Source organism: Zeus faber, assembly GCF_960531495.2.
Source record: "Zeus faber genome assembly, chromosome: 5".
Classification (NCBI taxonomy): domain Eukaryota; kingdom Metazoa; phylum Chordata; class Actinopteri; order Zeiformes; family Zeidae; genus Zeus; species Zeus faber.
In genome coordinates, this window is record NC_137192.1 from 10,558,436 (window position 1) to 10,619,023 (window position 60,588).

Sequence of the window (60,588 nt, forward strand, 5' to 3'; positions counted from 1 at the left end):
ATGCCTGATTAGATCAAAGAGGGGAACGAGGAACAGAGGAGAAAAAGAAGTGACAGTACCTCGACGGGGGAGACGACCAGGGCCCCGCGGCCCAGGCCAAGGAGCCAGAGGCCGACGCAGCCCCACAGCAGAGCACCACCCCACGCTGCAGACATGACCCAACGTTCACCAAACACTGACTGACTTCAGTGCTCACAAAACAGCCAAAGTCGCCTTCCCCGGAGGGAGGGACGAAAAAACTTCTGGGGGAAAAAAAAAAAAAAAAAAGAAATCGGCCAACAGTCGTATCCCCTACCCACTCAGTTTAAACTATGAACTGCAGATAGCGACAATATTTACATGGAGATAACGCGCGCCGATTTGATTTAACGAAAATACAACAACCAGAATAGCTCAGCGGTGCTCAGCCACTGCGACAAGCATGACCAGATTGCGGCACACCAGAGCTTCTAGTGAAGAAAAAGCCTCAACATACTAACGCTGTTTTTGTTTGTGTGCAAAGTAGAAGAAAAAAAGGTCGAAGAAAATCATATGCATTTTGATACAACGCAGGCTCTTTAGAACATTGAAATTGACTTTTTTTTTTTATGGTTAAAGCGCGCTTGTATCTTGTTTAATTTAATGTGGGAAAAAGCTTAATACACTGGGAATCCTTGTCCCCATTTCCTGGTATTTTGTTGCAGTGCAGTGTTTGCCGTCAGCCCCCTCGCCCTCATCGTGTTTTAGTTTTGGCACCGGGAGGGAACGGGTCCAGCCAACCCTGCATCATGATGACCGTCTAACACGACACGACTTTCATGTAATTTCATTACATTCTCGTTCACGCCCTCACCCCCTGACTAAACAGCTTGCGTAATTACATTTGCTGTGATGTGTTTATGCCATTTCTTTTTTTTTTTACATTTATTTTTTTTACCAGTCTAGCTGTGAACAGCGGAACACATTGTGTGAAATCAGTCGTCTATATTGAATTAACTGCTGTGAGCTGATTGCAAAATCCATCCAAAGTGCTGAGTGGATGGGGGCTTGTGTGTGTACTGGATAGACAATCCCTTCTCCTCAGGTTGAACCTGGTATGGTTGGCAGAGCCAGGGATTGTGTGTTTACTTAAAAAAGTACTCTTTTATTTTTTTTTTTGAGTTGCCTGAAAGGATTCTTTGATATCACAAGGGTTCAACTTAGAGCACGGCTGGTTCCAGTCAACCCCTGGACGCTGCTCTCCTCGTGAATTAGGCAGCCATATATTATAAAAACAAAGGTATCATCGGCAGAAGAAGGTCGTTTTCAGTAATCATTGCTTTTATATTGTAGATGTTTTGATGTTTTAATGTCTGGATGATATTGTTTTGTTTGTTTTTTGTCCGCTGCTTTTCTTGACCAGGGCCCTCTTGAAAAAGACCATTGTCAATGGGGCTTCCCAGGTTAGATAAATGTTAAATAAAATAGAGTGAAAATAAAATAAATACAACAGATACAATAATTATTAAAAAAAAATATATATATAATAATAATAATAAATATAGCATTTCACAGGGTACAGGTAAGTCGCGAATTATGATTTTTCCGAGTTCTCGTGAAACGCAGCATCACTGCCTATCGAGCCGAACGACAATTTTCCGAGTTCCAATGGAACGCAGCGTCAATTAAAACGAATTTTCCGAGTTCCAAGGACAGAACCAATGGGGACGTATTTATTTAGTGGACTTTCATGTAAAATAATGTATAATAAGGTTCCTATTTTGGCACTGTATGGTAGATCATTTTGGCCAACGTACGGGGAACGAACCTTTTTATTGATCACGACGATAGTGACTAATTGAAAATGATTTTGGACCGAGCAAAATACAAAGTACAAGGACTTGCACAACAACAGCGTCAACATTACACAACCGCATTTATTTTCTCCCAAATTCCACTTTCTTTAGAAGGGCGTTCGGGCGGCAAGGACATCGGTATGGCTTCTATAGCTTATATACAATTTGCGCAACATCGCTGGCGTATTGGTTCCATGGCATCTCATTTTCCGAACACACTGCCTCCAGGGCGTTGGGCCACGGGCTTCTCCAGGACGGTCTCTGAGCCGGACCTGACGCCGCTGAACACGGAGGGAGCCACCTTCCCCATGCGCTCTGAAAGGAGGGAGGGAAGGTGTTTGACTTTCTATACAGAACAATTGCTCTACGTCTGACGTGTCCCTGGTGGTCTAGTGGTTAGGATTCGGCGCTCTCACCGCCGCGGCCCGGGTTCGATTCCCGGTCAGGGAACTCTGCTTTTCTTACTTTACTTTTTTACTTCATTTAAAATAACACAAAAATCACTATCTTTATTTAAGACACTTATACTCACAGACATTTAATTAACACTTTATTAATTCGTCCGGGGACTCAAACACCATGGCACACGAGTTAACTAGAACAGCGCATGTGAAAAATAGAAATACATTTAAAATATAACATAAAGTAGTATCGTGCTAGGTCAACTAGCAAGCCCAGTATGGACAGGTCGCGGCTGCACCAAAGTAAAGTTTAGAATCAAATCGTATGACGATAACACCAGTTAATTGTGCTGGAAAAGTAAATACATTTATGGCCACATTGTGTAAATATATATATTTCCATTCTTGTGACATAGCAGCACCTGCCGCCTGGTCCAGGGTCCAGACCAACATTCAACTGAGGCTGGAAACTCTAGACACAACCACATCTTAACACAAGGATCCACACACCCGAGCGTCCCCGAGCGTCCCCAGCGCTCATCATGTGAGTCATGACGCTAGACATAGGATGAACGAGCCCTGAGTGTCCGGAAAGCTCTGTATAAAATACATGTTCTATCATTCATGTGTAACTCCACAACGTTCACATTTAACGTCAACATATGACTACAATTGGCTTTCCAGTCAGGCCGGTTGCCATTTCGCCTCAAACCCCAGGTATACAAATCCTTTAAATGGTGTATTCATAACATTTTTGGGGGTGGGGTCTTAAAATATGACATTGATATCAACTTCCAGACGGAATCTGGACGCAGACGTTACGCCATGAGGAAATGCGCCTTCAGTCTCGGGGCGGGGGGAGGGAAGTCAATAAAAAGTCAACGGAACTCACCGCATTCCGCCATGACCTCATAGGTTTTGCTCTTGACCTCGCCCTTCAGGCCCAGCTTACCGCGGGCTCCCTTCAGGTCCTCCTCCTTCATCGCGGGACGTTTCTTCTTCTTCACCTCGCCGGGCTGAGGGGGGAGGCGGGGAGCACGGTCAGACGTGAGCAGGCGGCCGGGGCAAGCGGCCCGGGCCGCGGATGGCCCGCTCGTGGCTTCCCGACGAGGATCGGTCAGCGTGGCCGGGCGGAGGGTGGACTCACCTGCGACATGGCGCGTCGGGCGTGGTCGGCGGTGTCCTTCGGGGTGCGGTTGGCGTCGCGGCCTCTTGTCGCCCTGTTCTGCGTCTCGCTGTCCCAAAGAGCCGTTATATAACCTTGGACCGGAGAGTCACATATATTTCCTCCCTGAATCAGCCAGTGAGTGGGACCCCCAGCCCCCCTGTCTGTTGTCAGGGTGTATTATTAGACGTGACGTGAGGCCTGGTGCATCTGGAACGGGCCTTCCCTTCACCAAAACAGCTGATAATGCGGGGTCAAGCGGCCGGATAATTCCCTTCCCGTCCTCCTGCGGCCTCGTTGTGGGCGCTGAGCGCAGTGGGGATGCACCCGGTGACAACAATGTCTTAAGGAGTGGCATGGCGTCATAGCGTGGTCGAGAAATTGCGCCGCTTATCCCGTAATACTTGGTGTTGTTGTCGTACAGAGCAAATATTTCTCTTATCCATCATAGACACTCACCACCTGTATGTGGTATAACAAGACTGCAATCAGAATCAGTCCATTTGAACAGTCTCAATCGCTCGGGTTTTCCCAGCGGATATCCTCGGTTTCTCACCTCCACGTGAGCGGGTCGTTATGAGAAAATTAATTTGCTTCTGGAAATTGGAGATGCATAAATCCTAGCTCCCAAACCCATTAGGCAATGACATGTTTCGGTTAATTTCCTGTGTACCGCCACTGACTCCAAAGTGGGGCATGTAATCATTATTCCAGATGGGCAAACACTAGGAATTGATTTATTTATAGCTGGGTCACAGCATCCTTTCTTGGATCCCTATTGTAATCAAAGGACTCCCTCTAGAGGCTGTGGACCTGTGTACGGGGACGTTGTTTAGTGGATCAACAGCAACATTGTACCGATGATCGATTCCTGGTGGAGGAATACAAGCGTATAAAAAGAGGGTCCTGCAGATGAATACAAAGGTTTTACATACTTTATTGCAAAAGCATATATAATGATAATTTGTATTTATAATTTGTCAGTGAATTAAAATGTATAGTATTCCTGTTTTGCAAAAAACAAAGAGCCCTCTTTGTCCTCCTCGAGCGACGATAACCATTGATGATGCTCAACCTTTGAAAACCCAGTGATTTTACTCCTCCTTAGCCTGCCAAGAACATCACAATCTGTTCATTATTAGCGTCATTAGTCATCACAGTCACAGTTTATGTCACCCTCCTTTAACTTTTTAAGAGGACTGGCAAGGACATCAGATACACACACACACACACGCACACACACACACACGCACACACTTTGTTCAAATGCCTGGTCCTTGGTCGCCAACAGTTTAGAGGTCTGTGCTTCTGTAACATTCTCAACATCAGTGCCTTGAAGATCGGGGCTTCTGGTTCAATCATCCAATCAGGCACGTTGCTGGATCCAAGGAAATGTCAAATACATAATAGTACACACCTTACACGCAAATACAAAAGGGAAAAAAAAAAATAATGCAACAACGTAGGTGTGATAAATGGGAAAATGTGCAAGGAATGTGGGCTCCCATATCAACTTTTTCCCTTTTGGAGGGCGGGGGAACGGAAAACACAACACTGAAAAATAACGCTTTTGAAGTGTGTTTGTGTGTGTGTGTGTGTGTGTGTGTGTGTGTGTGTGTGGGGGGGGGGGGGGGGGGGTCATTTTGGCCCAAAAATAACAGTAATCACTTCAATACAGAAAAGAGAACAAACAAAACGAAGAATCACCACAGTCAGTGAAACAGTCGTAAAGACACGCAAACACAAAAGGTAGAAATTGTTTGCAGACAAGACCAAACATAAGCTACGTCTGAAGGGTCTTGCCCGTTGTTTTCACACAACACTACCGGAAGGAAGGGGAAGATTCTACAGTAACAGGCGTCAGTAAGCACTAAGGCCCTCCCAAGGCGTACAGCAGGGATGGACACGATAGCCGTTGGATACGAGATATATGCCGTGGAACAGGCAGTCAGAAGGGTTAGAGGAACATAAATGCAGTTACTTTAACATTCGGATTATCTGCTCCTTAAATATTGAGAGTGGCCTTGTGCCACTCACACAATTGTACAAATTCTCAAATTCTCTCACACACACACACACACACACACACACACACACACACACACACACACACACACACACACACACACACACACACACACACACACACACACACACACACACACACACACACACACACACACACACACACACACACCAGCAGCCATGGTAGTAAGCCATAATAAGGAAACATGATACACAGTTGGTGTTTCTTAGTGAGGCATACAATCACTTTTGACTGGCATTTCAGACTATTCAAATGCATCATACCATTCCTATGACAAATAAGGCTGACGTGATGTTTCACACCCCTTTTGCATTTGTCACACTGACGTGAGCCCGGGGCGGCGCGCCGCACAAAACATACTAAAGCTTTGCCGCTGTAACACCCACGTAATCGGCCTCCTCGCTCACGTAGAGGTTCGACGATGAAATGTCTGTGCAAGACGGGGGTTATGAGCTCCCAAACAGTGTTGATCGACAGTAAACCAATGGCAGAGGTCGGGGAAAATGGCCGAGATCCACCGTGTGTGGCTGACCGCAGCCCCGACGTTTTCAAGTCATCCGGGTTAAGACAAAGTTCATGCAGAGGTCCTTAAAGCAGGGGAAGACGTACTCGAGGGGCTCGCTCCCCCCACACACATCCTCCGAACTGCTTCCACAAACGCTGCCCTCACGACCATGGGGAACCGGGATCATCCTGGGGTGTCAGAACAAGGGGTTTCCTCCCGTGGCTCACGCAGAGCTGGTGGAGTGTGCGAGGCGTGTGTGAGGAGTGTTGCGCGGTGGGGGACGTCCGGCGCACCGCCGGGGGGCCGGTTTGGCCGGACGCGCGTCAAACGGGGATCCCCATTCGATGCTTCTTCTTCTTCACGGTCTTCAGGCCGGTGAGGCGGCGCACGTCGTCCTCGTCGGAGTCGTCCATCTCGTCGTCCGCCGAGAAAAGGATCTGGCGGCAAAAGGGGGAGAGAAAGACGGATGTGTCAGGCGGGGAGATGTCAACCCCGGCAACCGCCGCTGAGAAAACTGAAGATTTGCTTGTTTTTCTCCCCCGACGGGACGGAGACGGAAAGCTCCGCCGGCGTTGAACCGCTGGCGACAAATGCCGGATTTTAGCGGGTTCTTACCGGGTTTTTGATGCCGTGGGAAAGGGGAGTTGGAAAGAACATGTAATTCGTGTTTTGTGCCCACAGTCCATTTTATCTTTCCTTAGGGACAACGGTATTTATAAAAAAATAATTAATAATAATAATAATAATAATAATAATAATAATAATAATAATAAAAAAAATAAAAATAAATAAAAAAAGGTACGAGCCAGCCAGGAGTCGAACCTAGAATCTTCTGATCCGTAGTCAGACGCGTTATCCATTGCGCCACTGGCCCGCTGCTTGTGCACCGCTGCCGGGAGGTGCTGTAATCTGTCAGCCACGAGGCTCGACCCCGATAAAGCAGCACAACGGAGCAGCGCTCACATGCAGAACGCGGACGCAGGAGTTGAGGCTACAATGTTAAATGGAGGAACAACAGCATTTAAAAAAAGGTACGAGCCAGCCAGGAGTCGAACCTAGAATCTTCTGATCCGTAGTCAGACGCGTTATCCATTGCGCCACTGGCCCGCTGTACCCCCCTCACCGCAGTTAGAGCTTGTAACCTGTGCGTTAGCTACAACACCATAGCGCGTAATCCCAAAATGTAGCTGTCGCGTGCTCCTGTACATTTTTCACCTTGAGGCGGTGATCAAAATGGATGCTTTGGCCAGCATCAGGCACACTGAAAATTTAAGAAGCCATTGGTTCATCATCCACAGGCAAAGTCCCGGCGGGACATCGTCAAACGAAAAAGGAAGGTTCGGAGAAAGCGCTGAATATTTATCATTAGGGATTTTTTTTTTTGGACAGGCAGGGAAGACTAGCCGCTACCGCTGTGCGTGCGCTGTTCCGAGAATTTATCAAATCTTTTTTTACATCATTCGGTATCGGCTCCAATACCGCTGCCGAAAATCCCAATCTGTGAGGATTGGACAAACAGTCAACCAATTATGGCCGATGTTGTGTTGGACCACACCCATGGCAATTCAATGGTTTCATGGTTAATAGCGTCCAAACTGCTTATCTGGTACCTTGGTGAAGCTCGTTGCCTTTATGTCCTGTACCAAATTTGGTGTCAATCAATCCAATGCTGACAAAGCCTTTGCGGGGAAAAAAAGTTCTCCAAAAAATTCTAAATGGCAAATGGCAAAACTCGAAATCCAGTAAGGCGGAGCTTGGATTGGATTCAACTCTTCATTTGCGAGACAACGAAATGCAGTTCAGCATCTTCCGCGTCTTTCCTCAAATTTAAAGCGGTGGTCAAATATAAACCGGGGGCCTCCAATAAATGGCGGGGGCGTGGTCGACCCGAAGAAATAAAAGCCTGCCTCAAATACAGAGTGGGAGAAAAACTGACTAGAGCTGCGGAGCTGTAGGTATTGAATTGACTCTGTTTTCCTGCTGCTGTGGGGAAAATATATATAATAACATAAATAATAAATATGGGGCAAATATATTCTGTATATCGCTACACTGGCGTTCGCCATGGTCACGCCCCCTTGCCATGAAATGACACTGGTCCTCGCTTATCGACCTGGTCCTTCGAACGGAACTGGGTTGTTGAGTGAGGAGTACCTGCATTTAAAAAAAGGTACGAGCCAGCCAGGAGTCGAACCTAGAATCTTCTGATCCGTAGTCAGACGCGTTATCCATTGCGCCACTGGCCCGCTGTGTCTCAATGCCCTGCAGGGGGACCTTGTAAAGAGTGAGTCACAAAGGACCAGCCCCCGCGTCATGGCTCATACCCAAAACGTGGCCGCTGCCTGCTCTACTAGGTCCACATAACCCCCAACGCTTTACAACACAGCAGCCCTACCGCTCGGTTTGTGTTTTATAAATCAAATCAAAGGATGTACCAACAGATGCTCCTTAGACAAAGAGAGGATTAGCGTCAGTGATCAAAACTTATGATAAAATGTTAAACCTGAAGCTTCCAAACCAGCTGCATTTAGACGCATTTACACAATTATCAGTTTGGCAAAATACTGTTTAAGAGATAAGAAAAATAAAAAAATAAATAAATGTGCAGAGGTGTAGAATCATTACAAATATGTAGCTCACAGTTGAAATATGAGTGAAAAACGTACTGACTTAAAAGAATACAAGCTTTGACGATTGTAAGGCAACCTGGGCAGCACCGTCCCTGTAATTTTGGGCTGTGTTGACTTAAAAATGAACCCCACGTCTAAAAACACACCCACTGTGCACCGCTTTTCATCTCCTATTTGAGTTGTGGCCAGTGAGGTAAAGCATAGACTGGCTTGAATGTGAGCGAGCCCTGTGAACCAAATTAAATTTACCAAAAAGTCGATTCAACTGTTAATCACAATGATTTGTCTGACAATTGTCATACCCAAATTTCATGACAATGACAACCCTGCTGGAGGTGGCGCTTGACTAGATATGTCTAACATTCATCGTAAAGACTTTCAGGACAGAGGAAGGCTTTTCACTGATGAATAAGGATTGCTTTTGGAGCCCTCCCTGGCGCTTTTGCAGGGTTTGCAAAAAATATAATGGTGCAGCTGTTAGAAGACTGTGCAGAGCAGTTTGTGCCCCTCCAACTATTTGGGTGGCGCAGCGTTTTAGGAATATGTTTATTTTTTTTTTATTTATTTTTTTTTTTTATCTTGGGTGGACAATGATTTATCGTTTGCAAAATAGTGTTTAACATCACAGTGATGACGGGGTAACGCTTCAGTGTATACGAGACACATTTCCTCAGAGGGAATTTCTTTTTAATTGACCTCTTTCCTGCACATTAACACATTGTCTGGGTGTCAGCGGTACAAGAGCACACCCGCACAGGGTGTGCAGGGTGTGCTCTTGTACCGCTGACGCCCAGACAATGAACTCTCTGGGACTGGTTTGTACACCTCCGGGTCATGCATGGGGGTTGTTCCGTGGGGCTTCCAGCTTCTTTGTCGGTTGGGGGGTCTTCTGTGGCTGCGGTGCATTGTGCTTGGAGCTTTCTTGAAGTTGTGGGGGTGTCAGTGTCTTTTCGGCTGCAGGACTCGCGGGTGGCTGAGAGGCCTTTTCCGCTGCTTGTAGGCGATATACGATATAGTTCTGACCCCAAATATCATAACTAATTGGGACAAGTCCCATGCATCCACCGATGGAAACACCCCACACACACACACACACACACACACACACACACACACACACACACACACACACACACACACACACACACACACACACACACACACACACACACACACACACACACACACACACACACACACACACACACACGAACAGCCGCCTCCTCTCCTTTACCACTATAGCTATCAGAGGAAGAGGCCACGTGCCATAATTACTGTTCCAATTTCTCGACATCTGATGTTTCTATATTAATGTTTTGTCAAGTACATATTGTTGTGTGGGGAATTGGTTGTGGTCTTGTATAGCAAAAAAGCTGTGCTCTTGTCATCCCACAGGTCGTCCACAGGGCAGAGTTATTGCAGCAGTTCTTCATGATTAATAAAGAGTGGCATTGCAGGTTGAGACTGAACTCCACTTGCAGATTAACTCTGTCCCAGATGCAATGGCACCAATACTCTGTTGTATGCCAAGCCTGCTGACATCCCAGTTTAAAAAAAGAAAGAAAACAAAATAGTACTTATAACCTACAGTACGTTTATAATCACCCAAATGCAGAATACACCGATCGGACACAACATCAAAACCACCACTAATAACCACTAATATTGTGTAGCCCCCCCTTGTGTCGCCAAAACAGCTCTGACCCGTGGAGGCATGGACTTCCACAAGACCTCTAAAGGTGTCCTGTGGTATCTGGCACCAAGACGTTAGCAGCAGATCCTTTAAGTCCTGTAAGTTGTGAGGTGGGATCCCATGGGTCAGGCTTGTTGTTCCAGCACATCCTACAGATGCTCCATCGGACCCTAACCCTGGACATCCACATGATGTCGAAGAAAATGTGATTCATCAGACCAGGCCACCTTCTTCCATTGCTCATTGGTCCAGTTCTGACACTCACATGCCCATTGTAGGCACTTCCAGTGGTGGACAGGAGCAGCATGAAGTTTTTCAGAAATTTGTGCTACAGTAGCTCTTCTGTGGGATCGGACCAGACGGGTTAGACTTTGCTCCCCACACGCATCAACGAGCCTATGGGTGCCCATGACCCTGTTGGTGGTTCATTGGTCGTCCTTCCTTGGACCACTTGTGGTAGGTACTAACCAATGCATACCGGGATCACCCCACAAGACCTTTTTGGAGATGCTCTGACCCAGTCGACTAGCCATCACAATTTGACACTTGTCAAAGCTGCTCAGATCCTTACGCTTGCCCACTTTCCTGCTTCCAACACATCAACTTCAAGAACTGACTGTTCACTTTCTGCCTAATATATGCACCACCCCTTGACAGGTGCCAGTGGAACGAGATGGGCATTGTTATTCACTTCACCTGTTAATGTTGTGGCTGATCGGTGTAGATCGTGATAGAACACCATAGAGCACACTCCTACACCGTGTGACCCTTTAATAGTTATTTCATTTAAAGATAAGATAAGATGTTATTAATGCGTGGAGGGAGGGGTTCAGCATGCAACTTGGTTATCTCACAAAAGGGTTACTTGTTTAAAAGGGGGGATTTCAAAGTTGCCATCAAAATCCTAGATTTAGTGCTCCTGTGTAAAAACAAAAAGGTATACTCTAATCGCCTACTTTTCTGTGACCTTCCCCTGCAGCATGGGAGGTGTACCAAAGCACCTGGCTGGTCTCGTGGTAACAGTGTGGTGCTCTCGTCGCCCCAGGTAGAATACACTTCTGAACAGGGTAAATCTTTTGGATTTATCTAAATTAGAACAACATCAGTTTGGCTAGAACACAGAAGGTGAAGGACTAACTCGAAAAAATAAAAGCTCAAATAATTTGCAGAACAAGAAGCATAAAAGCATTTTATGAAATGCAAATCTTTTTATCCTCCTTTGAAAAGGTGTAAAAATTAGAAATACGAACCAATACAAACTTTGCTCCACAAAATACTTAGCCAAGAAAATCTTTGGCGACTTGCAGCAGAGAATGACTTCATGTGGTCGTTGGGAAGTGGCGTGGTTGTCTGTGTGGAGCCAAGCAATGCATTGGGCTCAACAGCTTTATGGCCTATAAAGTGCCAGGCAGTGGGAAATACTGAGGGTGATTAACAGCTACCGGACAATGAACCCCTCTGTATGTCTGTGTATGTGTTTGTGCGTCAGCTGAGGCAGGGAAAAAAATGCAATAAGCAAGTGTACTAATGCCAGGTGTTAGCCAATATCACCACTGGAGAACAGGGAAAGCACACAGTCCAGTGTGTGTCATGGAGTCAACAAGCATAGATTCAAGAGCTTACAGGAAGGCTTTTGGTGTGAAACAAGGGGGGAAGCAAGGGAGGCTACGAAGGGCTGCTGCTGCTCTACAAAATACAGCTTTTCTGCTTTATTTCCCACAATTCCTTTACAACAACAACAACAACTCAATTCAGTAGCCCAAGATTGTAATGCGATCCCACTTAGCAACAATACTGTCACCACACCCTGATTGGAAACACGTCTAAAAGGCATAACCAAGTGCTCCATATGAAAAAAAACTCCTCTATCTTTCAATTTCTTCGCAAATTAGGGGAAAGGAAGAAAAGGCCCTTTACAAGCTTCTTAAATTGAAACTATTAAGAACCATTGAAGCCATTTTAGAAATGAATAAAATTGCTGCATTTTTGCTGTTATACTACTACTGTTACCATGCACATACTACTAGCCACACCAAGATGTCCTCCATGCGTCTCACCTCTGACTCTGAGTCGTCGTGGGACAGTGCTCGTCTGTAGCGCACCTTGCTGTTCCCCCGGGAGTCCTCCTCCCGCTCCTCCTGCTTGGCTTTCGTCCTGTGCTTCTTCATGAGGAAATTATCTACGACCCAGAACATCAGGGCCTGAGGAGGACACAGTATTATTATTATTGTTGTTGTTGTTGTTATAATTATTATTATTATGATTCTGTCACGTGCAATTTAGAGAAGGCATTTGAGACGTTTTTCCACATAGACAAGTTAGGACTGATCATTGCCAGGGCCTTCAAACCTCTGAGTGCTTAAGTTCAAATCATGATGGGGTTTCACTGAGGGATCAATAAAAAGTGCATTAACCACTAGAGTGCAAGTGTTGCATAGTCACATCACAAAGGAGAGAAGGAAAATAGAACAGCGGCCTTACATTGATGAAGAACGGGACAATAAGCATGACTATGGCCAACTCCAGGTTAGGATTCTTTATGGGGTTGAGGAGCGCCAGCTGTGTCGCACACACCAACACACACATAGAACACGGATCAATTTACAATTTCAATGGACTCCTCCAACAGCAGCAACGCGCTCAACATGGTTTAAGGTCAGAGTACGCTCTGATTCTGACCTTCTTCCACTGAGGAATGAGGAGGACCAGCATGATGAGGACCTTCTCGAACATCATGATGAGGATGTACAGAGCACACTGGCCCACCCAGGCTGAGCACTGCACTGGCTCTCCTGAACACACACGCGCACACACACGCACACGCACACACACACACACACACACACACACACACACACACACACACACACACACACACACACACACATTATTCACAGACTAAGTACTCAGAGACTTGCTGTGCAATAAAGTAAAGCCCACTCATCGTAACGCACAAACACAGGCAGTGCAAGTGCACAGACCATGTGGCACTGCAGCACTGCCCTCCGTTGGACATTGTGGGTACCATCAAAGCCTTTGAGCCTCACCGTACTCTCCAAAACGCAGAGATTCCCACTGCCTCCACTCCACGATGGCGCTGACAATTTTCACCCCTGCATAGATCAGCAGCATGCCAAAGGACGCGTCCAACAGGAAGTTAATGAGGTATCTACAAGAAAAAGAGACACGGAGACGGATGGAGGCACAGACGAGTGGATATCGAGTTAAAAATCGTCTGAGGACTGTATAGGTGTCGGAGTGGCTCTAACTTTTAGACTTGCAATTACAATTTAGTATTACCACTACAGTGCAGATCAGATTGCCAGACAGGGATTAGGCTTCTTCAACGATGACTCAACAAGTGCAACCTTCAAGTGCAAAAGGTGAACTAAATTGCTAATGTAGCCATGGGTAGATTGGTTTAACAGTTATTAAACCGCTGTAGAAAGAAGCGGATGCTCGCTACATATGGGTGTACGGTCACAAAAACAGAAGCGCTATATCGTTAGGAAGTACTCACAGAGAGCAGGGGTCCTCTTCTGTGAGGTCAGACAAGTAGACATTGGCAAAATGAATGAACAGCATCCCTATCGCCTGCTTCGAGGTGTCGAGGAACCTGTCGAGAGACGGGACATTTGTTGGGTTTACAACCGAAATCCGCTAGGAGTAATTTCATGCACTTATGGCATGACGATTTAGGACTAAGCAGCCTCACCAGATCCTCCAGGGTCGCCTCTCATGCTTGGGCTCCCTGAAGCGTTTCACTGTGGAACAGACAGCATGTCTTATTATCAGCGGGGAATTACTGCTCTGCACGCAGCGCACACATCAGCACACACTGATCAAACGGAATCCTTCTGCTTTTTATTCAACAAGGCTAAATCACAACCCCACTAGTGAGATGTCAAAAACCCTGTCGGCATTTGAATAGTGTTTTGTAATTGCTCGTTTCTATGAAATAGGCAGTGGTTGAATTAAACTGTGACGCTGTCCAATTATAACTGCTTGTGTTGAATTACCATAACATATTTGTGATCCAAAATGTCTGACTCCTCCTCTTTTAAGATGGTAAGCTGCTGCTCAAATGATATCTCCTATCCTGCCTTAAAAAATAAAACTCATGCAATACTGTGTATCAGGTCCGTTGACAACGCAATGAGGACATTAAAAACTTGATACACTGACTAGTATCATCTCATACATTTTCATATTAAGAACCCACCACAAAAAAGGCATAAAAAAAAAATCTATATTTTTGCCACACAAGGCAATGGAGGAAGAAAGAACGTCTAAATTCTGTGTTTGGAAAATCAGTGCTTATATTCTAGTTTACCATGCACCATTTAAAGTAGACAATCTGACGCATATATAATGACGCCATACTAAATGGTCTCTTGGTTTAAGCACATGAGCTTGAAACACATAGTAAAAGTAAAAAGTAGACATTAATGGTGTTGCTTGTGCCAACTGTTTGCAAAACTACTGAAATGCCCCGATAGGAAAAGGTTGAAACTATCTATCAACGCTACCCTGCGGTGTACGAGTTATGGGCTTTGAAGAAGTCTTCAATTTAATTAATCCCTTTGTGCATGACAGTCTATGCTGTGTGATGCAAGCGGGCTCTCCTTTCTGAAAGCACTGTAATGGCTACTACAAATTAATCTCCTGCTTTTCCCGACAATAACAGCTTGTCTTAGATGACCTCATCCCCCTGCCTCTCACACACAAACACACCAATGACTGCAGCCCCCGCGGAGAGCAAGTTTTTGCTTCATGTCTGTGACGGGGTTTGGTGGAGGTGCTTAACTTTAACGTTTTCTATATGGACACAGTGGCCAGACATTAACCCTCACATTCTGCTGGTCAGAAGTAATAGCGCCTCTCAATTATCTCATTACGTTTGTTTACTTTGCGTTCTGTCTGCAAGACACTGCGCTATTTGTCGTAAAATGGCAGCTGGTTGCCCCAATGACAGATTTTTATCCAAATTAAACTGAGGGACTTTTGAGTTTGCTCTACAACCTCTGTTTCAGTTGAGTGTGACTTCAGCCTAGACACACCCTGTGCACGGCTGGTTGTAATGCAGGCCCAGGCCAAAGCCTCAACCCACTCTTCTGTTGGGATGGCTGCCTCAGGCATCCCAGCTCTAATGTGCAATGCATTCCTCACTCCTGCTAGTCTGGCTCCACTTCCCCCAACAGTCAGCTTGATAAGATGAATCGTCTGCACCAGTGTCCTTGTTTTGGCACATGGACATTGATTTATACTGATTACCTTCTATCTAATGGCGATTGCCAATTATCTTTTACAGAATTACTACTGTTAGAGGGACAATGGACCCATTACATTTTGACTTGTATATGAATATTCTATAAATCCTATATCCTCAAACTGTGATTGACAATCCATTTAAGGACTCAAGTAATTCAGACATGTCACAGCAGGGATTACCCCTTGGCATACTTACACATCAATATGCTGAAGGCCACGACGGCTAGAAGTCCTTGCAGAAAGATCCCGAAGGAGTCCATCAAGGCACCATTCTCGCACCCCTGGTTGTCTGAGGCAGGCGTGAGACTAGCTGATGTATTGGTGGGGGAGGACATCGCTAACAGACCAGCGACTCCCGGCCCAACCAATGCCACGTCTCCAACCTGGGGGAGTAGGTGTACTGCACTGGCAGCCATGGGACCAACTGGATCTAGGAAAAAAACTAACTAGTAAAGTGCAACCAGGGCAGTTTGTGTTCTTCCTCCCAGTGTCTTTGGGCTACTACAGAGCTGGTAGGTCAGCTGGTGATGGATATGTCAAGCAGGACAGTCTTCTGCAACAAACCGCATCCTCTGTGGTGCAGGTGAGGAGTCATTATCTCAGGTGTTCAGACAAACCCAGGTCCATAATTTACTGCAATCATTATAAGATACTATAATTATTACAGATGGGTCATTCTTATATAGATCTATAATAATGTAAAGATGCGCCGGGGGGCTTCCACTCAAAATAGAGGGCCGAAGCAAGGTTTTAAAAATCGAAATAGGCCATTCAAATATTCAGAATGGAGAGTGGATTTCACCAGATGACACATTGACCCGAGAATGTCTGGACGTGGACCGGGAGACAGCCGCTAGCTAGCGTGCAGCTCGGTGTGGATATTAAGAGCACACCTTTAAAGCCCACCATTCTGCACTAACTGGGATATTTAACAGAGTTGGGTTGGCTCCTCGTGTCGAAGTCGATTCGGAGGACCGACCGCGGTGGTGATGGAGTCGAACGGAGGCGTCGGGTGCTGCTAACGTTCCACACGGAGGTCCAGTTAGCTTGCGAGCTCGCAGGGGGGGAAAAAAAAAAAAAGAATGGAAAAAAAAATGCCTGCTAGCCCTTTGTGAAGGTACATCCGAAAACGAAAAATATCTTTAAACTTCACAAAAATCGGACTTTTTTCCGGTTTGCGCGGCCGCCTTCGACGGCGCGACAGTGAGGTTTTTAATATTATAACGTTATATTTCGCAGGTCGCCTCTCGATCCGGTACCGAGCTGTGCCCACTCATGTTGACATACGTCATGTCACGTGGTGGGCGTGAGACTGGTGCATTGTGGGAAATGTAGGAAGAAAAAAAAAAGTGTCTCATGGGCTTTCCACAGTCAAGACTCTTTAAAGAAAAAATAAATCAACAACTATATGATATATATAATATATATATTAAAATATTATAATATTTTTAAAAAATAAAGGAGGTTTTTATTCTTAAATACATTTGCTCAGTACTACAAATACAAATACTTAAAGTGTTTATAAGTACTTGCTCTAAAACATACTTGAAATACTCGAATTAAGAATACTAATTGCAATATCCAGGTCCCAGTTTCATAGATCCAGCCCCTGTTCTTTTTTTTTGGGTGTGATTGTGTTAAAAAAGTATATATATTTACTTTGAAATGTAGCAGAGTAAAAGTACCAAATGTGTGAACAAAACCCCTTCACATCTATTTTTAATTGTGCTGTAACTTCTAAATTGTAGGGAAATTATGGCCTCCCCCAAACCCCACATACTTTAATCCTCAAGAATAGTATTTATAGTGGCACATTTCTGATGGTACAAAAACTTTCTTTTTTTTTTCATATTAAGAGCATATTTTAATCAAATCTCCAAATTCCTTACATTTCACTGGAAGTTTTTCCTTTATTAGTTTAAAATTATTTTTCATTTGATATATTTTGTTTCCTTTTTCGAATGTTCCTCTGCAAGCTCAATAATTCACAAGTGTATATTTAAATGTATGTAATATATTCTCCCTACATGGTGTTTACAACATACTGCAAAAACCCCTATGTGTGCTATTGATATGCTGCATACTGTAATCCATCTGTATGTATGTACTTAATAAAGACATTTCTATGACCCGTTAACTGTTTTATTGCAGTATTTTCTTAAATAACATTTAGAAGTAAAAACAAGTTCAACTGTTTTGTGTACAGCCGAAACTACTCAACAGGCAAATTATAACACAGCCATTTGCTGACACAAATGAAACACCACAAACTACGTAATAAATAGGCAAAAGAAAATCAATACAAAAGAATGTTTTTAAAGTCATTGAGGTTGCTTTGATTTCTTTCTGCTCATTTATCATTGACTGCTATTTTTTTTTTTTTACTATTAAATGATCATATACGATCAAAACAGCACTTCCCTTTGGAGTTATGCTATTGTAAAGTGTGATACAGCAGATCTTTTCTTTTATCCCGTAAACCCATCCTATTCCCCAGCCTAAGTGATGCTTGGTTGGTCTACATCCAAATGAAAACATTGAGAGCTATGCTGTGCAAATATATGCCTTGGGCTTTCACACAACGCTTTGATAGTTGGTCAATATAAAAAAAAAAAAAAAAAAAATCTAATCACCCTGTCGCGCGAGAAGAATTTTGAGATTATGTACAGTATTTACAAATAAGCAGGTCATTATATACACTTTGCATAACAACGTGTAGTACAGGGCTTTTTGATACAGGAGCCTCGCATTTTCCTCATTCAGGCGAGAAGACCTTCAGACTGTCACGCCAGGCGTTGACATTACACTGGATTACATTTACACCAGGCTCCAACATGTCGTTACTGCCCAAACTGGAACCAAACCCCACTCGTATATGTCATTTCACATTACAACACTGAGGTCGTCTCAGACCACAGGGATCGCACTAGGAAACAGCTATTTTGCTGCTTTTCTAATTAACGGAAAGAAAATGGGAATATCACAACTGGATACTGCCTATTTTGCCAGTCAACAATTATTATTGCTCATATACACTTTTCGGGTAAATTGTTGAGCCACTGTTTTGCGTAAGACACCCATATTTATCACGGTTTGGGAAGTAATCGTGTTGATTTTTGTTGCGATTAATATGACCTACACAATTCCTAGTAGTCGTCTGCCATTTGAATATCGAGCGCACATTGGGTGGATTTTGATAGGTGACCCAATCAAGAAAATGCAAGATGGTCCATATTAATATCTCATATCTCTCATGCCTGACAATTAAAATACAATGTTAAATCAATGATCAGCCTCAGAGTTGTTCACTTAGCAATGGATGCAAAGGCAATATTGTGGAAGAAAAGACAACAATTTTGTTGGAAATGTTTCAACACAAAAAGATAAAAATAAAGAAATGTTTCTGACCAAATATGTACCCTTAATGAATCCGATCAGAGCGCGCGGGCACACGCACGCACACACCCTAACAGCAGCAAAACAACTAAAATACAGACGGTCAAAAGACTGGACCGCTGGAGTTTAAGCGCCAGTGACTTGGTTGCTCCAGCCCAAAGTCTGTAGAGTCGCTCCACCCACCATACAATAAGGAAGTCCAGTGGTAGGACAGTGAAAAAGATAAAAGGCAATTTCTTTTTTTTTTTCCCCCACAGGATTAATACACAAAGGAGCAGGGGTCTCTGATGATTGTCCATTGGCTACGTTGCAAACTGCTGATAGAACGCCAGTTTGACCCTCTCGATGTGATGGCAGAGCTTGATGGCAGGTCCCAGCTTCAGGTCCATGCACTCCTGCACCGTGGGAAGGTTCAGTAGGAGCAAGGCCTGACCATCAATCTCCTAAAAAAGGAAGAAAAATAAATATTATTCACATACATATAATATTTAACTCCAAGGACTCCTTCCTGCAACTCATGAAAGATAAGAGACAAATGTTTTCAAAGATCCAAAATTCATCCAAATCCACAAGTCACTGAACAGGTTACCACAACAAGAAGCCGAGTGGATGACACAGGGAAGAGCATTTCATATAAACGAGGGGTGGGACTCGGCAGGGATCTCACAATCACGATACTTGGGTTCCGATATGATAGTATCGTGATCCTTTATGTTTTGCAACAGAGCAAGTATTGCGATATGACACGAGTTTAAAACACAGTGCTTTCACCGTTTTGGTCTTTTTGAAAATGCTGATGTCATCACGTAAACTTGCACACGAGTCAGTGGTCGGTACACAGGCGTCACATCCAACACGTGTTATGTTTGACACCCAATGTGCCATTGTTAAAATACTCACTTCGTATGAGACAAGCTAGAACAGCATTATTCTTGAGTTATTTGATTATTCCAGTACCAAAAACTGTAATTTGTATTTGCAATTTATATAATTACATATCATTACTCTGCGTCCGTGTATCGATATGATATCGCAAACTATGCTGTATCGATTTTTCCCCCTCCCCCGTCATAAAAAGTACCATCTTTCAGATTAAAAGTTGGGATATTTATGGAGCGAAATAGAGATTTTGTTCTTGGTAGGGCTGGACGACAAAACAAGCTTGATCATTACCATAATAAAATCTTCAACCATAACGATGACACATTTCTGAGATTTATTTTCGACAGTTTTTTGAGTCCATTTTCCTCTATTTACAAAGACGCGACACGAACGGCCAATCGTACAACAGAGAAACAACCATGTGACACGAACAGCCAATGCCTGGTGTCCAGGTGCGCCGGGGCTCCCTCCGCGCTCTCCCCGGCTGCGGCGCTCTCCGGCCAGGCAGCATGCATGATCTGCCCAGAGCTGACGCGGCGGGTCTTCCTCGAACACCATCTTGAACTCAAACTCGCCCTCCTCCCAACCTGAGCCCGGCGCTGCCCTCATCCCCGCAAAAGGAGAAATATTAAAGAAAGAATCGATATGGAGCGAAAATCGAGCGATTTTCAGTGACGTCTGATCTGACACTGTCGGAGAGAGCGTCCTTCAGTCCGCTCCAAACGTCCCCGCAACTAATCGCAGATCCCGGAACTTTTTGGACTGTTCTCGCCGACAATGCTGATTATACACCGATCAGCCACAACATTAAAACCACCACTGATATTGTGTAGATCCCCCTTGTGCCGCCAAAACAGCTCTGTCCGGTAGAGGCATGGACTCCACAAGACCTCTGAAGGTGTCCTGTGGAATCTGGCACCAGGACGTTTGCAGCAGATCCTTTAAGTCCTGTAAGTTGTGAGGTGGGGCCTCCATGGATCAGGCTTGTTGTTCCAGCACATCCCACAGATGCTCCATCGGACACTAACCCCGGACATCCACATGATGTAGAAGAAATCGTGATTCATCAGACCAGGCCACCTTCTTCCATTGTTCCATGGTCCAGTTCTAATGCTCATGTGCAAATTGTAGGAGCTTTCAGGGGTGGACAGGGCCCAGCATGGGCACTCTGACCGATTTGCGGCTACGCAGCCTGATATGCAGCAAGCTGCGATGCACTGTGTGTTCTATAGGGCTAAACGATAAATCAAATTCAAACCTACATCGCAATGTAATAGAATGCTATTTTCAAATCGCAAAAGCTGCGATAAAAAATAGACAGACAGACAGATAACCTTTTTTTAAATGTAATTAGCATAAAGCTGTCCCTGAGCGCACGGAGCAGTGAACAGACAAAGCTCTTTCACTTGCGTGCACAAAGAGGATTTATGTGGACGTATGCGTGCAACATATTTATAAAAAAAAAAAACCATTTCTGCTGAAACACTGCATATTTTTCGAATGTTAATTTTCAGATTGGAACAATCTGGAACAATTACAAAGTTAAATCAGTTGAATTGATTTAATTTATTGAATTGTAAAAAGAAAACCTTCTTTTTACAATTCAATAGTTAAAGACATGTAATTCATATCAATTCATGCATCATAAAAGATAAGGAACTTAAAAAAATATATATATATAAAAACTCCATACTAAATCCCCATATTAGTCAAAAAGACAACAAAAAAAACAACACAATTATAATCTAATTGGGTTTTTGTCTTTTACTAATATTGCAAATTAGTATGCAATTTATTTTTTAAGTTCCTTATCTTCTTTATTATTCACTAAACACAAGCAATAAATTATTCTACAGTATGACCAACACAACATTTGATACAGTCAACATATAAACTGCTCTTTCCTGTAGGCCAGGCCCACGTGTTATGATGAAATTAGATGAATTGATGCATGAATTTACATGAATAACATATCTTTATGTAATAGTTTATTTTTTATTTTTTATCACAGTAGAAAATTGACTGACTGATTTAACTTCAAGCTTTGTAGTTGTTACATCTGGAAATTAACATTCAAAAAATATGCAGCGTTTCAGCAGAAATTTAATATTTTTTATAAAAATGTTGCACGCATACATCCACATAAATCCTCTTTGTGCACGAAGTGAAGGAACTTTGTGTGTTCATCGCTCTGTGCCCTCAGGGACAGCTTTATGCTAATTACATTTAAAAAAAAAGGTAAAAGTAAAAAATTAATTTCCCAAATCGTCCAACCCCAGTGACACCTTTCTATTATAACCAGCATTAACCTTTTCAGCAATTTATGCTACAGTAGCTCCTCTGTGGTATCGGACCAGACGGGCTAGACTTTGCTCCCCACATGTATCAATGAGCCTTTGGCGCCCATGACCCTGTCGCCGGTTCATCGGTTGTCCTTCTTTGGACCACTTTTAGTATGTACTAACCACTGCATCACCTCAATCACCCCACAAGACCTGCCATTTTGGAGATGCTCTGACCCAGTCGTCTAGCCATCACAATGTGGTCCTTGTCAAAGTGGCTCAGATCCTTACGCTCGCCTATTTTTCCTGCTTCCAACACATCAACTTCAAGAACTGACTGTTCACTTGCTGCCTAATATATCCCACCCCTTGACAGATGCCATTGGAACAAGATGATCAACGTTATTCACTTCACCTGTCAGTGGTTTTAATGTTGTGGCTGATTGGTGCATTTTTATATATATATATATATATATATATATATATATATATATATATATATATATATATAGAAAAAAAATGTATTTCATTAATTACATTTACATATTTATTATTTTATTTATTCAGTGTTTAATGTAAAGCCATTAGAATACACTTAAAACGGGAAATTGAACATTATTAGTATTGTGAATTATATATTGTGATAATTATCAACCATCGATCAATATAAAAAAAACATATTGTGATACCATTTTCAGCCCAAGTTCTTAGTTATATTACTTTTCTTGGCAAGATTTCCTTCACATGGAATATATTTTGGCAGCAGAAAGACTACGTACATTAATAATTATGTTATCTGGCAAAAATCCTTCTTTCTTTCTCAGACTTTATGCTTCTCAGTGTTGTGACACATGCAGTCGAGCACCTTCATCAGCGCCTCTGCTGTTCTAGTGGGAATAGGTCATAGAGAGTCAGCTGCTCAACTCACTTTGTTTGTGCATTGTTGAAATTTGCTGTTAGTCGTTTGTAAATACGAATTCGATTGGGGTCATGAGAAAATTCATTGACATAGAAAAATCCTTGAAATATAATAAATTTTTGGCCCTTAGAGAATCTAAGACATGTCAAAAAAGCACAACATTTGCTCACTTTTATTTAATATCAGATAGGTTTAATGTGGCCTTGCCATTGCATTTTAATAGTGGGGATATTCCTGTTCCGGTTCCTGGTTCCCTATTCTAGAAATGAGCGCACAGTCCCCACTCAGTCAATGCAATGTCCCCATAACTCATTGTTTACTTGACTATGTTAAGGGGGCGTGGTTAGGGCGTGGTTAAGCTGCGGCTGCAGACGGACCAAATCGGCCGAATCAGCGCCCGAGTGGTGCTGGTTGGTCCGATCCGGGGCAGGAAGTTTTAAAGTTTGTCCGTCTTGCAGAGGGGATCAGCGTACAGGGCTTGTCAGCCGACCAGGAGCCAGCGAAGCCATACCTTCCTCCTCCGTCGCGCCATACTGTTCTCATTTTTGTTTATCGTTTTGGCCGGCAAGCTTTTCTGTTTCATATAATTTAATAAAAGGTCACACCATGTCGGTGCTCTGGTGCCAGAAAGACTCAGGTCTTCCTCCCTAAGCCCGTACCTGTGGGGAAAGGCTCCCACAACTAGTTAATAATTCATCTAAGTTCATGATTGAAGATAAAAATTACACTCATATAATTTAATGTTGGTTAATTACTATTAGATAGCAGTAAATACAGTGCTACAATGTATGTTTGTTTTATGGTTAAAACGACGTTACTCACAACGCTTGTGGCCATAAGTAAACTTAAGCTCTAGCAAACTTTCATTTATTGTTGACATGCTTCACCAATGCAGCTCAAGTTCCTTCCTCATTCGTTTTGCTGTTTAGCTCGAGACTGAAAGAGTCGAGCGAATGAAGGATTCTACCATCAGGGTTCATTCTGGCACTACAAACTGAAATTCAAGGACTTTTTTAAGCACCATTTCTTTCCAGTTATAAGGACTTCTCAAGCAATTCAGCACAAAAGTGTCTACTTTCAAGGTATTCCAGTAATGACATTTCTGAGGAGGAAATTGAAGCACTTCACGCAACTCATTGACTCGGCAAAAATCCTGCAGTTACCTGATCCATGAAGATCCGTGCAAGGGGTGCACAGTCGGTGGTCCTGATGAAGTGGACCACGTCTGTGACGCTCCACTCCAGGGGACTGGTGTCCAAGCATAGCTTTTGGGGAGCCTCGGTCTTGGAGGTCTGGAGACACACACACACACACACACACACACACACACACACACACACACACACACACACACACACACACACACACACACACACACACACACACACACACACACACACACACACACACACACACACAAGGTTAGAAACAGATCTTCCAGACAGCGTGGCAGGGAGGCTAGGCTTTCTGTTCAAACTAGTCTGCTGTATGCATTTCAGCTTTGACTTTTAGGACCTTTGGCGAGGGAGGGCGGTTCTCGTCGTCGGAGAAGGAGGGAGAACAGGGCTTCCGGCGCCGGCGGGTAGGCCTGGGCGTTGCCGGTGGGGAGGGTGACGGTGTTGCGGGCTGAGACTTCCCCATGGAAAATTCAGAGTCGTCCTGGAGATCGTCCTGCAGCTCGGAGCCGGAATCTTCTTCACTCAAGGAGTCGTCGTCGTCGATGTCCTCGTCGTCTCCACTGCCCTGCGAGTCGGACATGGATGGTGTAGAGTTGGAGGTCATACAGGCCATACAGGTCATTTCAAATGAGAATTAGGGACTTTGGCTTTTTAGTGAAAAGATGAAACTAGGGTTTGGAGTTTTTGGTAATAAATGCTACAGAATATTTTGATACTCTTCTCACAGTATCGAGTAGTAGTACTAGTATTGATGCAATAAAGATATTACATTTCATATTACATATGAATATGTATATTACATATACATATTACATGGAGCACTAGTGTTTGCCAGTTTATATTGTAAATGATGTAAAAAAAAAAAAGAATTTTATTTATGCATTTGAGTGATGAAATTGACATCAAGACATCACACAATGGGATACGTGCAATGTCAGTGTGTGTGTGTGTGCGCGTGTGTGTGTGTGTGTGTGTGTGTGTGGTACCTGTGGCGACCCAGCGGGCGTGTTGTCCAGCGAGGCAGACGAGCGTCTCTTCTTGTGCACAAAGAGCTGCTTCCTCCTCTTCCTCCTCCTCCCTCTCCTCTTCACGCCTCCCTCCAGGTTGGAGTGGCCCCCAGGCGGGCGCCCGATGCGCCGGCTCTTTTTCTTACCGTAGTAGTACGCTGGCAATGTCATAAAAAAAAAATTAAAACGAGGCCGACTGATTAATGGTTCTTTCAACAATATGTGATGGAAATATGAAGTAGAAAAAAAAAAAAAAAAAAAAGTAAGTGGGGGTTGGAGCAGCTGGCAACATATCAGAAGGAGCAATCTGTGTTTTCAAAGAAACATTATGTAAGAATAGTTCCCCAAAGTGAGAATGTGATCTAAACTGGCACAAGACACAGAAGAAACAAAAGAATAATTGAGAATTGGTGACAGTAAAAGCATGATTAGTGATATCATGAGAGGCCAACGTTGAACAATTATTTAAATGGTTACATGGCAGCAACAGCTTTATAAATCCTTCAAATAAATGTATGATTGTGTGTGAAGTGAGTAGTTATCCATAAATAAAAAGGCTTGTGATTGTGTCAGCCCTACCCTGCTTATTCATTGCCTCTGGCTGATTACTTGGTAAATGACCTTTATACCCTGAGCTTTGCATTTCTGTAACCACTAATCATTCCTGCATCCACCCGCGACACAAAAGAAAGATGTGGAGCAGGTATAAAGAAAAAAATTCTGAAAAAAGAAAACATTGAATGATCGCTTTTTCCTTTTAAAGAGTGGGTGTAATCATTTTACAGTAACCACATTTCAGTCGTGGATTAATACATCCTAAAAGAAAGAGTTTGGGCTTAAATTGTATTTATAAGGAATCCTGGGGGCGACCTACTGTATTTGGTCTTGGTGAGGACGGCACAGTTCTCCGTGCAGCGGTCCACCACCATGCGGGGACCAAACAGGTTCGGGCAGCACTCCAGTTTGATGCAGGTCTTCCTGCAGAAATCTGCTACGCGGTTGGCGGTGCGGACGATCTCTACGGTGGCCCTGTAGCTTTTCCCTTTGTACCTGATGACAAAATCAGGAAATTGATGTAATGAGACAATATATACTCTAACAGAGAGGACTTTGACTTTCTATTTGCAGATCCAGTCAGACAGAGGGTAGGCCAAAATTCCCCCATTTACTCAGAAGTATTTATTTTTGAAAACCAGAGCCTGGCATCCCGCCACGTTCACATTACTCATCCTGTGGGCAGGGCGCGGCCCTGAGCACTAGACAGTTCGTTCCCTCACTTGGCTTTGAGCGTCTCGCCGTGGCCTTGCCAACGGCCCTCCTGGTCCAGCTGCAGCTCCCTCAGCACACGGCTCGGCTTGTAGGCCGAGTTGATCAGCAGGGTCAGCACCTACGTGGGAAACACATGTGACCTGAGAGGTCAGAGGTCAAGTACTACGTGATGAAAAGACAGCCCTGTGGGCCATCTTTCCACATAAAAGATCAAATCTAGTTTTCACTGTTTGATGTGAGTTCAGTGTTATTGAAAGTCTGGGTCTCAGGATGATTGAAAGTAGGTCTCCAAATCAAATTGCATATTTAACATAAGACCTCAGAGATCTGTTAAAAAATTGTGTTATGTGTAATATTACACTAGTCAGTAAATCTCACCTCTTTGATCACGAGGACACAGTTCCCGGGCCCGATGAACTGGGGTAGCTCGGCGATGCGTCCCTTGTTCAGGTACGGCCCGGAGAAGCAGCGGTGGTTGAAAAAAATCTTTGGGCAGCAGTACTTCCCGTTGCTTTGTCCTAAACAAGTGTCACAAAAAATAAATATATAAAAGCCAACACTGAGAAAGTGGCATCAGGGTGCGAGGGTCACACGGGTATCAGGGTATGGCAATCTCATAGCCATAGAAAGACGCTGGTCACCTGCATCGGACTGGCTGGCCAGCTGCTGCCTCTCAGCAGCAGTTGATGATGACTTGGAAGGAATTCTTCTGGAAGAGGAATAAAAGTGGAAAAGTCAGCGGAGTCCAAGACACAAACCAATCAGAACCAGAAGCCGCTCAAAAAGGAGAGAAAACCACTTGACTCTTGTACTCACTGTTTCTCCGGCTGCACCACAGCGATCTTCCTCTGCCTTTCAACTGATGAGAGAGGGACACACGCAGCGGGGCTGTTCAACTACAGTTTCAATTTGTTACCAGCTTCCAACTTGGCTCCAACAAGTCAATATTATTATTATTTTTGCTTGTATAACGACAAAATAATAAGGTCTATTGTATATTGCCAAATTAGTGTTTAGGGTTTTTCAGGTTTATTGTTTATGTTGTGTTATGCTGTTTATGGTTGATTTTATTGTTTGTTGTTCATTTTAGATTTATTGTACATTTCCAATGTTTTAATTCTTGTTATTATTATTATTATTGCCTGTATCTATCTATCTATCTATCTATCTATCTATCTATCCATCCATCCATCCATCCATCCATCCATTTTTGTGGTGTTTTTCCAACTTATGGCTAACCTATCTTATTCAAAGGGCCAATCAACACTATCGGGGGGCCAAAATTCACCCCCGGGCCACGAGCTGCAAACAAACAGAAATAAACTGCGCTGGGTTCGTCAGTGAGGGGCGGGGGATAAACGACTGGCACACAGGGAACGTGTCTGGTACCTGAGGGCTTGATGGGGTAGACCAGAGGGTAGCCATTGGTCTCGCACCAGCTGATGGGGAACACATCCAGCGAGTCCACGTGGACAATCACCTCCGGCATGGGCTGCTTCAGTCCTACACACGTGCAGGCGGCTGTTTAACACTGGTTTCACACGCACTATCAGTAAAGTCACGAGAAGGTCGTTTACAAGCCTTGGTTCTCATGTCGGCAATTCTTTTCTTTTTAAAGGACATACGTAGAGCGGAGGCGCTGCAGTGCCGGCGCCCTTTCTCACCTTCCAGGGTGAGCCAGGCGTATTGCCCTTTGACCTTTGTGACTGTGGCCACGTGAATGTTCTCAGGTGACAGTGGGTTGACCGCCTCCAGTTTCATGCCCTCTTTGAAACTGTGCTCAGACTGCTCCTGCTGGGAGGCAACCAGAGACTTTTAGAGGACAAAAACAACACAAAGAAAAGGCCATGTATTCTCTACTAAAACAAATGAGTGAGTAAGTGACCCAGTTGTTTATTCAAACATTACTACAGAAATAACATAAATACATACATTTGAAATGTGGAAATATTTGAATAAGTCAACTCTCATTCCTTCGTCATTCCTTGTTTGTGACAAGAAGAGTTAGGGGTTGAATATAATGGCAATAGAGAGCAAAATTTAAGATGATTTGTTGTTGATAGATCACTGGAAGAAGAGACATCTCCAGCAGGGAATCTTTCACCGTTGCTGGCGTGTAATATAATATAAATATGTAACGCCAGTTTGGCGGCAACAGAGGCCTACTCACTGTAGCGAAGCAATGCTGTGGCGCGGCCTCAGCCTCACACTGCTTCAGGTAATCTGCCCAGTCAAAATCCTGCCCCTGGTATCCTGCACAAAGAGGTATGAAAGACAGACAGACAGACAGACAGACAGACAGACAGATAAATAAATACAGGACACGAAGCGCAAGTAGTTTGAAAGGACATGAGTGATGTCATCAATATCAGAGCTGGGCTCAGCCACCTGGAGGGGGGCAGAGCGGGACCCCGTTCTTGAGGCTCCACTGTGCGGGGAAGATCCCCGGGCTGTCGCTGTGGCACAGGAAGGAGCGCCCGCCGCCTTCCGGCTCGTCGATGCCACAGAGGTCGTCCATCTTAACCAGGAAGTATTGCTCGTTGAACACCTGAGGTGGAGAGGATACGGAGAGCAGCTTATGTCCAGTTGTCCTCTAACCAATTCAGCAGCTCTGGGGCGATTCCAGCCTGCCCTCGTTCTGCCGCCTGTTTCCGCGCCGCGCAATAAAATCGGCTTCAAGCCTTCCAGACTAGTGCTGAAAAGGTCATCTCTTTTTGGAGACCTCGGCTCTCGACGAGTGATTCGGTAAAAAGGATTTGCTTAAATTTAAGGGAGTCAAGGGTCTGTGAGGAGAGAGTAGAGAGTCAGTGAAGGCCTACGTGCATGGCTGCGAAAGAAAGGAATTAACAGCTGCTTTGTCGGAGTGACCGCCAACTTCTGAGTCATTTCAAAGATTGTTCAGTAGTTCACGAGTCTTGCATCACTATTCCAGACAGGTGTCGGCCAGTCCCAAACGGCGGGAGCAAGGTCTGATGCTGCTCCGCAGTTATGTTTCGAAATATTATCTCTAACACACGCACACACACACACACACACACACACACACACACACACACACACGTCGTTGCAGAGCATCTCATCTACTCTAGGCACGGCCGCTTGTCAATCAATTGAGGTGAAAGCAGTTAAGCAACAAATGCAGAAAAAACCCAAATGTCGGGGAAAGGAAAAGGAGCCTAGACAAACGGAGCACAGAGAGTTGTTAAGAAGCCTGTTACCTTGGTGACAGTGGCAGGACTGATGGAGATGGGAGCAGTCAGGTCAACAGCCTCCAGTTTCATCCCTTCTTTGAAACAGTGAGCGGCGATGGCAGGCTGATCCTGGCGCGCGCGCGCGCACGCACACACACACACACACACACACACACACACACACACACACACACACACACACACACACACACACACACACACACACACACACACACACACACACACACACACACACACCCCCCAAGTCGTCACAGCTCTTTGTTTATGGCAGCATTATCAAATCCCAAGAAAACAAACGCAAATTAAACTTTGCGTTGGAAGCACCTTGGAAAACTCTTTGGTCAGGGCGTCGTCTTGTGGCAGCTGTTCGATCCTCTGCCTCACCTCCTCCCACTCCTCCTCCGTCCGCAGGGACACGAGATCTGGAACATGCACGCACAAACAAATCAGGTGCTGAAAAATAAAACTGTAAAAAAAAACAAAAAAAAACAAAAGTACGATTCCCCAGTGGCTGGAGCGGGATATTCCAACGCAGATGAAAGTTCCACGGCATGATGGCAGGGTGAGGTGGCCCTGACAGACTCCCAGAGCTGGGGATTCCCGGAGTGCAGAATGAAACACCTCCACCAACCCTTTCTTCCAGAGTCACATTTCACATTCATGAAGGTAAATGTCCTTATGCATCACGATTGAATTTGAACTTTGATTGTACTTTTTCACTTCATGAACAGCATTTAAACAAACTTTTTAAATAAGTTGTTAATAAAAGAGGACTGAATTGCCATATGGTCTCGATCGTTAAAGTGAGGATTCATCTGTTCCCAATCAGAGAACAGGGATATCTCAACTTCCATATGCGCATTTTTATCATTATTCATTTGTCACAAAGTCAATAGTCTTTCTGTCATGTTGGTTTTCTTCAGAGGCGGTAAAATGTTTATGCGATGGTAAACAGCGTAACGGCAGTCCTCATTTAAACCCCTCAGACGTTACGAGAATGCAAAGTCACTAAAATCCGATTCTTCATATCGGCGACGGATCCAGATGCTATTTCTGCAGCTATTTAGGAATGCAGTTTGATAATGCCAGACATTTGTAGAAGCACTATAAAATGAGGTGCGAGCACGCTTCTTTTAGGGAACTGGTTCAGCAGGTCATGAGATTACAAGCCGCCGTACGTATCTACATCAAGGCAGCCCCTTTACGGGGCTTCGTGGAGACCATATCAGTGGAAACAAATCAGAGATCCTACCGTTAACACTTTGTAAGCAAGCTACAGTGTTGAATTCGTTAGATGAGATACTTGATTTGATAGTTTGATAATATATGTAAATAAAGAATCCCCACAAATGAAATAAAAGCACGGCCTGAAATGTCGAAAATTAGTGAAGCATTTGCATCTTTAGTTTTAAAAACTGGTTTTGGGATTATTGGTTGTGAAATGACATTGAGCTTTATGAAATCAATCTCATCAGCCCCTGGGGGTTTGGAATCCCTCATGTGGCCTTCCATCTGAAACCGTAGCAAAGAACCCAGAGAGACCACTTCAAGAAACAATAACCCCCCAAAAAAGTCTTTAAGACCAGCATAAAACAAATCCATGGTTTCTAAATATAAATAAAAGAGCAGGTCCGTGTCAGCGTGGCTGACCTTGGGGAGGCCTGAGGGCGCAGCCGTGCCCCTTGGCCCAGCCGGGTGGGTGGAGGCGTGGGTGGAGGTAGTAGAGCCAGAGGGCGGACGGCGTGTCTGGGAGCCCCTCGGTGCCGAGCAGCCGCAGCTTCAGCCTTCCACCGACGTTCTCCTCCACCTCAGCCGCCCAGGCCAGCGCTGGGTCGGTGCCCTCCTGCAGCTCCATGTAGCAGCCCGCGCACAGCAGCTCCACCGGGTCCCTCCCGCGCTGCGGCTGGGAGAGAGGGCCAACCAATTAGAGGAGTTTTATAAAGCTGGTGTTCAGAAAATATTGAATGGCTCAGAAGAATCTTCCAGATTCCGTAAGAGGATCTGCGAGAGAATGCGAGAGAATGCGATTCCGTAAGAGGATCTGCGAGAGAATGCATTATCATTTTGAACTCTGCTCCGAAACAATCGAGGATGTACGGGCGGCTCGGGGGCAGAAACAAACACTTGGGATGCTCATGGTTTATCGAGAAATTAGAAGGTACACTCAAAAAGACACCAAAACAAAAGACGTTAGAACCACCGGAGAACATGTCCCAGAACACCACCAGCAGGATACTCAATAAGAACTCTGCGGTGAAAGAAGCACAAACTCCACAGTGAGAGGAGATGGGAGTCGCTCTGTTTAACATTACGATGAAAACAATGAAATAAAAAAAAATTGTGAAATCAAATTCAATGTCCTTTTTTGACAGTAGACGTATTTCCTAAAATAGTGACCGGGGCTTTTATTTACCTCAGCTGTCGTCTGGCTGCCCTGCTCCTCAAAATAAATACATCTAAAATAAACTTGCATGCTTGTTTTTGTTCAGACACAACGGCCGGGATGTACAGTGGACCAGAGATCGCTCTCCATTACGCAATGCACTGTCCTGATCCACGACGGAACATCCCTTTGTTTAAAATGTTCGTATCATACAGGTAGAAACTAACAAAAACAAACGGATCTAAAATAGAAATACGGTAAACGCAGAACATGGGAACCGCACAGGAGCCGTGGAGTGCGGTGCAGCGCTGGAGGAGGAATAAAACACATAATGATTCAGCCTTGTTTACAGTTTTTTTATTTGAGTACCATTTTATCAATACCAATAAACAATTATAAATTTATAAATAAATAAAAAATGAAGAAAAATAAACTCGGCGTGAAAGCCCTGCCCAGTTTTTGGAGTCAGCCATCTGGATTTGCGAATTAGCATAACCCAGAGGTACAACTAATGAGTCATAACGTGGCAGGACTTTTACCTTCTGAGCTGGGAATCTTCCCCAACGGCTGAGAAGTGGGGGAATATTGCCGTTAATTGCAAAATTCCTTGACGCCAGATACACATTTTCAATGCTTCGAGTGTATGTTTTTCAAGTCCAGCGCATCAAATGAAATCAGCGTGAAGTGTGATTACGAACCATTTCCGGTTCTGGTTGCGCTGGAAGGACGTTTCAGCGGCTATGCAGCGTTTTCCTTAATTTCCCCTCGGGGGGATGATCTATCTATCCGAGAACATTCACGGCGCAGAGGTAGGATGGAACTCGCCGATGCCTTTCCAGTTTGATTGCCAAATCTTTACCCACGGGTCAAAAAACCTTACCAGTTCCAGCAGGTTGGCGGGTGCACTGCACTCGTCAGCGAGGACCTTCTCCAGCAGCGCCTCCCAGTCCTGTTGCTTCTCACGCACGCCTGAGGCAGGACACACAAACGCCGTTCAGCTTTAACAACCAGCAGGCTGTCCTTGAGGCGAGAGAGGCCTTTTATCCTCATCTCCAGAGGGCACACTATCGAATCAACCTTACAGTCAGGTTGAAGTGTCGGGTTGTAAAAGGGCACCTCATGTATAAACAACACCCCCCCCCCCCCCCCCCAAATAAACCAATCAGATTGAAGTGAAGTGTGTGTGAGGGGGTCATCTCTCCGCTTCACCTTCGGGGGCTCTCATGGCCTTGCCCTGCTGGCGGCTCCAGCCCAGCGGGTGGAGGTCGGCGGTCATAATGTCACACCAGAAGTCGGCGCGGCGGTCGTCCTGGTAACCCTCGTAGCGCAGCAGAAGCAGCTGGCCGCAGGTCGTGATGATGGTGGCCACCCAGTAGGGGCCGTCTGCCTCGGAGCGCACACACACCTCCAGCTTCATGCCCGGGGTGAGGCCGGTCTGCAGGCCCTGGTCCACCTGGAGGAGGGAGGAAGAGGAGGTCAGAGGGTCACTCTTATTTGACACCCAAAGTGCTTCTTCCACTCGTAGTCCAGTTGGCGAAACATCTTGTGGGGACTCACATGTTTGAAGGCATGATGGGGCACAGACAGCGCCCCGTGCTCCTCCAGGTAGTCGTCCCAGTTGAAGTCAGACCCATCCTGAGTGGAGTCCCCTTCTGGACGGAACACCATACGCACAATGTCATCAATCCAACCTGCCTTGATAAATCCTCTGCTTTTTCTGGTTATTAACGAAGATCTTACCAGATTCTGGTGACTCCCGACTCATGATAGCGCCCCAAAAAGGCCAAGGCTTGAAGCACTATAGAGGAACAGAAGGGTGGAGAACAGAAGGGTCATTATTAAGTGGAGTTAGGGGGATCAGGATGGAGCATCAGCACTAGAGGAAAAGACAGAAGTGTTATCATACATAACCACACACCATCATAAATGAATTATACGACAAATATCCCCAGAGATGGCAATGCAACATTATTGTCCGGCACCAAGTACTTTCCATCTCGGACGAATCAAACAACAAAAATGTGCGTGTGAGGAATTTTTCTAAATCAAATTGAATTCAGATCAGGCTCTCAAGTCAAACCAGTTCACGACAACTTTAATAAAAAAAAAGTTTTGCTGGCTTCAGCTCCAGAGACAAAAGCTTTGGGAATTCTACCACGTTAATATTCAAGACCATCTACCCAGCCCCGAACTCAATCACCAGAAAACGGGGCGAGTTAAATCACAAATTACATGGAGCATATCTGTCATTTTAGGGAGGCAAAGACCAGTACTTTACTGACCCGCCAGATGGTATGTGACTAGGAACCATATCAGACCATCTCATCCAGCCGCCCTACCAAGAGCGCAAGCTGGGACATGCGTGTCAAAGTTTGACACATCAGAGGGCAATGGCACAACTCCCCTCTAACCCTGCTGCCCAAGATGAGTGAAAGGATAAACGTGGCATTTATAAAGTGCCGTGGAGGCGGCGCTGGGCTGTGACAATAGCGCAGGGCTCGGCGTATGGGATGCTGAGTGTAGCTGCTCTGTCACCGGGTCTCCATTCAGCCGGCCTGTCAGGCCTGTCTTTGTCGTGTCTGACGTCTCTATTAAAGTCTGTCGGACGCTCGACCCCCACCCCGTCACTCCCCTGCCGGCCGCCGTGACCCCTGGGCTCCGCACGGATCAACGTCGCATTTCACCCTCGACCTTGCAGACCTGCTTGGGACTCAAGCTCCTCCCCGCGTGCGCGCACACACACACACACACACACACACACACACACACACACAGCTGGGGGATAAGCAGCGGTGGTGGGGGTCACACTCACAAAATGCATAAAAGAGAATTGGAGACATTTCTAAAAGCTCCGCTAAGAGTTACGAGGCCGCTCTCCAAACTCCCGATGATGGGTAGGACAGGATTTTGCAATTGGTCGTGTACGATACCGCAATATGATTGAACTTTTAGTGGTATGCATTAACTTTAAATTTTCTGGAGTAAAATGTTATTTCTGCATGTAACACCTGCTATTAGGTGGCATTGCACAGACAGGAAGAAGAGCAACTTCACTGGTTTCTAAACAGGCACTACGCAGACCACAGTTACCAGCCGTCTCCCACCATCGCACACCCCGACTGAGAGAGAGAGAGAGAGAGACGAATGCAAGAAAACATACCCCAAGCACTTCCCCCAACAGCACTTATTTTTGAGCAAGTCATATATTTGATCAGTGCTTAGCATGCTACAGAGCACTTCCAAACAAGCTAGTCAACGCCACCAAGGTCCCTGGGATGAAAAAAATAAAAAAAAATGCAAAATGAAGCCATAACATATTCACAAGGACTTAAGATTCCCTTTGCAAGAGATTTTTAAAAGCAAACATTTCGGCTACATTAAGGGATGCCTACTGGCGGTTCCATAGAATATTTACACACGAGAAATTCTTTCCAAACAATCATTTGGATATTATGAGCAAACAGCAATTACAAGGCAGTCTACAGGGTTCACTTTACTTTCATGATGTACTATGAGCGGGGAAAAAAGACAACATTTGTGGAATTTGTGGATGTGGTGAAAAATCGGGGACTTTTGGTCATCGTAATTTGACCAAAACCCCAAATATCGAGCCTCCTACGGCGATATCGACAGTACACTGACATTCTGTCCAGCTCTGTTGGTGCTGGAAACATGTCTGTCAAACAGAAACAACACACCCATAACATGACCCGACGCCTTTTAAAAAAAAAAAAAAGTCAAAGTTAAAGGAAATGCAGGCATTGGAGATGCACCGTGACTGTCCAAGCTGACCTTCAAACTCTGTCTGCTGGATGATTTCCTGCATGTATGTTGACGATGGTCTGTAGTCCAGGCTAGAGGTTTACCAGTGTCTTTTTGGGGGGGATTATTGTGGCTTGCAGGGTGTACAGCGGCATTACCGCCCTCCTCGGAACTGGTCTCACCGCTTTCCCCACGTGAGACCCCGCTCCGCACCTGTGTGTGTGTGTGTGTGTGTGTGTGTGTGTGTGTGTGTGTGTGTGTGTGTGTGTGTTCTTCCGCATGCGAACACGCCGCGTTGTTGCTCTTTTCCTTCGCATAGCGGCACGTCACGCAGCTCGACCGGTCTCTCTCAAGTTGCACAACAGCGAAGTTGGAGCCTCCGACAATAAGCCGGGTGGATGAATGTACAACCCTTTATTCCATTTTTTTTTTTTCCTTCTTCCATATTTATTGTTTTGATCGTGGTATATTGTTTTGACAACACCGACCTCGCCTCAGAACTCAAGTGAAATTACGGCACCGTTCATTAATTCGTAAACAAATCAGAGTTCGTCCAGCGTCGTTTGGGTTTATTCGAAAGCGGCACCGGCGCCGCTTTCGAACGCCGAAATAAAACACGGAATCACGAGACGAGCCGCGATGCGGCCACGGCGTGTGCGGGCACTGGACGAACCGCTCGGCGGGCAAACGCGCGGACGCTTCCGCCGAGCGGCCGCAATCCGCAGCCGACTCGCCGCAGCGTTTGAGGCGGCGGACGGGCCACGACCCAACTTTCACGCCGCGGAGGAGGCGGCAAGTGGCGGCGGAGCGGACCGCGTCGGCTCGGTTCGAGCGCGGCCGCCGTCACGTGACAACCCGCCGTCGCGGACCGAGTCAAGTTGCCGAGACGTCGCGAAGCCGCCTCTATCACTCGAGCCGAGCCCCGAGTCATCTTTTTGAGAGACGGGAAAAAAGACCGACACGGCGCCAAAACGCCAAACAGCGCGGGGAATCGGTCGCAAACTAAACGCGGCACGTGAATATCGAGGCGCGGGAGCGGTCCCTTACCGGCAAGTAGTTGTTCCAAGTGGCTTTTTCAGGTGCAGCGTCCCCTCTCCGCCTGCTCGTCCGCCGACCTCATTCCAATATGGCACAAATCGCCAGTGCGCACGCGCGGCCGCCTCTCCGTGCTCTGTTCCGAGCCCGGTGTCGAAAAACGGGGAAGGAAAAAAAAAAAAAAAAAAAAAAAAAAAAATGACTTCCATCTTCACACAATAACAATATGAAACGATCGGGAAACCCAGCGGAGATACACAGCACGCAGGGGCGGGCGGCGGGGAAACACATTGTGAACCACATTTCTCTCTCTCCTAATGCGTGTTATTCTAAAATAGGACTTTGTCCCGCATGGAGGTTTATTTGCTCCGACCCCCCCCCCCCCCCCCCCTCAATGGATTCAACACTTAGTTAAAGGATTGTGGCTGCAACGTAATCGACCCACTTTCCGTTGAGAGGCGTATACCCGTGAAAATAGTCAATTTGTATTGAATAAATTATGACAATTGGCCTTGAGTTGTTTCATTTAAATTCGCCGTGACATCTGGCAACTACGGAGAGGGCAATGCGCATCGCGCCGGCGACTACTTTTATTGGACCACTTTATCGATCACCCATAAAGAGACTGACTAACATCGCGGTGGAATGATCGAGCAAATCGTGGCATGTTTCTTTTTTTTTTTTTTTTTTTGGGAAACTGTAAGAAACGCGTTAGTACAATGATTTGGGATGATCGTGAACGCCCCCCCCCCCCCCCCAAAAAAAAAAGGTTAATATTTTCGAATTAAAACGTTGGCGACGGCGGACACCGCTTCCCGAGCCGCCAGTCTGAACCGCTGTGGAACTGGATTTTTTTTTTTTTTTTGCCGCTCCTGCTCACGATAATCCCCCGCAACGGACCAACCCTTCGGCCGCCCATCACAACAAAAGAGAAATGCCGAGGGGTCCGGCGCAGGCGATGAGTTGGAAATAATTCAATAAAGACAAGCAACTGGAGCTCGTCCGAACAGTCGGAACAATCGGAGATGCGCGGATAAACCAAGAGAGGGCGGCGCGCTGTCATTCCAGTCATTGTGTTCATGGAACTGGGGGTGATCTTAATACTGTTTACACATGGTATAACAAATCTGACTGTCGGCTTTGAGGCTTGACAAGTACACACAACGCGAATACACATCTTTGGCATTTAAAATAATGACATACATGAACAGCGAGGCACAGCCGGTATATTTAAAGAACTGCAACTTTAAAAGGTATATTAAATTGTGCAGCGGCTTCCGTCGCAACTTGCAGCGCGTCTCTCCGCCAATAATCGTGTTTTCTCGCAAATTTTTTTTGGAATACAACTCGTCAGTTCCTCCCTCACACCACTCGTGCGATATGAGTTTGGGATTTGAGGGCGATCAGCGGGACGAGGGGAGCCCACCGCCCCAGCCGTGCGCACTGCAGGAATGTCCGTTCTTCCGCACAATAAACTGAGGGTGTGCTGGCGGCACCTGACCGCTAGATGGCAGGACTTAGTGCACCACCCCCCTCTGGAAAAATTAACCCCAAACAATTAAAAGCCAAGTTTCCAGTTTCGATGTGGAATGACGTCAACAAGAGTTTACAGTTTAAATGAATTTATTTATAATCGGATGTAAAAGATGAGTAAAAAAAAAAAAAAAAAAAAAAAAGTATGTCCATAACTCACCAACACAATTCAGGATAATTTAAATGTACATTTCCATTTACATCATTATTATTTTCATGTTAAAATTCAAGTAACTCAACACATTTCGGAAAACCCCTATGTATTATAAGATTAAATGCCCCTCAAATCCCAAACAGGTACATCGTTCAGCACATGCGTGTTCAGTACAATGCCTTCTCTACGATTATATTCCAGTATTTCTGACCCCGGTACGAATAGTTGCTGTGCAAAGACTCAGAAAGATCAGTTGATGTTATTCTCGTACTGTGTATTGGTAAGATATACAGCATGACAATTGGCACCAACGGTGAAAAAAAAATAATAACTGACAACTATTTTCTTTAAAGACACAAACACATTATGAATGATGGCATGCCAATCCCGAGCTTGCCTGAAGCATCTTAAGTTTCTCAAGACAGAGTGAAAATCCCATTCCGCACGACATTCCTCTCACTACCATTTAAAAGGGATTTCTTTTAAATTCCGCCTACCTTTCAGACACAATCTTAATGTGGCACCCGTAGGCTTCAACTGGGGACTGATTCAGAGTGACACAGGCAAAGTCACAGCAAAGTGCAACAGACACCACTCATACGTTTGACACACACACACACACACACACACACACACACACACACACACACACACACACACACACACACACACACACACACACACACACACACACACACACACACACACACACACACACAGCAAAGCAGAAAGAGCTGGATTCGATACCTGATGTAGGGTCATGCAACACTGTACTGCTGGACTCCCTTAGATGTGCTTATGTACGGTAGATACGTTTGTAACCAAACTAAGTTATAATTATTGTGCCTGAACATTAAGATTTCAAGATGCAGTACACGATTAAAAAAAAAGTTAGTTATGACCACAAGCAAAAGACAATAGACAAAGGAAAAAGAGAGAGTAGACTTAATCCATTATTAATTGGACACCCAGCAGTGATAACTATAACACTGATCTATCAAATTAGTAGATGAAGTATCTCCATTTCCTTTAGTTTCATGAAATATGTAAAAAACAGAAATTTTGAATTTGAACAGTTGAGGCAGGGACAATGGCTTGAGTGCAGTCCGATATCCCGATATATTATACCACGTTAGTTTCACCTATCCAGCCGACCTTGAGCAAAGACGTAAAAGGAGGCCGTTAAAAACTGCTGTCCTGGGACCGGGTGTCCAGGAGGGCAGCTTGTTGCTCTTTATTTAACCAGCATGCCTTCCAATTTGGGATTGATGAAGGAGAAGCCGGCGAAGGCGTTCTGGTCCATGGAGTCGATGAGGTTCTTGTCGGCGTGGGAGAGGCGTGGCTTCTCATTCAGGAACTCCCGGTCAAAGTTGCTGCAGTCATTTGGTGCTTTCTGCCATCGGAGAAGTAGTTCCGTTAAGATAAGGAAACGACACGGCGCCGCCTTTCCACACACCTGCATACAAGTGGCTGCACTGGCGTGAATTCATATTGGAATTTACGGGAAAACTGATCAGAGAACATACCACTTTGGGCTTGAAGGGGGGATCCACCTCCCTCTTCTCTAGAGCAGGCCAGTTGATGGTCTTGAAGAAACAATGTCCGCGGATATTCCCCACCACACCCAACCGGTGACTCGGGTCTCGCTCAAACAGCTGATAGAGGGATGGGAAAAAAAAACAAAAAACCCCAAGATGCCACTCAGCGTCAATTAAATATTTCCATGAAAAGGAGGAACGCAGGCTATGACATCGACACAATTTCAACGTGAGACAATTTGATCTACTTGAAGGCTTCGCGCTTTAGAGCAAGCACCCTGCCCGTCGCACCTTTTCCAGTAGGTCCTTGGACTCCTTGCTGATCCAGCGGGGGTAGTGCGGGACGTCCATCCTGATGGACTCGAACAGCTCGTCCTCGTCGTCGCCCTGGAACGGCGACTGGCCGATCATCATCTCGTACACCAGCACTCCGAACGACCACCAGTCCACGGAGAAGGTGTACTTCTGGCCGAGCAGGATCTGAGCGCGGTGAACAGAAGAGCGGAGACAACACAGGAAGCAAAGCCAATTGATCATGCGAGAGCTCAAGGACAGCGACGGGGCAGGTTTATGTTGGAGAACCCAAAACAGGTACAAGAGGAATAGGCAACAAATACACCAACGGCAGCCGGATTCCCTCAGTAATACCAGCACAAGTGGGGCCACTAAGGGCAACAAAACAAAACAACAAGTGTGTTTTGGCATTCACGGCCCAGGCCTCAACGCTGACCTCTGGCGCGATGTAATCTGGCGTCCCGCAGAACGTGGTGGCTCTGGTTTCTCCAAATACGTTCTCTTTGCACATGCCGAAGTCCGCAATCTTTATGTGTCCGTCCCTGTCCAGCATCACGTTGTCCAACTTCAGATCTCTGAGAGAGGGACACAGAGCCAGAGAGAGAGATCTACAGTGTTTTGTATCCTACACTCTCGTCTCTCTTTTTTTTATTATTATATATATATTTTTCCCCCCTACCCCACTTTATTTATTTATTTTAAAAAAAACCCATTTAATCGGCTGCTGTGTATCTGAGTGTCCTTTTTACATTGACCTTGTTTGTAATCTTGATGTCTCTTGTTTTATGCTGCCTTCTTGGACAGGTCTCTCTTGCAAAAGAGATTTTAATCTCAATGACACTTAACTGGTTAAATAAAGTAAAAACAAAACAAAAAATAAATAGAAATAGATTCAATTTGCGCCTTAGCTCGAGGGTTCTAAGTCAAAATACAGACACACATGGTTTTAAAGTCTTACCTGTAGATGATGCCTTTGGAGTGAAGGAACTGCAGTCCCACTATGATCTCAGCGGCGTAGAACCTTTAGAGATGAAATGAGATATTATTAAAAAACAAAAAACACAAAACATGTTCATCCCGACATCGCTGTTGTGAACCATGTTGTTGCCATCCACCACACAGGTGCTCGGTGCGCTCACGTTGCTCTGTTGAGATCGAAGCGGCCTTTGTCCTGGATATGGAACATGAGGTCGCCACCGTTCAGGTACTCCATCACAAAGAACAAGTGCTCCTGGAAAGCACCACATTGATGTCAGCTCTACATCATAACATCCCTCCAAGGTGGGACGACTTAGTCGGGATCTAATCACGTAATTACGCAGGGACGGCTGATATTTGGCGGAATCTGCAATTTCTATTACTAAATAAAAAAAAAAGTTATTTGTCCGTTTAGAATTAAAAGAAAATGATTATTCCTGCCCCACCCCCCCCCCATCAGAATTCATAAAGAATTTATTCATAAACCTTTATTGAATATCTTACTTCTCTTTCGAAAGGTAAAAAAAATTAGCTATCACACTCGCTCGCAGGAGTTATTTTAAAACTGGGCTCATCTGTGCTTTAATTTTATGCAGCCCATAAATGTGAACAGACTTCAGAGCTCTTTTTGGTTAAACTTATCTCCTTTGTGTATTTTCTCTCTATGTTATTTGAATGGTCACCGAAAACCTGTTTCTTTAAGGGCGCGTTTCCCTCTTTGACACGCTTCTATCTGTAACTAAGAGCTGTTGAATGTATTGTGTATTATTTTTTGTGTTTTCAATGTTTTTCATTTTGTTTAGGATTGTAAATCAGGGCACCATTAAAAAAAAAAAAAACGTTTCACTGTCAATAGGTCTTCCCTAGTAAAATAAAGGCAAAAATTAAAAATAAAAACCATGATGGGCGAGAGATTGAGTGACTCTTATAAACACACGCAGGTGTGTGTGTGTCTCCTTACTCTAGACTGGAAGGTGGAGTAGAGGTGCGTCAGGAAGGGGTTGTCCCACGCCAGGGCCAGCACTCTCTTCTCCACCATGGTGCACTCCACGTCGTCGTCCATCAGGACCACATCTTTCTTCAGGGCCTTCACAGCAAAGTACTCCCCTCGGCCCTTCAGCTCTGCAAGCAGCACCTGAGGTACGGGGCGGCAGCTAGTTAAGCGACAGCGCGGTTTCTGAACAAAGTATCAAGTAACAGCAGCGGTCAGTTCGGTGGGAAGGCAACGGGGCGAACTCTGCACGGGGCCCTATTTGTGGAGCTCAGGTTTTACCAAAATAATGCCTGACATTTCATGGATAATTTGGGATGACAAGAACATCAACCTGAAATAGTAGTGCATGTACAGTAACAACACCTTCTGTTGTGTAGGGCTTAACTAGTCACAGTGCTTGAGGGAATTTTGAAAGAACAAAATAAGGGCAAAACATGCATATTATTATCGCTATTTTACTTGGAATTTATAAAACTCCTTTGTTTACAAACTTCAATTGTGTAGTAATTTACAGCATCTTTTTTTATTTGACGATGCATTATGATTGTAGAACGGTGGTTTTGTAGGTAGTGGCAAAAGGCAACCGGAGATACTACATTATTTGATGATGTGTGCACTTTAGAACATGCCTATGCAAGCCTTGGACAGACATTATTTTTCTGACAGCCTTTTTAGGTCAAAATGATCCTCGATTTTAATGAATAATCATGTAGTTAAATCGTGAAATAGACTATTTCAACATTTTTCCAAATAAATGTTGCATATTTGGTTACTGGTGCGTGGTTATGGCGTGTGGACAAAGTTACTGACGATGAAGATTTACATGCTATACAGTAACTGTAATCCCAGTCGGAAGTTGATTCAGAGATACTCATTCCCCCACCTTTTGTGTACAGCTGACATTGAGAGCCATGCTTCCTACCTTCCCGAAGCTGCCTTTTCCCAGCACCTTGTGGAACACCAAGTGGTTAATGGTGAGGTTTGCGTGCTGGGTGGTGCTCGCTGGTTTGGATGGGGACGAACCTGAGCCGTCGATCACCTTTCCATCTACATTGGATGGGAGAGTGAAAACAGTTATGGACACATAAAGTGCATGAAAGCGCATACAACCACAGAACATTTTTTGAGAATAAACATAGTTGCATGCATCATCGCACTTTTTACCACTACAGATAAAAATTCAACCGCAGTGTTCCAGTACGCTGCAGTGACAGGTTCTCACCACTAGAGCTCGCACCTGCACTTTTGAAGTCTTGGTAGATCCCTATGTCTGTTGCGTTGGAGTCAGACTTCCTCAAAGATTTCTGGGGAGGCAAGAGGCTTGTTGAAGCACACGCCGCATGATGGACGGGATCACTAGTATGCCTGAATATTTCTTAAAAGCTGAACTAGGCAGTTGTGAGTCTGAACGCACCTGGGAGACCTGAGAAAGAGCCTCCGCCAGGAGCTTCTGGTTTATGCCACAGAGATTGGCCACTTTTTTCTGGCAGTAACTGTGGACGTTCATGCCACAGTCTGGTGGGGGGGGGGAGGTAGAAGGGCGGATTAGACGACACCAACCAAGGGATCCGGCAGACATAGGCCACAACCTCCCAGAACGCACCTTCACATTTGAGGCCCTGTTTATACAGGCCCCACAGCAGACTGCCGCAGTGGTCACAGAAGGTGGGGCTCTTGTAGTTGTATAATTTCAAGCGGTGTGGCATGTCGATCTTGAAGCGTTCCTTCTGGAACTGTCGACAAACAAGAGCACGATGATAAAACCCTTGCACTTATGAGCCCACGGTTTCATTGGCAGGAACCTTTTCCACAGTGCAGGGAGTTTGACTTGGCACATTGGAATAAAGGTTAATTATCACAGACATTGTATGAAATAATGAAAATGTGACAGAAGACATTTGATTTAAAAGGGGTTGGGGCTGATTGTAGAGTTTGTTAACGTGTCCAGAAGTAACAGTTCAGTGTCATTCGAGTCGTTTTTTTAACAATGAACAAATGTGATAAGTTTTATATTCTATTACCACCCACAAACCTGCTCTTGGCACCTTTGAATTCATGTGGTAATGAATGGTGGAATACAAACATATAGTTTATCCTTTTTCCTCTTTTTTTGGAACAAGAGTAGGCCATAAAGGGACGCCTCTCCTTATAAGTATAAAGCATAAAAGATGACCCTGGAATCCTTTATGCTTGATAAAGGATTCCAGAAAGGAGAACTGAAAAGGCCGTCCTCAGAGCCATATTGGTGAAAGAGAGCTCCTTCTCTAAGTAAAAGCTTTTCACTGACGTTTTCATTCATAGGAAGTGGAAACGGGAACAGCAACCACCTGAACCAAATGATTGCGCAAAAGCATAGCGAGCTGTACCACAGAGAAATGAAACGCAGCAGGAAGGGTGCTCACCATTGTGTCTCGACTGTTGGCGGCCGTTCCAGTGCACCTTCCAATGATCATGTCGATGCATTTCTTGTGTATTGCCGCGTTGCACTCTGGCAGAGAGCATTATCAGAGGTGACATTAATATACTTCTTTTGACCAGATGCAATAATGCAAAGCTGAATTTGTCATACCATCAGGGACATGGATAAAAACAGACAATCAAGGGAAAAAAAAAAAAAAAACACTCACGTCTGCACTTGTAGCCCTGCTTATTGAGCCCCCTGTATGGGAGAAAAATACACCAATGTTGATTTGTGTGTGTTTTAGTTCAAATGAGACAGCTAGAAAATTAGATATTGAAAGTATAGCATTATATTTTCAGAATTCCTTCGGCGGCTGTTTCGGTGTCATTTGGAATTTGCAGTAAACATGTGGCATCACATCCAATAGGGAATTTCAAGTTTTTTGATTTTGATTGGGGGCATCAAGACTTATCATTGGGATTTATATACATAGAAAATAAATATATATATATATATATATATATAAAAAATAATAATAATAAATACAGTCTGATAGTGCACAGTTCATAACTGGCGGTGTAATTCACTGATATTGAAATGGTCATGCAACAAGAACCGGAAAAGAGGCTGTGACCAGCTAGAATTAAAACGCACAAGTGGCGCCTTTATCTCGTGATAACAACAGCTGCCGTCGTGCAGGGACGATTCGGCCACGGCGGCTCACCAGAGGAACTCTTTGCAGACGGAGCAGAAAGTGGGCTGGCCAAAGAAGGTGGCGGTGAACTCGTGGCTCTTAATCTCATGAACCTTGGGCTGCTTGAAGGCTCCTCTCCTCCTGTTCAGGGTTGTCAAGCCCTCCTGCGGCGGCACCTTCACCGATGGCTTACAAATCGCTGAGAGGCGGTTGGAACAGATGGAGAGGCAAATTTACGCTAAACAAACACATACATATCAAACCACAGTCTCGCAACTACAATGTTTTATCATCTAACTTGTTCATGTTTGAAAGCCACAAGTAATGACATTAGGTGTTATATTAGATGTTGTTTTTATTATCATGCATTATAGCCAAGTCATTCAGTAAGGGGGCGGGGGGGTAAATAAATCAATTTGGGAAAGAGGTCCACACTGTCATCTGTTGTGAAGGGAATCAGCACAGACGAAATGCCTTCTGGGACATATGGCTCCAGTTGATGCAAATTAGAGTGATCGGGGGGGCAAGGGTCTCACAGAGAAGACAGAAGGAGAAGCATGGGAGAGGTAAACAAAAAGGGAATGAAGTCTGAACTGGGGGGGGCGGGGGTAAAACCAAGAAGAGTGCGTGTGTGTGTGTGTGTGTGTGTGTGTGTGTGCGCGCGCGCGTGCTGTGGGGTGATGTAGATCAACTCATGTTCTCCTCCTCTGTCCACTGCCTCTGCTGAGCCACATGGAACAGACTGTGTGGAGGTGGAGTGAGGAGGAGGAGGAGATGGTTGGCGCTGCAGAAAGGAGTTCCTTCAGCATGGTAATCTACCCCCCCCCCCCCCTTTTTATTTTCTCCATCCTGGCCTCCTCTAACTGAGCCACTCCCACACTGGGACTCCCACTGGACTGAGAACTAAGAACAAGAACAGCCAAACCCATTTAGCTTCAGCAGAGCGGCCACCGGCTTGGGCTGGAGTGGCAAGAACGGCAGCGTGCGGCAGACGTCTCCTCAGGTACATTTCATGACAGACATTAAGACATTTGTAATGGGGCCGTTTCAAAACATGTGCGGCCTGTGAAATTTAACAGTGACATTGCTCGGTCACATTTACGGGGAATACAATCCCGGAATCCCAGCTACGGCTCGGTTCCAAATTCACAGAGTTGTGAGACTTCATTCCTAACTACAATCCTGACACGCCATCGGCTGGCTGACAAGCCCACAGTCGAGAAACACTGACAGGAGGAATAGCGTCCAAGTAAACCGGTAACTCTAAACTGTTTGAGGGTATGGGGCAGTAGAGTGACAGGTCCTGAAGATGAGAACACTCCTTTTCACAGTGAGCTGTATAGTACAGAAGCTTGTTGTGAGCAGAGGAGCGTTGCAACTGCTGAGCGACAGACCTCAGAGCAGGCGATTGTAAGACCACTAGAGGGCGCTGTATGTCAACCTAGTGACGTTTGGAGAGGGGGGTCACTCAGGGGGACGGGTGTTAGGTGGGGGTTCCTGACAAGGGGTGATCTCCTCTCCCCGCAGCTCCCTGGTGGTCTAGTGGTTAGGATTCGGCGCTCTCACCGCCGCGGCCCGGGTTCGATTCCCGGTCAGGGAACGTTGTTTTTATGTTTTTATGTTTTTTTTTTTTTTTTAAAACACGTTAAGGTAAGTATCAGGGGGGGGAAATAAAAAAAAATAATAATCGCAACCATTTTTACCATCAGTGGAATCCTCCACGAAGAATTGCACCGCCATCTTAACCTTCCCGGAAGGCTGCAGGTCCACCCAGAACTCGGTGCGTCCAGTACTCTTGGCCTTCTTGCAGCGCTCCGCCAGCACGGACACGCCCACGGTGGCTTCGGCCAACGGCTCCTCAGCCGTCTGCATGAGAACCACCTGCAGGACACGGCCCTCGTAAATGTGAGCGTCGAAGGTGGACTTCCAGGCGGGGTACATGGTGGGTTTGTTCTGGACCAAGGTCTTCCCTCGTTCTGCAGAGGGAGGAACACTCAGGTCAGCGGGTAGATCAGGGTATGAACTGCCCGGCATAACGGCACCGCTTGAGAAGGCACGGCTAAAATGCCTCGCTCGAGGGACCGGAGATCGGGGTGGACCGCACCCTATTCATGATGCAACCGCTGCACAAAACGCGTGTATTGTTGGGCAGCCGCACACACCAGTGTTGATGGATTCCTTCATCTTGATGGCACAGATAGGAGGGGCAGAAAGAGGCGGCAGCACCCCCACGTCATAATCGTTGAAGGCGATGCGCAGGAATGGCGCCATGGTGACCTCCTGGAAAATACAGAGGAGGGAGACACACACACACACACACACACACACACACACACACACACACACACACACACACACACACACACACACACACACACACACACACACACACACACACACACACACACTAGATTTGATTCAATACAATCTCTTAATTGTGTTTAGGAGTATTTTACGGCTTTTAAGCATGAACAACTCATTTTCCATGGCTTGAGACCGGTGGTGTGAGAACGCCATGTTAGGATTGGATTGTTGTTTGACCAGGACATCTCTAAGTAATCCTTTGTTTCATTTTTTCGGGGGGTGGTTTTATAAGTAATGCTTTGTATGTTCAAGTTCAACAGATTATTTGTCACATACATATGTGATTCATTGCCAAGGTTTCTCCCATTTTCCTTTTCTGGGAGTATTTCCTTGAGCGGACAGAGGTTAAGGCGAGGAGATGCTTTTGATTCCTATGTGAAATGTGGGCTCGTGAAGGCCTTTGAGACTGTGCTGTGATTAAGGGCTGTATAAATAAACTCGACTTAATGCTTCCAAAACTAGACTGAGAAAAATGCTAAGCTTGATCATCACAATCAATGCAAGACATTGCTGATTACGTGCCAAGACAAACCCTTCTGTTGTCCCTGGCTGAGAGAGGTTGTAACTCAGGCGAAATTAAGAAACTCCGCCCTGTTGCTGTATGTATGTATGTATGTATGTATGTATGTATGTATGTATGTATGTAGTGACCCTCTTTATTGTTTATTTATTTGAAGAAAAAAATAATAATAATAATGATAATCAAAAATAAATAAATAAGACATTTACAATGGTTTTGTTTGCATTCACATCTATTTCATCTACCCATCATTTCCCATGTGAGACTGTGTGCACTGTTACAGTAAACAATACACTTAATGTGGCTCTGGTTCCAGTTGAACCCAGGTCTGGTTGTAGCCTAACCCTTGTTGTTTTCCTCAATACTAGGATACATACAGTATGGTCCCACATAGTTCACAATGCAATTTTTCCAAATAATGTGCAATCATCAAGTGGCTACAATTCCATATTAGACCCCAAATAGACGTTCCGTTTCGCAGGAACATCGGAGACCACCTCCCTCTGGACAATTTCCCACCGCATCTTTAAGTGACCAACATTCAGAGATTGAACTATGATTGTACTGGTCACTTCCCAGCAGGGAGTGTAAATATGTCTAATGGTCAAGAGGAATGTCTTTAAGTGGCTCACAAGGCCAACAAAAACTATGCCCGCATAAATAAGGTTAACAAAAACAAAAAAAAAAATGAAAGAAGTGATGACTCAAGCAGCTCGCGACTTGTTTTGTTTATCTCGCTGAGGTAAGAATGATATAACAAAGAAACAAGTATTTTGTTTGGATGTGGACCAGATGATTGGGGCTTGTGGGTTTATAACTCCCATGCTTCCCACGCAGTGCCCCCCCCACTCACACAAACCAAGACTATACAGTACATGCATGCGTTGTGTTTCACAGTTTACGTACAATTTCACTCCTAGCTCGGCACATGCAAAAAAAAACCTCATAATGATACACACGACTACACAGAGGAATACAGCCTTGTTGCGCCAGAGTGAGTGGAAAAAATGAGCTCAGACAGCCCAGGAAGGAGTGGGAAGGGGCAGAATAAAGCGACAGACTGGAGACGGAGATGGACACACTGGTGACTACTGGACACAAAAGAAAGTTCACTGACATCGACAACAGAAATGTCTACTACAAAGATTGTGCTGTCATTACATTTAAGAAACCCTTATTTGTGGCTACATCAGTTTTTCCTTAGACTTATACAGTATTGCACCAGAAGTCAGGGAGGGTTTTTGTTAATCTGCTTTAGAAGTGGTTACACTCCAGTTCATTATATTACTATTTTATAAAAGGCAAACACGTTTGCCGAGTCTGGTGTTGATGTCGCCTATCTACAGCAATGAAGATCATATGAGCCAAATGCCAAACGATTTTCTAAAATAGTTATGCTCAAACCACACAAGCACCAACAAATAGCAGCAGTGGCAGCAACAACAACACGTGCGTGACAGTCCTAAGATAAGAGTAGTTATTAAAGAAGACAGTGGATCAGACGCAGGTTATTCACAGGTTTGGTATGTGACACACTGCTAGACAAGTCAGGCAGGTTGGTGGAGAAATATGAGTGCTCAAAGATTTAAATATGAGCCCTTTTGATGGAAGGCTCAGGCCTCAATGGTATAAGGTCAGGAACACAAGAGCGCAAATATAATGGAGTGACTCCATACTGTCACAGATGTGTCGTCAATGCGTTAATGTAATGACAGAACCTTTGTGTTCTTCCCAGTAGGATCCAAACGTAAATGAGCACAATGGAAAAAACTAACAAGCAACATCTCCAAGAGAAGGAATATCATCCTTACGCTTGTTTCCCGTTGAAGAGGTGACATGTTGGAGCCGCTGGTTGGGCCATTTAGTGGCTTTACCCAAACATACTTAAAAGGGCACAGGCCTGTCGCGATGGGGCTCGATCTCAAGTGCCAGGCCAACAAAACGCCAACTGCCGCCCAAACTAGAGCACACAAGGCCAGTGAAGAAGTAGCATAAACAGCATTGGCAAGAATAAATGACATGATTGGGGAACTGCCGAGCCCTGTTTCCTTTTTTTTTTTTTTTTTTAATACTGTGACGGTACAGCAGCAAGGGGGCAATTATGTGGTTCTGATTATTAGTATCTTCGTTATCTGAATCTCCCAAGGAATTAATAAGGTCTTATCTTACTGTTAAAGTTGTCATTATTAACGTTTTTGACACCATTTCAAAAGAAGGAGAATTATTTGTTGGATGGGCTTACTGCAAATCTGACGGAAAAAGCACTGTACCTGAGCATCACATGACCCTCCTGAACACTTAATTCCCCTCAATCAAACAGTAAATTGAAATATTTTTTCTGTTGTTTCAGTTCACTTAACATTCACTTGAATTAAACTGTAAACCACAATAGCCAGATTTTCTTTGGCCTTACGGTTTTAGGGTTAGGGTTTCAAGCTCAGTATTTTCCTTGAAGATTGGTTTTATATTTCCTGCAGATGAAAGTCCCAATGGAGATGAGAGGCTTATCCCGGGTTGATAATACTTGTATCTTCATTTGTTAAATAATGTGTGCTCTTTTAAAGAACAAAATACCACAGTGAAACCGATTTTTTGCAAGCTGTGAAAAGTTAATGCGGTTGCCTACAATATACAAATACTAATAACCATAATAAATAATATAATGTAAATAATCTTGAAAATATAATACACAATGTAAATAGACAAAGAGTCTTACCTAACAGTAAAATGAGTGAATATGGCAAATCGAACATTTCTAGGGGATACACTGCAAGAAAAAGGAGTATATTTTATCCTGTTTTGGAGTGTTGTAGAAGATGAGCTGTGTGGCTAACAAAGGTCAAATAAATGGAATATGTTTTGTAAGTAAAAAGCTGGCAGCCCTACGGCAGTAAAATGAGACTTTCCATTGTCAATAATGAGAAGTTCCATTGTCAATAATGGCACCAGAGCTGCATACCAACTGATGCTCTGAAAAGCAACAAGAATTGAGCCTAATGCAAAATAATTCTGTGATGGTGGGTCATGGGCTCATCACGATGTGCCCCATTGGTAGAATATGTTGAGGAAAGCAAAAGCTCTTCGGTTTGCATTCCACAGCCAGCAAATACAATCTTATGATCTTTTGGCCACCTTTATTTGACTTTAATCTAAATCTCAGTGCCGTTGACAGGAGCCCTGATGCGATGAAATACTGGGCCAACAAGACGCTAATAAAGGAGAGGAGAAAATAAAAAAATTGAGACAAAATGGCAATGTGGTGTACTCGGATGATTTCAGCGTTACTACATTTTGAATGCATTCACATTTATATGATCAGTCTGAAAGCAAGATGACAATATCTTTCAAAAGCACAAAATCTTGTGTGAGCTCAGGTTGCGAAAGTCACATCTTGGCAGCTCCTTGTCACTGCTTAATCACACATTTATTCAGGTAATCACTGGAAAATGGATTTTCCTTGAGTTCATTCAATCATCGGGATTTGAATTAGTTACAGAGTACAAACCAGTCTATACGTGTGTGTGCGCATCGACAACAGAAAGTGGACATCACATCACAGCCAATTCCGTCTGGACAAACCCAGCACTCACACAAACGCAGGGAGCCCATGATTTAAGGTATTGTCTTGCCATTATTTGGTCTCTCCGTACAATCTCTGTCTTGTGTTTTTCAAAAACGGAAACTTATAAGTATAAAACAAATAATTACATCCCTTTAGAATTGTAAAATGATGATCTTCAAAAGCAATTTCTGATGGGCCACACACAATATACTGTAAGTGGGGTCAAAATGACAGTTTTTGGTTCTCAGCTTCATCTAAAATTTTTCTTTATGCCGACAAAATGCTTTGACAAAATTATTTTGCCGCTTTGCAGCTTCTGTCCAGAGGCTTCTTGTGTTCCTTATCATTCCCGCCAGGAATGAAATATGAGACAAAAAGAGAAGGATAAAGGGAAAAAGACAGGGAGAAAGATAGAGAGACAGAGAGAGAGGCAGGGGTCGAGGAACAGGACTCAGAAGGATGTAAGTGGACATTCTGCGACCTTGAAATTGGAGCTCGACATACACACTCAACATAAAGACATTGAACGAGCAGCGTCAGTCAGGACTAAAATATGCCTTCAGATAATAAATGTGTGTGTGTGACTTTAGGGGCATAAGTAAACATGTATTTCATGGTAGACCTGTTCTTTACAGTGTCTTAAATAAGTCTTCTGCACCAGGGAAAAAAATAACTCCCAAGTATTAGGTAACCCATAGTAAAAGTTAAAAAGCCATCGAAGAAGCACAAGACACATGAGTTGTAACATCAACAAGGGTCTAATTTCTGAGTCAAGAATTGTGATTGGTTGAATTACAATTTGGCAAACATTCAATCAGAAGGAGCTTTTCATGTTCCATCATCTTTTACGGACAAATCCATGCAAACAAATTAGCTACTGAACGCTGTGAGAGAAAAAAAAAAAAAGAAAAAAAAAAAAAAGAAGAAATCTCAGGTCATTTAGGATTTCTATTAAACATGACGACCACATTATTCAAGCTCATGCATAACCATGCATGAGCTTGGTTATGCACACACACACACACACACACACACACACACACACACACACACACACACACACACACACACACACACACACACACACACACACACACACACACACACACACACACACACACACACACACTAGTAAAGACAGTGTAGAAGGCACCACAGCCTTCGTTTCTTTATCCAGCCAAGGTTAATGTCTACATCCTGCTGAGCTTCACGCCTCCCCAAACACACACACAGCCGCACAGGTCATGTCAACAGACCATGGAAAAGGAACAAACATAGGGGAGAAACCAGGTAGGCACATATGGAAAAATGTACACAATAATAGCCTCCCTAACAATTATGTGCAGACACAAAAAAAATGCACTTTTTTAAACAAGACTGAAGCAGAGTGAGTAGACAGAGAGAGAGGTTCGAGGTCATGGTGTGATGGCTGGCTGCTGCTGATCTTTTATCTAACTTTGTTTTTGCTACAATCTACAGTCAAATCACTAAAATGCCTCCTCAAAAAACATAATGCGCGCGCACACACACACACACACACACACACACACACACACACACACACACACACACACACACACACACACACACACACACACCTTCAAGTATCAGTTTGTGGGATCGTCTTGGACAAGTACAGGCCGTTTGTCTAAAGGGGTTTCATCGAGAACTTTGGCAAAGTGTCAAACCTGCTTTACCTGCCAGAAACAAGGATTTAATCCCCCTCAACTGTGTGTGTGTGTGTGTGTGTGTGTGTGTGTGTGTGTGTGTGCGTGTGTGTGTGCGTGTGTGTGTGTGTGTGCGTGCCTATGCCCTTTCCCCAGGTCATCAAGGGTGGTGTCCATTTCTGCTTTGCTCACAGATAAATAAGCCTCAGTTAATACAAGGGGAGAGCCCTCTGGGATGCTGTGATGGGGAGGTAGAGGGCAACGAGAAGTTTCAAAGTGAAACGATATGTAAGGACATTTTGACGTGTATTTCCTTCTGTCTTTATCAAGATTATCTCTGGCCATGGTCTAATCAAAAGTTTCAGTATTGCATGCAGGCTACGTCGGTTGTCACACCTCGTCAAACAAACAACTACAGTCTAAAAATGTCATTTTCAAAACGTTCACCATCACTATGATGTTCATGAACCACACACTGACAAACGCCGAAGTTTTGCGTCTAAACAAATTTGCTCTTTAAAAACCAACTGATGGGAGTTTTCGCACCGGACATGCCAGGGATGTTTGCATACACTGTATCCACAAAAAAACCCCAGAAAGTAAAGCAGGTAGTAATGGATGGATACCAATTTTATACCATAGATTATTATTTTGATTACTAAACTTTAAGTATCAGCCAATAGCGAGAACCAATCATTCGTATCCATACCATTTAATAAACACTATCCATTTAGACAGTATATTTGCGGTCATTAAAATGTAATGATTAAGGAATAATCATTTTTTCCTTGAGAGACATCTCAAAAGCCAAAAGGCATGAAAGACAGGGCCGTTTCCCTCAGCACCCGAGTATCTAGGGCTTGACATAACAGTTGCCACAGACAACCAGATTTGGGCCTTTGTCAACCACATTCTGTGGTCTGGTTGCTCCATAAAGTTTAGCAGTCTGTTTATCTGTGTGTGTGTGTGTGTGTGTGTGTGTGTGTGTGTGTGTGTGTGTGTGTGTGTGTGTGTGTGTGTGTGTGTGTGCGTGCGACAACAGAGTTTAAGTGTGGGGCCAAACTATTATTGTGCAAAATATTCCTATTCATATGGTGGTTTAATCATTTCATGACAATTAACCTTGTGTGTGTGTGTGTGTGTGTGTGTGTGTGTGGTCAAATCAGGAGACAACAAATACAACAGTAGCCAAACAAGAGTGAAACACTGCAACAAAGTGTGTGCTTTCCACAATGACATTATCCAAACACTGTGTTCATGATGGGTCCAGTAGATGTTTTTCAGCCTGCGTTCAGGATCTTTTCCTCCTGTACGTGGGAGATGTTTGCCATCGCGGGCTCAGTGCTGCACGGGGAGACCGTCCAGTGAGCAGACGTCTGGACTCCACCACAGTCAATATTGACGGATCAGCCAGTGCAGCCTGTGCAGGCGGATTGCGTTGCCTGCTTTCACACGGCTCCAAATAATACCACCAGCGCCTGCATTTCTAAGTAACCGGGCGAACCGTGTGTTGTTCTCCAACCGTTGCATGCGGCTAATGTTTGAGCACGGACAAACCGACGGTTCTGGAGTCGGACGGCGGGGGAGGGACGGGGAAGGAATTCCGTCTGTCCGTCGGCGCGTGAGACGTTGCGCTAGACTTTGGTCACAATGAGTCGCGGAGCTTTCTCCTGGGAACGCCCGTGACATTGACACCGACTCGGCTGCGTTTTCTTGTTGAGCGACGTGTTCGCCGGACAACACCGCGGACGAAGTGAGCGAAAAAAACACTTCGAATACGTGATGACAGACATGACCGGGCAAACACAACAACACACCGCGGAGGTTCCCCACACACGCCGGGAGTTTCAAACCAAGTCCACCCGTCGTAACTACACCGGTTGTATTTACTTATTTCACTGAGTGGACCTTAGACCGGTAAGTTTACTGTCTCCGCGGCCTCGGCGGCACAAGAAAAGTTGTATGGGCTCGACTTACCGATTCAGCCTGGAGGTTTATTTAGTTAAAAACACGTTTCAAGTGTTCTCCGCCTTCGCTGTGGTGTGTGTGTGTGTGTGGGGGTGGTAGCAAGTGGAGTCCTCGGTGTTTGAGGAAGTTGGACGCGGGTGTTTGAATCCACCAGCTCCTCTCTCCCTCCGCCGCTTCTCCCTGGACGGACGGAGCCCGCAGTGACGCCAGACTCGCGAACGGATCCGTTCGTATCGAACGATTTCTTTTCAGAAGTGACACGGCCGTTGGGACTCGCTCCGGCAGAAGAGTGGGCGTGCGAGTGGGAGACGCGGGGAACCGAAATGCTTACTCAGGACTACATCCTTTGGGGGGAGAGACCAAGGCATTTGGCATAATTAATATAGAATGCGACTGTCGAATATAGAATTACACTTACGAGTTTCACGAAAATTAGCGATTTAGACGGAAGTAAATGACTTTCGTGACTCACACCTTGCACTTCTATGGAAGAGGACAAGGGAAAAATGTATTGGCTGATGTCGGAGTCCAGACTTTCTCTTCAAAATATTCTTTTTTCCGCCAAAGTTAACATTTTAAGAACGGAGTACATTTTTTATTTTTTTAAAATTCATTCATTAAAGTTACAATAAACGGACGTTCAGATATTTCTCCGTGAAGCGCTTTAACACGCGCATGCGCGCAACCCCTCGAGGTTCTCGAGGTTCGCCTCACCTGGTCTACGTCACGCTCGGGCACGAGACGACAGGTGTAGTGCCCCAAAAGGGATTGGCGTCCGCGGGAGCGCGCGCAGCCTGTTAAAGCGGTATCGTCGCTATGTGTTTGGTACGTCTAAAATCCTTGTTTAGGCCTATATTTTGTAACAAGACCATCATAAACATTATTTACGGATGGGTTATATATAAATTAAAAACATTTGCAATTATCCTCATGACTCTGCATTATTGCAACGGCTCTGTGCCCTCAACTATAACCAATCCAGTCCGTTTTACCTCTTGTAATACCTTTAAAGGGCCAATTAAACCCGTAAAAGGCAGTTTTCCATTTGCCAAAAAGTGACTGCGGCATGTACCTTGTGACTGAAAGGTTATTCATGCCTTAAACGGGCAGAAATCACAGGGGATGGGGACCCCCTTCCTTGGAAAAACAGAGAGTTGCGCCCCCCCCCCCCCCGCAAATAATAACATACGACAAATCGCGCGCATCGGGGGCGCGGAGAGGAAGCGATCGAGGCGCACCTGTCTCCCTCTCCCACGGTGCCGGCGATGTGTGCACTAGAGACGGGGTGACCGTGATCTGTGTTTGTATTTTCAGCCATAAGGTTGAAGCTGCAATCAGTTTTTGGCAACTTCAAAACTGCATGTTACTGGTTTTGCTGCCTTTTATGGGTTGTATTGGCCCTTTAAAGGTATTTCTACAGGTAAATAGGACTGGATTGGTTATAAACGAGGGCACAGAGCATGTAAAATAAAGCAGCGTCAAGAAGGATTAAAAAAAAAAAAAAAAAAATCTTTAATTTATATATAACCCATCCGTAAATCATGTCAATTATAGTCTAGTTTCCAAATAGAGGACGAAACAAGGATATTAGACATACCAAACACATATAAACATCAAACAATACTTTATTTGCAAATCTGATTATTCGGTTACAAGAGACGTTAAATATTAACAAAGACATCCCTTTGCACGTTATGACTGTTTGATCACATAGCAGCTCTACATAAACTGGACCGCAATCACTTTTTGGCAGAAGATCACTTTTTGACAACACACCTGTCCAGGTGATGAAAGGCTCGTTTTTTTCCAGATTCGGTTCTTGACGAGTCACTCAGTGGAACGAGTTGTTTGGTTTTCCAACTCTTTCGTGCATTTGATTCGGTTGGTGTAATGCATGAGGTACGAGAGAAGTCTTCCACTGACCAGTCGATTTGCTCTGAGCCGGGAATCAAATCAGATTTATCAAGGCGGAAGAATTCAAATACGTGAATAAACTACATTTAACTTTAGTCGATTTTTAGTTACAATAAATATCTTCAACTAAAAATATCAACATATTTAAATAAAAAAAATTGAGGGTAAACCTGCATATGGTGTGTGCACCGTCAAATACGCTGCAAACATTATTTCTGTTCATTTCTGTTAGCTATTGCAACTATTTTATTTATTTAACCAGGGTAGCCACATTGAGATTGAATCAGTAGGGTCCCTGCCAAAAAAGCAGCAAAAAAAACCAAAACAAACATAGACATTAAAACATGAAAACATCCATAACCTATCGAAATCCTCAAGTTTTAGGCCTTCCTGTAGTTGGTTGGTTTAAACAACAGTTAGCAGTAGCTGTTTGTATGCATATCAAGCGAAGAACACACACACACACACACACACAAACACACACACACACGCACGCACAGGTCTGGGACGAACCCAACAGACGGGTCTGGTGAGAAAGCTGGTGGGTTGGTCTAATAGGAACTGTGTACTTGGTTGGGAATATTGCGTAGTGGCCCGACCTGACCGCATCCCTGGTGAAAGGCCCCGCCCTGCCCCCTCTCCCAACCATTTTTTTTTTTGTCTCCTTCTTTCCATACATTTTCCCACCGCCCCGTCTACGCCCACTCAGGGCAGACGTGAGTGTGTGTAGTGCTGAGTCATCATCACCCCTCTCGCTGCCTCTGGGGCTTTAAGAAAAACTGATCCGGTAAATTTAGACGATCCGTCACAGTTTTTCCTATATGGCCTATTTATAGCCCTGAACATGGCATAACGTGACGCGCACACATGTTGTGTTTTGGCTTGGAATGCTGATAGAGATTTTTCCAAGTTTCACAAGAAAGGGATTACTCATCACCCTCACCACAAGGAGGTACCCACATGGGGATTGTCCCTGATCCACGCAGCACAAAAGGCCTCGTCGCTGAGAATGGACTCATGGAAATTCCAAATCTGTTGACAGCCACCGATTCAAACACCATGCCCCAAAATTGCCTGCCACACACGGATTGTTTTTAAGATTAACCCGTCAACGCATTCCTTCATGACGCGTCATTTTCCGACGGCCAGATCGAGAACAGCCTATCATAGGCTGGTCAAAACAAACCATGAATGCCCGCTCGGCATCCAACTCAAGTCCTGAACTTCACAAAAGCCCCCCGTCTCGTTAAAGCTCACGCAACTGTCATTCTAGGGTCAGACCTGGTTTTAATTGACATTCTTGTACGCAAAGAATGGGGCTTCTCTGTTCCCGGCACTGTAGGGCTCTCAACCGGCTGCTTGAGTAGTAACAGTAATAGTTGGGGTCAACAGAGAGAAGGGGCCAGCTAGGAATTGGCCTGTCGACCTTATTAACCCAAACCGATTATATAGTGAAGTGTAGTGCGCTCACATTAAGCTAAAATCCATCCAGTAATACAACTTGACACACATATTAATTATCCCACCTTTAACATAGCTCGGTGGTTCATATTTCCTGACCTCGCTCCGCCGCCGTAGCGGGGACCCTCGCGGTGAGCCAAGAGGGCCGCCGAGGGAATGAGGTGGGATGATGAAATACCTAAAAAAAAAAAAAAGGAGAGAAACGGCGCTTTCATCTCGGAGACGTGGCGGATCGGAATCGACTTTCTCGATCCGGCCTCATTTGCGTCGCTTTCTAAGTCTCTCTCCTCGTCATCACTGCTCCTCCCCTTCCCCCCACTCCCTCTCCCTTCCGCTCTCTCTCTCTCTCTCCCCTGTGTCTGGCCTTGGATTTCCTCCGTCTCCTCCTCGTGCGAGTGACTTCATTCCACAGTGCGTCACAGCACACGTGCTTGGACATTGATGAGCAAATAATGGTTCAATATTCCCGTTAGGAGACGCAACGCGGCGCAAAGATTAACTGTGCGAGCCTCCGGGGCCAGGAACGGGCGCTGCCGTTAACCCTTGCGTTTGTCACGCACGCCGGTGAAAGATTTGGGTCAAAGCGTACGCAGGCCGTCCGCGAAAGCAGAATCCCTGTCCCTTCCTCTTTTCAGCCGCTGTCAAAGTCGCTTCCCTTCTCCGCTGCTGTGCATGGAGTGCCTCACAAGCGTGGTTTTCTCTGGCTTTCCCAATCTCAAGACGGGCACAAGAATAGACATCATGGAGCACGCCCTGCTCTGGGAGAAGAAAACAACAGCAACCTGTACTTTTCCAGTGGACTGTACTGCCACGACCAGGTGCTCGAAACCGAAACCTTTTTTCGGAAGTTAATGAATATGTATGACGCTCCGTTAATGCTCCGTATGACAGAGCTTCCTGTTCAAATAATCCCCCCAACGCAGTTAGGTCAAGATGCTTTACTGTGCCTTGACAAAATGAAGGATTTTGATTTTAATGTTGGCAATGAACTAATATTTCCTAATATTCCTTGGGATTCCAATAGAGATAATGACTGTGTGTGTGTATGTGTGTGTTTGTGTGTGTGTGCATGTGTAAACGAGGGAGCATGCTGGTGTTACATCTAAAAATATATATGGAACAGGGTATATTTAATATTCAGGTTCTTAAAGATAATGAACACCAATACATTTTTAATACCGGTACTTTGTTCTCTCTCTCTCTCTCTCTCTCTCCTTGTCTCTACTAACTTGGTGCTGGGTCACTGACACTCCAGGGATCGTGCAAACTAGAGCAACCCCAATTTTTTGGTTCTCTTCATTTCCTATCTCACTTGCCATTTCTTTGTCATTGTACTCCTACCTATTTAGAAATGATCTGTCAGTCAACTGAGCTCCATATGACCAAGAGTGATGCTTTTCTAAATCATACGTTGGAATCGCATCACTATCGAAGGCGTAGGCCAACCCATAATCCTAACTTTTTAATCATATTTTTTTGATCTATAGCGTTATCGTTATTGTATATTGTTGCTCGTGATCAATCCAAATCGCAGCTTCCAGGTTTGAGTGGACCAGGGCAGATACTATGGTAGCAGCCTGGCCTTTAATTGACAAAACCCGTTCATTAATGAATCATGATTGCAGCTGTCAAAAAAAAAAAAAAAAAAAGAAGAAAACAAAAGTCACAAGGTTTTGTGCTGTTTCTTTATCTTCA

The 60,588-nt window shown here is 44.8% G+C and overlaps 4 protein-coding genes across 6 annotated transcripts in view; all 4 read right to left on the reverse strand.

The window, feature by feature from the left end:
* Positions 1-203, reverse strand: part of itih3a.1 (inter-alpha-trypsin inhibitor heavy chain 3a, tandem duplicate 1) — a 9,011-nt gene extending 8,808 nt beyond the window's left edge. The window contains exon 1 of the mRNA XM_080001327.1: positions 60-203. Coding sequence (XP_079857453.1) covers positions 60-155 — 96 coding nt within the window. The 5' untranslated portion in view covers positions 156-203. The remainder of the gene's footprint in view (positions 1-59) is intronic.
* Positions 204-1,877: 1,674 nt separating this feature from the next.
* On the reverse strand, positions 1,878-15,957 carry LOC307230904 (store-operated calcium entry regulator STIMATE-like). 2 transcript variants are annotated; one of them, XM_080001396.1, is made up of 10 exons: positions 15,723-15,957; positions 13,971-14,019; positions 13,776-13,871; positions 13,303-13,424; positions 12,935-13,047; positions 12,737-12,814; positions 12,313-12,456; positions 6,262-6,369; positions 3,108-3,231; positions 1,878-2,129 (listed from the first exon to the last, which is right to left on the reverse strand). In XM_080001396.1, exons 1-10 carry the CDS (start codon positions 15,940-15,942, stop codon positions 2,017-2,019), a joined length of 1,167 nt encoding a protein of 388 aa, XP_079857522.1. In that variant the 5' UTR covers positions 15,943-15,957; the 3' UTR covers positions 1,878-2,016. The 2 variants fall into 2 exon arrangements, with proteins under 2 accessions (XP_079857522.1, XP_079857521.1); XM_080001395.1 differs by lacking the exons at positions 6,262-6,369; positions 12,313-12,456; positions 12,737-12,814; ... (3 more) ...; positions 13,971-14,019; positions 15,723-15,957 and adding an exon at positions 3,363-3,546.
* A 1,706-nt stretch (positions 15,958-17,663) lies between these two features.
* On the reverse strand, positions 17,664-33,819 carry sfmbt1 (Scm like with four mbt domains 1; the record flags this gene model as incomplete). The annotated part of the gene is made up of 20 exons (XM_080000453.1): positions 17,664-19,365; positions 24,169-24,297; positions 24,521-24,748; positions 25,170-25,348; positions 26,065-26,240; positions 26,468-26,577; positions 26,838-26,977; positions 27,101-27,168; positions 27,276-27,318; positions 27,849-27,962; positions 28,124-28,253; positions 28,630-28,712; positions 28,848-29,007; positions 29,678-29,779; positions 29,996-30,093; positions 31,322-31,574; positions 32,935-33,023; positions 33,264-33,507; positions 33,612-33,706; positions 33,795-33,819. 20 exons carry the CDS (start codon positions 33,817-33,819, stop codon positions 19,225-19,227), a joined length of 2,607 nt encoding a protein of 868 aa, XP_079856579.1. The 3' UTR covers positions 17,664-19,224.
* Positions 33,820-38,491: 4,672 nt separating this feature from the next.
* Positions 38,492-55,684, reverse strand: LOC307230008 (protein kinase C delta type-like). Of its 2 annotated transcripts, none has more exons than XM_080000176.1 (17): positions 55,528-55,684; positions 47,600-47,717; positions 47,141-47,413; positions 45,468-45,636; positions 44,970-45,001; positions 44,745-44,830; positions 43,946-44,075; positions 43,757-43,857; positions 43,580-43,646; positions 43,265-43,389; positions 42,310-42,483; positions 41,510-41,601; positions 41,329-41,391; positions 40,807-40,945; positions 40,368-40,556; positions 40,065-40,193; positions 38,492-39,931 (listed from the first exon to the last, which is right to left on the reverse strand). In XM_080000176.1, exons 2-17 carry the CDS (start codon positions 47,706-47,708, stop codon positions 39,773-39,775), a joined length of 2,037 nt encoding a protein of 678 aa, XP_079856302.1. In that variant the 5' UTR covers positions 47,709-47,717; positions 55,528-55,684; the 3' UTR covers positions 38,492-39,772. The 2 variants fall into 2 exon arrangements, with proteins under 2 accessions (XP_079856302.1, XP_079856301.1); XM_080000175.1 differs by having other exon boundaries at positions 43,565-43,646.
* Between the last annotated feature and the right edge of the window lie 4,904 nt (positions 55,685-60,588).

Bases quoted from the DNA above. Each gene is read 5' to 3' on its own strand.
- LOC307230008 (XM_080000175.1), bottom strand. From the start codon at position 47,708: ATGGCGCCATTCCTGCGCATCGCCTTCAACGATTATGACGTGGGGGTG. The intron at 47,414-47,599 runs GTGTGTGCGGCT...CTCCCTCTGCAG, and splicing joins GAAGGAATCCATCAACACTG to AACGAGGGAAGACCTTGGTC. The intron at 44,831-44,969 runs GTGAGTGTTTTT...GCTCTCTGCCAG, and splicing joins GCAGGGCTACAAGTGCAGAC to AGTGCAACGCGGCAATACAC.
- LOC307230904 (XM_080001396.1), bottom strand. From the start codon at position 15,942: ATGGCTGCCAGTGCAGTACACCTACTCCCCCAGGTTGGAGACGTGGCA. The intron at 13,425-13,775 runs GTGAGTACTTCC...TTTTTCTTGTAG, and splicing joins GAAGAGGACCCCTGCTCTCT to ATACCTCATTAACTTCCTGT. The intron at 6,370-12,312 runs GTGAGACGCATG...TTTTGCCGCCAG, and splicing joins ACGACGACTCAGAGTCAGAG to ATCCTTTTCTCGGCGGACGA.